The 71,818-nt window shown below is 35.2% G+C and overlaps 6 protein-coding genes across 6 annotated transcripts; 1 reads left to right on the top strand and 5 right to left on the bottom strand.

The window, feature by feature from the left end:
* The first annotated feature begins 28,399 nt into the window (after window positions 1-28,399).
* Window positions 28,400-32,572, top strand: LOC141659322 (transcription factor bHLH104-like). Its single transcript, XM_074466128.1, has 5 exons — window positions 28,400-28,652; window positions 29,656-29,742; window positions 30,509-30,586; window positions 30,817-30,979; window positions 31,911-32,572. The coding sequence occupies exons 1-5, from the start codon at window positions 28,498-28,500 to the stop codon at window positions 32,250-32,252; spliced, it is 825 nt and encodes a 274-aa protein (XP_074322229.1). The 5' UTR covers window positions 28,400-28,497; the 3' UTR covers window positions 32,253-32,572.
* Window positions 32,573-32,894: 322 nt separating this feature from the next.
* LOC141659323 (CASP-like protein 5B3) lies at window positions 32,895-35,926 on the bottom strand. Its single transcript, XM_074466129.1, has 3 exons — window positions 35,460-35,926; window positions 33,356-33,488; window positions 32,895-33,265 (listed from the first exon to the last, which is right to left on the bottom strand). Exons 1-3 carry the CDS (start codon window positions 35,588-35,590, stop codon window positions 33,071-33,073), a joined length of 459 nt encoding a protein of 152 aa, XP_074322230.1. The 5' UTR covers window positions 35,591-35,926; the 3' UTR covers window positions 32,895-33,070.
* Window positions 35,927-36,592: 666 nt separating this feature from the next.
* Window positions 36,593-37,351, bottom strand: LOC141661172 (1-aminocyclopropane-1-carboxylate oxidase homolog 3-like). Its single transcript, XM_074468154.1, has 2 exons — window positions 37,037-37,351; window positions 36,593-36,838 (listed from the first exon to the last, which is right to left on the bottom strand). The coding sequence occupies exons 1-2, from the start codon at window positions 37,349-37,351 to the stop codon at window positions 36,593-36,595; spliced, it is 561 nt and encodes a 186-aa protein (XP_074324255.1).
* A 55-nt stretch (window positions 37,352-37,406) lies between these two features.
* LOC141661171 (1-aminocyclopropane-1-carboxylate oxidase homolog 1-like) lies at window positions 37,407-37,862 on the bottom strand. The gene has a single exon (XM_074468153.1). The coding sequence runs from the start codon at window positions 37,860-37,862 to the stop codon at window positions 37,407-37,409; it is 456 nt and encodes a 151-aa protein (XP_074324254.1).
* Window positions 37,863-39,720: 1,858 nt separating this feature from the next.
* On the bottom strand, window positions 39,721-41,741 carry LOC141659321 (1-aminocyclopropane-1-carboxylate oxidase homolog 1-like). Its single transcript, XM_074466127.1, has 3 exons — window positions 41,097-41,741; window positions 40,340-40,661; window positions 39,721-40,213 (listed from the first exon to the last, which is right to left on the bottom strand). Exons 1-3 carry the CDS (start codon window positions 41,645-41,647, stop codon window positions 39,962-39,964), a joined length of 1,125 nt encoding a protein of 374 aa, XP_074322228.1. The 5' UTR covers window positions 41,648-41,741; the 3' UTR covers window positions 39,721-39,961.
* Window positions 41,742-65,394: 23,653 nt separating this feature from the next.
* Window positions 65,395-67,415, bottom strand: LOC141659320 (1-aminocyclopropane-1-carboxylate oxidase homolog 1-like). Its single transcript, XM_074466126.1, has 3 exons — window positions 66,771-67,415; window positions 66,014-66,335; window positions 65,395-65,887 (listed from the first exon to the last, which is right to left on the bottom strand). Exons 1-3 carry the CDS (start codon window positions 67,319-67,321, stop codon window positions 65,636-65,638), a joined length of 1,125 nt encoding a protein of 374 aa, XP_074322227.1. The 5' UTR covers window positions 67,322-67,415; the 3' UTR covers window positions 65,395-65,635.
* Window positions 67,416-71,818: the final 4,403 nt, after the last annotated feature.

Raw genomic sequence — 71,818 nt, 5'->3', positions numbered from 1 at the left:
CCCCGACTCACACATCTCACACCCTCACCATCACCTTCTAAGGTTTAACACTCATCTTTTACTTGCAGGGTTGAAAATTGTTCATCCTCGCATTCACTTCGCTTTTTTTCCCTGCTTTAAAAAGCAGTCTCTCACTCTTAGTGTTTTCACTCCCTTCCCTCAGACCTAGGAGTGTTTAACATTATTGTATTTAGCAAACTGCACAAGATTTGCAGATTGTATATTATCAACTGCTATTAGGGGTGAGCAACGGGTCAGAACCGGACGGAACCGGACGGAACCGGAACCGAAAGAACCGAGAACCAAAATAGGAATGTTTCAAGAACCGAACCGAACCCGTTTATATGTAAGAACCGAACCGGAACCGAACCGTAAAATTCGGTTCGGTTCGGTTCCGAACCGAAAGAACCGAATTTATATTTTATTTTATATTTATTTATTTTGCATATTATTTTATATTGTAACTTTTTAAATTTTAACTGGTTTTGATTATTTATTAAGGGTAACTTAGTAAAATAAGATTTTTATTAGTGATGAATCATTTTAAATTTGATTATTTTCTAATATTTAAGAAGAAAAATATTCAAAACTCCATATATATTTAAGAGAATGAGTAATACAATAAAAATATTATATTTTTTTAAAGTTTATTATAATATTTTAAATAAGAAAATATAATATATAATATATTTATATATATTTTTGTATTTATGAATTTATGTATGGTTCGGTTCGGTTCTTACGGTTCTAGTATGTTCGGAATCGAACCGAACCGAGAACCGAAATTTCTATGAAAATAAGAACCAAACTGGATTTGAATTAGTTAAGAACTGAACCAGAACTGCAATTTTTGATCGATTCAGTTCGATTCTGAACCGGGAAATGCTCACTCCTAACTGCTATAAAACAGTTGTTGATACACAATATGACTTGTAAATGGCTATGCCAGAAGTCTAGCAATTTATGAACTAACATTTATCAACAACTGAACGATAATCATTGATGAAGAGAAGGTAATAGCAGTTGAGAGTATCATAGCAGTTAAAAGCTGTGAAAACGGATTAGCCTTTAAAAAACACAGTTTTAACTGAATATGACTGAATTGAGAGACTAATGTTCCAATATATCATCGAGAGGATAATAAACATCAGTTTTTAAATATGTCTTCACAATGAATTCAGGATTTGCATCACTAATTTAAGGACTTGGTAAATAACTAACATTCTAGAGAAGACTGGATGAGCTGTTTGGGTATATTTGAGGAGTTATATTCATATTTGATGAGTTTGGGATGTGATTCTTCATTAACAAGTATCACATTAATCCAAATTTATGAAATGCATTGTCTCAAGAAATGAAATGCCTCATGTTCTAAAATGAACATTTGTACTCACAGGAGGAACGATTCAGAATCAAGGCATTCCTGTGGTAGTGTGGATGTGTTCTTCATTTTCATGAAGCTCTAGTAAACTAGCTAGAGTTACTCCCTCTCAGCTAGAGTTGTGACTTTTGTAGATTGTTTCCTTAGAGTTGCTCCCCCTCAGCTTGAGCTATGACTTCTGTCTTTTGTAAGCTTAAACTACTCAACTTACTTCTCCCCCTTTTTGTTAGCATCAAGGGTTTGAAATAATAGCAGTTTTAAGAGTCTTTGAATCAGATTGAGAATTTGAGAAGATTGAATATCTCAAATAACAAATTGAGTTTGTGCAACTAAAGTGTGACATCTTTGCTTGTACTTTGCATCGGCACTCTGATGTAATCACTAAAGATCTTCATGAAGCATCCATTTGTACCTATAATTCACTCATGTTATCTATTTTCTTGCATCAGGGGCTCCCCCGACTCACACATCTCACACCCTCACCATCACTTTCTAAGGTTGAACACTCATCTTTTACTTGCAGGGCTGAAAATTGTTCTTCCTCTCATTCACTTCTCTTTTTTTCCCTGCTTTAAAAAGCAGTCTATTACTCTTAGTGTTTTCACTCCCTTCCCTCAGATCTAGGAGTGTTTAAAATTATTGTATTTAGCAAAATTGCACAAGATTTGCAGATTGTATATTATCAATTGCTATTAGAGGTGAGCAACGGGTCAGAACCGGACCGAACCAGAATCAAAAGAATCGAGAACCGAAATAGGAATATTTCAAGAACCGAACCGGACCCGTTTATATGTAAGAACCGAACCGGAACCGAACCGTAAAATTCGGTTCGATTCGGTTTCGAACCGAAAGAACCGAATTTATATTTTATTTTATATTTATTTATTTTACATATTATTTTATATTATAATTTTTAAAATTTTAACTGGTTTTGATTATTTATTAAGGGTAACTTAGTAAAATAAGATTTTTATTAGTGATGAATCATTTTAAATTCGATTATTTACTTATATTTAGGAAGAAAAATATTAATAAAAATATTCAAAACTCCATATATATTTAAAGAAATGAGTAATATAATAAAAATCATATATTTTTTTAAAGTTTATTATAATATTATAAATAAGAAAACATAATATATAATATATATACATATATTTATATATATTTTTGTATTTATTAATTTATATATGGTTCGGTTAAGTTCTTACGGTTCTAGTATGTTCAGAACCGAACCGAACCGAGAACCGAAATTTCTATAAAAACAAGAACCAAACTGGATTCGAATTAGTTAATAACCTAACCAGAACCATAATTTTTGATCGGTTCAGTTCGGTTCTCGGTTCCGAACCGGGAAATGCTCACTGATAACTGCTATAAGACATTTGTTGATACACAATATGACTTGTAAATGGCTATGCCATAAGTTTAGCAATTTATGAACTAACATTTATCAACAACTGAACGATAATCATTGATGAAGAGAAGGTAATAGCAGTTGAGAGTGCCATAGCAGTTGAAAGCTGTGAAAACGGATTAGCCTTTAAAAAACACAGTTTTAACTGATTATGACTGAATTGAGAGACTAATGTTCCAATATATCATCCATAGGATAATAAACATCAGTTTTTAAATATGTCTTCACAATGAATTCAGGATTTGCATCACTAATTTGAGGACTTGGTAAATAACTAACATTCAGGAGAAGACTGGAATGAGCTGTTTGGGTATATTTGAGGAGTTATTTTCATATTTGATGAGTTTGGGCTGTGATTCTTCATTAACAATTATCATATTAATCCAAATTTATGAAATGCAATGTCTCAAGAAATGAAATGCCTCATGTTCTAAAATGAACATTTGTACTCACAGGAGGAATGATTCAGAATCAAGGCATTCATGTGGTTGTGTGGATGTGTTCTTCATTTTTATTAAGCTCTAGTAAACTAGCTAGAGTTACTCCCTCTCAGCTAGAGCTGTGACTTCTTAAGATTGTTTCCTTAGAGTTGCTCCCCCTCAGCTTGAGCTATGTCTTCTACTTGAGCTATGACTTCTGTCTTTTGTAATCTTAAACTACTCAACTTACTTCTCCCCCTTTTTGTTTGCATCAAGGGTTTGAAATAATAGCAGTTTCAAGAGTCTTGGATTCACATTGAGAATTTCAGAAGATTGACTGTCTCAAATAACAAATTGAGTTTGTGCAGCTAAAGTGTGACATCTTGACTTGTACTTTGCATCGGCCCTCTGATGTAATCACTAAAGATCTTCATGAAGCATCCATTTGTACCTATAATTCACCCATGTTATCTATTTTCTTGCATCACGGGCTCCCCCGACTTACACATCGCACACCCTCGCCATCAACTTCTAAGGTTGAACACTCATCTTTTACTTGCAGGGCTTGTTATTCCCAAGGAACTAACAATGAGATTTACAGAAGGGGGGTTAAATGTAAATCTCAAAACTTTTTCAAGTTTTGAGCAGTTTCAAAGGCTATGTGTTTTGATGAACAAGTGTGTGTGAATTACTTTGAGCTGATGCACACATATATATATTCAAACATAAATGTAAAGAACACAAAAGACTTAAAAACTTTTCTGGTGGATTAGTTGTTCCACCAGAGATGTGTTTTTTCAGAAAATCTGTGATTCAAGAAATTGATCACAGCTGCTTCCTAGTACAAACTAGATGATTTTTTCTTAATGTTTTTCTAAACAGCTCTGGAAAATTCACACTCTAATTACTAGCTGCAACTTGGTTTATATATCACCAAGTTTACAAGTGAAGACAAAAATATAAAATACAATTGAAAATTTTCTTCACATGTTTCTTCTTCATTTCTCTATCTAATGTAATCTAGGATAATCTGTGAATCTTTGAATACTTCCTTGTTTGCACCAGAATGGAAATGCTGCATTTTCTTGATTCCTCCGAGAGGCTACCACATTCTAATTGTCTCTGTCAACCCATGTGCCTCTGTCAGCTTATGAATTGTCACTGTCAACTGCTATTGAACTTAGCATCTGTTGAAGCTTTCATTCGTTGATGCATTAGCAGTTGAAGCTTTATCCGTTGATGCACTCATCAGTTGATGGATGTTATCCGTTGAAGCTTTAGAGACATCCGTTGAAGCTTTGTTTCTTATCCGTTGAAGATCTTTAACTTATCAGTTGATACTACTTTACTTATACAAAATTACAAGGCATGAAATATTTATAATTAGCCCTCCTATTTGCATATCCACTAGTAGTCAACATGACTTATAATTTCCCACAACATCTAAGAATTATAACTCGAATATAGAAACTGAAATGTGCTACAATACTAAACTTATTTCTAAGTAAAGCTACTCCATCAACGGATAGCCAGAATGGTCTTATCCGTTGAGGCTACAGACACTGGATTCCTACTTAAGTGTTTTGTTTAACTTATCATCAAACTAATACACATATTCCTAACAATCTCCCCCTATTTATGTCTACTAGAATTGAAGGCATAAATTTGGGTTTAACTTGATGATAACAAAACACTTGACAAATATATGAATTGAAATCAAGTAGAAATTCAAAAGTGCTGCAAAAGTGTATGTACTGAGATAGAATTGAAGGATTACATTGTTTTCAAGGATGCTCCTTTAGGCTGAGCATATTATTTTCTTTTCCTTTGATCCCTTGTTTTCTTCCCTAGCCTCCTATCATTTTCCTCTACTTGGAGTTGGAGTTGTTTGTAGAATTCAGCTTCATCTTCTTCACTGATGTCCAACTTAGATTGCATGTCCTTGAGAGTTTCATTACTGGCAATTTTAAGCTGGTCTTCAAGTCTGAAAAATCTTTTGACTCCTTTATTGTCTCTGAACTCCATCAGTCAATGAGGTGATTTATGAATTGTAATTCCATGCTCAGGGATGAGTAATGTTCTATGCAAGGAATTGGGCTCCCGCCAAGTTTTCCTTATGCCGGCAATCTTGTTGAGAATCTCAGTTTTGGCAGTCCTGGTAAAGCCAGAATCCCTTTTGATAGCTGAGTAGACTCTAACCAAGGTAGAATAGCCTTCATTCAGAATTCTGTAAAGGGGCCAAGTCCTTTCCCCGTTTCCTTTGTATTTGAACACTAATCTTTCTGGTAGCTGTCTGTTGGCATCTATTCCCCTTACTTCCTCCAGCTCATCCAGGTAGAGTTCAATGTCTGTCTGTTCCTTTATGTCACAAATATGAACATAATCATCCTTTGAGGCTTGTGGCTTAGGCTTAGGTTTCTGAGTGAATTTTCTTAAGGTTAGGGGAGGTGTTGATTTGGTTTTCCTTTTCTGTTTCTTTGGTGGTGGAGAAGTAGTTAAGAAGGTGGGCAATTTTATGGTGTCCCAATCAATGGGTTCCTCTTTAGGAATGATTGTTTCACCATGGATATTTATATAGGGATCAGGCACAATGGGTTCAGGAATAGAAGGTAGTGGTTTGGATTTTGATTGGATTTCCTCAGTGTTATCTACAATCTTCTTTTTTGCATTTGCCTTTCTTCTGTTCCCTTTCTGCCATTCTTTTCTTTCCTCACTTCTTTCTTCCACATCCTCACTAAACATGTTCCCCATACCTTCATCTTCACCCTTGTCTTCAATTTCTTTCTTCTCTTCAATTTGACTTGACTTTAGCTGTTTTTCAAGCTTTGCTTGTGCTCTTTTGTCAGCCCTTAACTTTTCATCTTCTTCCTTCAACCTTTTGGTCTCTTCCCTCTTGGCTTTTGAGAATTTGGGATGTCCTTGCACCACACAGATACTCTTTCACTCTCTATAAATGATAGCCATATTCATTCTTTTCACTACATCATTGGTCTCTTTGTGCTTTATGATGCTGCCACCCAAAACTTTGTCTTCATCAGGCTTTGGAAGAGGAAAGTCCACTTCTTTCAAATGAGCAAAGTTAAGGGGATTCTTTGTAGAGTCCTTGTTAAGTCTAGTGTTGGGCTTGAGTACCACAGGCTTGAAGTTCTTGAAGGAAGTTTCTCCAACCTTATTCCTCCTTACTGGCTTGTATTCCATAGTGATTGGCTCAACCTTTGTGCTATATTTCACAGATAAGGATTTTGTTGTTGTAGAGCCAAACACTTGTTACATCTTTTCATCAATTCTCCTCCTTTGCTCTTTCACCTGCATCTCAGCTGCTGCTAGTTGGATTAGATCAATTCCATCAAGCTTTACTTTTATTTGAAGTGTTGGAGAAGTAGTGATGGCAGGAACTAGCACTTTGGATATTTGAATGTTTGTAGATGGCTCTCCTTCACCTTCCCTTTTATTCTCCCCCTTTTTGTTATCATCAAGGAGAGGGGTCAAGCCTTGTGCTTTTGCCAGCTGCATAAGTAGACTTGTTTGAAACTGTTGATTGTGAAGAATGGTGACCACAGAATTATCAATGACTTAAACTCTGTCTTCCAACTTGGCCAGCCTCTTTTCAGCATCTAATTCTCTTCTCAATCTCAGTAACAAGTCCTGCATGGTACCATAGGGCATGACTGAATCCAGCTTCTCAGAATTGAAGGACTTCAAGTCAGCTATATCCTTCTTGAGTTCATCCACACTTAGATTCTGTCTTAGTTGCTGTAATTTCATGAGATGTAGAGAATCTAGATGGGCTTGAAGAATAGCCTTGGTACCAGCATCTGATGTTTCCTGAAGGGCCTTTTGAATAGCCATAACTTGTTTGACCAAGGAGACATTGAAATGCCCTGGTGTAGATTCTTTAGTCAAGGCCCATTCAGGTAAAGCTGGAATTGAACTAGGGCCTTCATCTCCCCCTAAGTTTATGCTTCCATCAAATGAGACAGAGTCATCATCATTAGAATTTACTCCAAATTCTTCAGATGGCTCACCAGCTTGAGAAGGCATCCTATTGACAGCAACTTTATCCCTTTGTAGAGATTCTGAAGTGTGTACTAGGTTCAAAGTCTGTTCTGCCTCCACATTGCCCTGAGCAGCCAACAGTTGATAGGCTGACACAGGATGAGTAAAAGTGTCAGCATCCAAGGAAATGTTATCAATTACAGCTTTGTAATATTGCTAAAATTGTCTTTCCTTTTCAGCATCATCCACAATCATTGACTCATTAGCAATGGCTGGATCCACCCTTATACCTCATGTACCTGCTTTTCTCTCAATTTCTCTATATTCTTGCATCAGGGGCTCCCCCTGGCTCACACACCTCACACCCTCACCCTCACCTACTAAGGTGGCACTCATTTCACTTTCTTTTGCCATTCTGGAAGAAATAGCATGCATTTTTAGACTCTCAAGCTCTCCTTTTGCCTGGGAGCAACCCAGCCTCTCACTCAAATTTTCACTCCCTTCCATCAATCCTAGAAGTGATTGTACAGTAACCATGTCTTCTATACTTGGAATTGATTCAGTTATTTGTGTAGAGACTATCAACGGATAGGGAGTATCCGTTGAAGTGGGAACTGATGGTATCAACGGATAACTGCTGTTAAGCTTATCCGTCGAAGAACAACCACTTGTCAACGGATGAGAAATATCTGTTGAAGAAGAAAAAGAAGTAGAAATTGAAAGTGACATGATTGTTGAATCTGTGTGGATCGATTTTAATTTAGGGGACACAGATTCTTCAACCAAATCTGAAAGAAATTGCTAATGATCCAACAAATCATCTAAAAAATGATGATCACCAGTATTTGAGTGGGGCTCCTCCCTGAGTTGTAAAGAGGGAGAATCAGGAATTGATGTGAATATCATGTCCACATCCAGAGATGGTGATGGAGAATTTGGTGATTGATGTGTGTCAATTTTGAGAGAATGGGGCTGTGACTCCATATTTGTTGGAGTCACATCAAGCTGAATTTGAGAAGGCATAGATACAAGTGGGTGTATTTGTGCAGTGCGTGCACCCTGTGTGGAAACTAAGGTTTTAACCTTCTTTCTTCTTGTAAAGGCTTTTACAGGTGAGTGTGTGGCTTCAGTGTCCCTCCCTCTTTTGTTTTGTGTCCCTGGTTGGGGACTATTTTCAATAGCTGCACCCTTTTGGGAGGATGCAACTAGGGATGAGTTTGAATCCTTTTCAACCACCACAGTCTTTTGAGAAACTGTGGCTTGGCTAGCTGAGGTACCACTCACCTCTCCTACCTTATCCTGGGGGGTTTCTTGATGTTCACCCCTCCCCTCACCACTCACACCCTGTTCACTCCCCTCAGGGTTTATGGTAGTTGTTACAACTGTTGTCTTTTGAGAAACAACAGAGGTGGTTTTCTTTGACTTTGTTCTTGAAACTTTAGGTTTGGTGGCTTTGGAAGGAATCTGTTGGGACAAAGACACAGATTCCATGGCCACACTTGAAGGCAAAGAAATAATGGGGTTGGAAGTAGTAGGAGTTGAAGAAGTATTTACCTCACCTACCTGAGGTGCATTCATTATTGGAAAATATACCAATTACACCTGATTGTTGAGGTTAATTCTCAAAAGGTCTGCAAGAACCTGTTTCTCTTATGCCTAGCATTTGAGTTTTCTAACTCTCATTGGTTATGACCAATCCTTCAGCAACATGGTTAGCCAATAACATAAAGAATCTAGCATAGTAGATGTTATGTGGTCTATTAACTTTGTTACTTAACCTGGTACCTAATTCTAGCATGACATAGTTGCTAAAATTAAAATACCTATCAGAAACTAGCATATAGAGCATATTAACTAGAGATAAAGTTATTGCATCAAAATTACTAATTTTCCCAGAGAAAACCTTGATAAAGGCATCACTAAGAAAACTCCATTCTTTCCTAAGGCCTTTTCTTCTAATACTCCCTAAACTAGAAGAATTAAAAGAATAACCTATGGAATCTAACATGCTAGATACATCATTATCAGTGTGTGGTGTCATGGCATTGTTCTCAGGTAGTTTGAAATAAGACTGTGTATCATCACAGTTAATACAGTAATCTTTACCTTTGAGAAAGAAAGAGATGGTCATATCTGTGGGATTGAACTCTGCAGTTGTCCAAATCTCCTCAATTACCTCACAGTAAATGGTTGGGGCTTCCAGCATTGCATAGCTTAGTTTGTAATTCTTGATGAAGTCCATCATCTTGTGATAATCTGAGTGGGCTTCATTCTTTTCCACCAAAGCTACGAAATTGTTCTTCTTATAGACAAATCCAGACTGGGACATTATCTTTACTACTGGTGCCATTGTAGTGAGTAGAGGTTGCAGAGAAAAGTTGAGAGTTTTGGGAGAGAAAGAGAGTAAAAGCTTTTGAAAGATTGCAAGAAAGCGTAAAGTGAAAATAAGAATTCAAAAGGCTTTTATACATTCTCGAATTAAAACGTAAGGAGAATGATTAAATAATACTTTTAAGTAGATTACAGCCGTTTGAGAATAAAGAAAATTGTATATATTCTAAAAACTGCCTTTAATATAAATATATACAACTGTGTATATATATATGTATCAACGGTTAAGTAAAAGAATCAACCGTTGTGACTTACTTAAAACAACTGATGTGACACTTCAACGGATAAGGTAAACGGTTATCCATTGAAGATTAACACAGTTTTATCCGTTGAAGGATAAAATTACCAGAAATGTATTTGTCTTTCAACGGATAATGAACATCCGTTGATAGAACAATTTTGGCTTTCAACAGATAGGGAATATCCATTGATAGAATAATCTTTACTTAAAGCCAACTTTGTTCTTGCAACAAATTCATTTCAGGCTTCAATACAGATTATAATAAGGACATGAATTTATGAATAATTAAGCTTACCCAGCTCACTTACTAATCTTGTGAATGTTGATTCATCAAGTGGCTTGGTAAATATGTCTGCAATCTGCTTCTCACTTAGAACAAAATAAAGTTCCACTGTACCATTCATCACATGTTCCCCTATGAAGTGGTACTTGATGTCAATGTGCTTGGTTCTTGAGTGTTGTACTGGATTTTCAGTAATGGCAATGGCACTTGTGTTGTCACAGAATATTGGAATTTTGTCAACAGTTATCCCATAGTCAAATAGTTGATTCCTCATCCACAGTATCTGTGCACAGCAACTACCAGCAGCAATGTACTCAGCTTCAGCTGTTGATGTAGAAACAAAATTTTGCTTCTTGCTGAACCATGAGACAAGCTTATTCCCTAGAAATTGACAGGTGCCAGTTGTACTTTTCCTGTCTATTTTGCAACCTGCATAATCTGCATCTGAGTAGCCAATTAGATCAAAACCAGACTCTCTAGGATACCAAATTCCTAGATTTGGAGTCCCTTTGAGATATCTGAAGATTCTTTTAATAGCCACTAGGTGAGACTCTTTAGGGTCAGCTTGAAATCTAGCACAGAGACATGTAGAAAATATTATATCAGGTCTACTAGTAGTTAAATATAGAAGTGAGCCAACCATGCCTCTATAACTTGTAATATCCACAGACTTTTCAGCCTTGTTTAATTCAAGCTTGGTGGCAGTGGTCATGGGAGTTTTTGCAGATGAACAATCCATTAAGTCAAACTTCCTTAAAAGATCATAAATATATTTAGTTTGACTAATGAAAATTCCACCACTAACTTGTTTAACTTGTAAACCAAGAAAAAAAGTTAGCTCTCCCATCATGCTCATTTCATATTTGTTTTGCATTAACTTAGCAAACTTTTTACAAAGCTTATCATCTGTAGAACCAAATATAATATCATCTACATAGATTTGAACAAGTATTGTAGAGCCATTAACATTTCTAAAGAAAAGAGTTTTGTCAACAGTACCTCTTGTGAAGTGATTATCTAGAAGAAATTTTGACAAAGTCTCATACCAGGCTCTAGGTGCTTGCTTTAGTCCATAGAGTGCTTTTAACAGATAATACACATAGTCTGGAAAATTTGGATCTTCAAATCCTGAAGGTTGGCTTACATAAACTTCTTCCTCTAATTCTCCATTCAGAAATGCACTCTTGACATCCATTTGATAGACTTTGAAATTGGCATGGGCTGCATAGGCTAGAAAGATTCCGATGGCTTCAAGTCTTGCAACTGGAGCAAATGTCTCATCAAAATCTATTCCTTCTTGTTGAGAGTGGCCCTTGGCAACCAATCTGGCTTTATTCCTTATGACAATGCCATTTTCATCCATCTTGTTTCTGAATACCCATTTTGTATCAATAAAACTCTTGTTCTTTGGCTTAGGTACCAGCTTCCATACCTTGTTCCTCTCAAATTGATTTAGCTCCTCTTGCATTACTAAAATCCAATCTGGATCCAATAGAGCTTCTTTCACTCTCTTAGGTTCCTCCTGTTTATAGACATTCATCTTGAGTAGCCCTTCTAGTTTGTACTTTAGATGTAGCATCACCAATGATCAATTCAAAAGGGTGATTCTTGGTCCATTTCCTTAGAGGTGGTAGATTAGCTCTAGATGAGGTTGCCTCAGTATTGTCATGATGTGAGATAGAGTGTTGATTGGTTGAAACTCCCCCTAAGTTACTGATCCTTTGAAAGGAACTGGGAGTTCTATCAACTGATGAAGTAAATTGATTATCCGTTGATAGACTATGATCAACGGATGCTTCATTATGTACTTCAACGGATGATGCACTTTGTCTTTCAACGGATGCTGAATTATGACTTTCAACTGATGCAGCATTTTGTGCATTATCCAAAGGCAAATTTTGAATTCTTTTCGAGGTGCCTTCTCCATCATTCTCATCTTCACTATCATCACAATATATCTCAATGTTATCAAATTTGAGTCCTTCATTATGTCCCTCATCTGTTAGTCCATCAATCTTTTTATCATCAAACACAACATGCACAGATTCCATGACAATGTTGGTTCTTAGATTGTAGACCCTATATGATTTTCCAGCAGAATAACCAACAAATATTCCTTCATCAGCCTTTGCATCAAACTTCCCTTTGTGATCAGGTTAATTCCTTACAATGTAGCATTTGCAACCAAAGACATGAAGAAAGTTTAAAGTTGGTTTTCTTCTCTTGAACAATTGATAGGGAGTCATGCCTTTTTCCTGATTGATTAGAGAAATATTTTGAGTGTAACATGCACAGTTAACAGCCTCAGCCCAAAAGTATGTTGGGAGTTTTGACTCTTCAAGCATAGTTCTTGCAGCTTCAATTAGTGATATGTTCTTCCTTTCCACCACACCATTCTGTTGTGGAGTCCTTGGAGCTGAGAACTCATGCATGATCCCATTTTCTTCACAGAACAACCTCATGGTAGAATTCCTGAACTCAGTTCCATTGTCACTCATGATATTCCTTACTTTGAAATCTGGATGATTGTTGACTTGCTTGATATGATTGATGATGATTTCACTAGCTTCATCCTTTGATCCAAGAAAGTAGGTCCATGAAAACTTTGAGAAATCATCTACAATCACTAGGCAATATCTTTTTCTTGAGATTGACAAAACATTGATTGGTCCAAAAAGATCCATGTGTAGCAGTTGTAATGGTTCATCAATTGCTGATTCAAGCTTCTTGCTGAATGATGCTCTCTTTTTTGCTTTCCATTCTGACAGGCATCACACAGTCCATCCCTTGAGAATTCCACTAGAGGCATTCCTCTAACTAAGTCCTTTTTAACTAGATCATTCATTGTCTTGAAATTCAAATGAGACAGCTTCTTGTGCCATAGCCAACTTTCATCTGGACTTGCTTTGCTGAGAAGACAAGTAATTGATTCTGCATTTGTAGAGTTGAAGTCAGCCAAGTACACATTCCCTTTTCTAACTCCAGTTAGAACCACTTTGTTGTCCTTCTTACTTGTGACAACACAGGCTCCAGAATTGAAGGAAACAGTATTACCTCTGTCACATAGTTGACTGATGCTCAATAGATTGTGTTTGAGACCATCAACTAATGCAACTTCATCAATGATGACATTTTCTTTTGAAATCAAGCCTTATCCCATAGTGAACCCTTTGCTGTCATCTCTAAAGGTTATGCTAGGGCCAGCTCTCTCCTTGAACTCTGTGAGCAGGGTGAAATCTCCTGTCATGTGCCTTGAACAACCACTGTCCAAGTACCATAGATTCCTTTTTTTTCCTGCACACAACAAAATCAATCAAGTTGATTTTGGTACCCAAGTTTCCTTGGGTCCAGACTTGTTAGTCTTTTTCCTAGACTTCATACCTCCAGCATCTTTTGACTTAGGTAACTTTGGATCAACCTTGGTCTCAGATGTAGTTGGTTGAAGTGTAGGGTTAGTCATAGAATCATTTAGCACATTTGATTGAATTTGATAAGGCATAGATTGTGCCAACATATTATTCCACATAGGCATGTTGTATGGTATTTGAGGCATACTGAATGCAGAAAAATAAGGATTATTAACATATGGCATGTTTGCAAAATGTGCATGAGGATTCTGTTGAGACATAACAGGCATAGCATGCAGAGGTAACATAGACATGTTAGGCATGGAAGGAGTTAAAGGCATGGGAGCATTCTTAGCCGACTTGCAGTTAGCAGATAGATGATTAACACTTTTGCAATGCACACAACTTTTTCTAGGAGCATATTTATCAGGTGTGTAATTGTTGTGTTTGTTAAACCCTACCTTCCCATTTCTATTAGATTTTCTTTTAGTTTCCTTTTTATCCTCAACCATCTTAAGCCTATTTTTCAATTGGTCTAAAGTCATGTGTCCTATATTCACCTTACTGGCATCTTTGGATGTGCTAGCTTCTTCTTTGACAAAGTTCTTGGAAGTTGAACCAAACTTTTTATTGAGATTTTTCAAATTGTTCTTTTTAGAATCACTTGCCTGTTTTAATTGATGAGCCTTCAACGGATGCTCCTTTTCTTCCTTCAACGGATAACTTTCATCATCCGTTAATTCCACATCCATTGATAATCCATCAATTAATTCTACTTCCTTTCTATTTTTCTTCCAGGCATTCTCACAGAGTGATTCAATTCCCTGAACCTTGACAATCTGAGCACTAACATCCCTAGATGTTTTCCAGGCTTTGATTACATCTTGTTCACGTTCTAATTTTTTAGAAAGGATTTCTACTTTCTTAACAGATTCTTCTAGTTCACTTTCAATAGTTAAGAATTTAATTTTAATCTTTTCAAGTTCAATTACCTTACCTTCTAACACAGCATTCCTATCACTTAAAAACAAATTATTCTCTTTAATTCTTGTGTTTTCTTTAGCTAGTGATTTAAGAGAAACACGCAAATGATATAATTCATTGGACATATCATTTATAGCTTCATTGCATTCAATCTTAGAAAGCTGAGAGAGGTCAGTGGTAATTACCTGGTTGCTTGATGAACTAGTTTCATTTTCATCAGAATTAGCCATCAGGGCTAGGTTGACATATTCCATATCATCATCTTCATTGAGTCCATCTGATGCCCAGTCATCCTGAGTCAGAAAAGCTCTTTCCTTTTGTTTGAGCAAATCGAAATATTTCTTTTTATAATCCACCTGCTCAAATTTCTTCTTATCTGAGGTTGGCTTTCTGCACTCATTTGCAAAGTGTCCACTTATGCCACAGTTATAACATTTGAACTTAGATTTGTCCACCATGTTCTTGTTTGACTTAGTGAATTTAGCATTTTTCTTGAATTTCATCTTTGCAAACCTCCTGGACAGAAAGGCCAGATGTTCATCAACATCATCAGAGTCATCTTGACTGGAATTATCTTCAACCTCAGCTACTTGCTCCTTTCCCTTGCTTGATTCTGATTTGCTTGTGCCAATTTTGAGACTTGGCATTGTCTTTTCTTCATTCCTGGCTTCAATCTTCTCATTGTCAGCTACAAGTGCAACCGATCCACCTTTTCTCTTTCCCTTTTCCAACAGCTCATCTTGCTCCATCTCAAGTTCATAGGTCTTCAAAATTCCATATAATCTTTCAACTGTGAAGTCCTTATAATCTTGAGAATTCCTTAGTGAAACAGTCATAGGCTTCCATTCCTTTGGTAGAGACCTTGAAAATTTTAAGTTGGAGTCCTTGACTTGGTACACTCTGCCATACAGCTTCAAACCATTCAACAGTTTCTGAAATCTGTTGATGGTATCATTCAGTGATTCTCCTTCTTCAAAGTGAAAGTATTCATACTGTTGAATGAGAAGCTGCATTTTGTTTTCTCTAACTTGTTCAGTACCTTCACAGATAAGTTGCACAGTATCCTAAATTTCCTTAGCAGTTTGGCTGTTAATGACATTATCAAACATATCTTGATCTAGACCATTAAACAGAATGTTCATGGCTTTCTTGTCCTTGTGAACCTCTTCAATATCTTCATCAGTCCATTCTGCTTTTGGCTTGGGAATAGACTGTCCAATAGCAACTGTGGCAGTTGCAGCTGTGGCCACCTTGTGAGAATGTGAGGACCATTTTCAATGCAGTTGATGTAGCTTTCATCTTGAGAGAGAAGATGTAGATGCATCTTCATTTTCCAGTGATGATAATTATCTCTTTTCAGGATTGGAATCTTTACACCAATATCCTTCTTACTCATGATGTTAGTAGAATAGATCTTTAAACTCTTTGTAAGTTAAGAGCTTGCTCTGATACCAATTGTTATTCCAAAGGAACTAACAATGAGATTTACAGAAGGGGTTTGAATGTAAATCTCAAAACTTTTTCAAGTTTTGAGCAGTTTCAAAGGCTATGTGTTTTGATGAACAAGTGTGTGTGAATTGCTTTGAGCTGGTGCAGACAGATATATATTCAAACACAAATGTAAAGAACACAAAAGACTTAAAAACTTTTCTGGTGGATTTGTTGTTCCACCAGAGATGTGTTATTTCAGAAAATCTGTGATTCAAGAAATTGATCACAACTACTTCCTAGTACAAACTAGATGATTTTCTCTCAATGTTTTTCTAAACAGCTCTGGAAAATTCACACTCTAATTACTAGCTGCAACTTGGTTTATATATCACCAAGTTTACAAGTGAAGACAAAAATATAAAATACAATTGAAAAGTTTCTTCACATGTTTCTTCTTCATTTCTCTATCTAATGCAATCTAGGATAATCTGTGAATCTTTGAATACTTCCTTGTTTGCACCAGAATGGAAATGCTGCATTTTCTTGATTCCTCCAAGAGGCTACCACATTCCAATTGTCTCTGTCAACCCATGTGCCTCTGTCAGCTTATGAATTGTCACTGTCAACTGCTATTGAACTTAGCATCCGTTGAAGCTTTCATCCGTTGATGCATTAGCAGTTGAAGCTTTATCCGTTGATGCACTCATCCGTTGATGGATGTTATCCGTTGAAGCTTTAGAGACATCCGTTGAAGCTTTGTTTCTTATCCGTTGAAGATCTTTAACTTATCAGTTGATACTACTTCACTTATACAAAATTACAAGGCATGAAATATTTACAATTAGCCCTCCTATTTGCATATCCACTTGTAGTCAACATGACTTATAATTTCCCACAATATCTAAGAATTATAACTCGAATACAGAAACTGAAATGTGCTACAATACTAAACTTATTTCTAAGTAAAGCTACTCCATCAACGGATAGCCAGAATGGTCTTATCCGTTGAGGCTACAGACACTGGATTCCTACTTAAGTGTTTTGTTTAACTTATCATCAAACTAATACACATATTCCTAACAGGGCTGAAAAGTGTTCTTCTCTCATTCACTTCTCTTTTTTCCCTGCTTTAAAAAGCAATCTCTCACTCTTAGTGTTTTCACTCCCTTCCCTCAGACCTGGGATTGTATATTATCAATTGCTATTAGGGGTGAGCAACGGGTCAGAACCAGACCGAACCGGAACCAAAAGAACCGAGAACTGAAATAGGAATATTTCAAGAACCGAACCGGACCTGTTTATATGTAAGAACAGAACTGGAACCGAACCGTAAAATTCGGTTCAGTTCGATTTCGAACCGAAAGAATCGAATTTATATTTTATATTTTATTTATTTATTTCGCATATTATTTTATATTATAACTTTTTAAATTTTAACTGCTTTTGATTATTTATTAAAGGTAACTTAGTAAAATAAGATTTTTATTAGTGATGAATCATTTTAAATTCGATTATTTTCTAATATTTAAGAAGAAAAACATTTATAAAAATATTCAAAACTCCATATATATTTAAAGAAATGAGTAATATAATAAAAATCATATATTTTTTGAAAGTTTATTGTAATATTATAAATAAAAAAATATAATATATAATATATATACATATATTTATTTATATTTTGCATTTATTAATTTATGTATGGTTCAGTTCAGTTCTTACGGTTCTAGTATGTTCAGAACCGAACCGAGAACTGAAATTTATAGAAAAACAAGAACCGAACTAGATTCGAATTAGTTAAGAACCGAATCAGGATCGCAATTCTTGATCGCTTCAGTTCGGTTCTCGGTTCTGAACCGGGAAATGCTCACTCCTAACTGCTATAAGACAACTGTTGATACACAATATGACTTGTAAATGGCTATGCCAGAAGTCTAGCAATTTATGAACTAACATTTATCAACAACTGAACGATAATCATTGATGAAGAGAAGGTAATAGCAGTTGAAAGCTGTGAAAATGGATTAGCCTTTAAAAAATACAGTTTTAACTGACTATGACTGAATTGAGAGACTAATGTTCCAATATATCATCCAGAGGATAATAAACATCAGTTTTTAAATATGTCTTCACAATGAATTCAGGATTTGCATCATTAATTTGAGGACTTGGTAAATAACCAACATTCAGGAGAAGACTGGATGGGTTTTTTGGGTATATTTGAGGAGATATTTTCATATTTGATGAGTTTGGGCTGTGATTCTTCATTAACAAGTATCACATTAATCCGAATTTATGAAATGCATTGTCTCAAGAAATGAAATGCCTCATATTCTAAAATGAACATTTGTACTCACAGGAGGAATGATTCAGAATCAAGGCATTCCTGTGATTGTGTGGATGTGTTCTTCATTTTCGTGAAGCTCTAGTAAACTAGAGGGGATTTGAATGTACCTTCCACTTAGTTAACATTCTCAAACCCTAGTTCCCCTTAGGAGGGACCACCACAAATGTGGAGTTCCCAACTCGATAAATCAAGTTAGTTGAACTTGTTGTCTCAATACTTCAGTGAAGTATATTATAGAGAATAATTATGAGGGTTGTTGTTCAGTTATACTGAACCTCGATTTGAATAGGAGATTATTTGAATGATTTCCCCTCAGAATTAACATTCTCAAACCATGTAGCCATTATAGGTCTACTTGCACATAAAATGTGCCAGAAATCCAAGGTCTTCTTTAAAGAGTGATGAAACCCTTGGTCTTGATGTGGCATCATAAATGTCTACCTCAACATGTAACACCTAACCAAATCTTGATGGGGGTTCTGAGTTAGAAAGCACAATACAGGCATTGTGTTTCATGAATGCTTGGCTTATAAGAGATCTTGTATTAGAGCTTAAGATAAAGTAGAGAAGTTAAGTACAAAGCTCAAATAAAAAGAACTCATATAAGAAGCTAAAAGTTACCACTTTTGAGAAACAGTTGGAAAAGTTCACCGGAAAAATTCGCCGGAGGTTCGGACGGATTTTGGCACTTTGGTCAAACTTGGGCAGCCCTTCGGGAGGCCGGGAAGTGGTAGTGGATGACCTCACTTGGTGGAATGAAGCTTGGTTAGGTGAATCTAAGCTTGGATTTCAAAAATCTTGTATATATGTGTATATATCTAAGAGAGAGAAGAGTTTTTTGAGAAGAAGTATGTGTTTAGAATTTGAAAGAGATGAGGAGAGATACTTATTGAAAAAATTCCACAAACTTTGTGGCTCTTTAGCTTAAAAAAATGGGTTGGGTGGGGGTTTATTTATAGGAGAAGTTGGGTGAATTTAATGGTAGAGATTTGAGGAAAATGGATGGTGGATGATGTATGTCACTTGGATTGATGACATGGAAAGCAAAGTGTGTTTCTTTGAAACTTGACATATGAGACAAACAAGTTTATGGACTTTCAAATATCAGCTAAATTTTGAATATAATAATATATATTCCTTTTTCTTTTAATCTTTATTTTATCACTTCATAAAGCATTAAACACCTAAATAAATACCATAAAAATATGATAAATATATAAATATTATAAAATGACGTTCTGCAAGTTTTGGCCAACTTTGGTCAGTGGTAACTAAGTCAACCGTGGTCAACACCAACTGCCTCGAAATTTGTGCCCGGACAAAAATTCTCGAAACGTTACGAAATTTTTACCGTACTTCGAAAATACCATTTAAATGATCCATACCAAATTTCAAGTCATTCTAGTATGTTTAAGTATTTTATCTAGATTTAAAACGGTTCTGTTAGCCTTTACTTCCGAATAAAATTACCATTGGTCTGGAAATGAAGGAGATGGATCTTTTGACCAAAGTTTTGCCTTGAATAAATACTTAAAATATATTTTTCGAAACAGGAGAAAATTACTGTAAGTATACATGAAATGAGTCGAAAACCTGGATATTAATATTCCAACCATGAATATTAATAATCTTTGAATAAAAACTCTTTTGATAGATGTAGAAATATATTTTGGAGTGAATAGTAATATATTTTGATATAGCACGAGACTTCTAAAAAATATTTCTGTAATATTGCTTTTTCGAGCTTGTTGCCATATTGATGTTACAACACTGTTCTAAAAAATATCATGCCTTGATATTTCTTCTTTGATCATATTTCCTTAGAGATATATTCCATAAGAGATGGATCTTGATATTTTGAAATATTTGAATATCTCTGTTATATTTATATTTGTAGTATAAATATATTTGAAAATAATTATGCTAGCTTGACCATTTGACTTTGATTTAGATCAATTTAAATTCATGTCCTAATGGAGATGATCTACGTGTAATTAAATTTTATATTTAATCGTACAAATACCATAATAAATAACATATCGAAGATATCCTTTCACTTGACTTTGTTTGTCTCAAGTTGATTTGACAGTTACTGCAAATCAAGTTGATTCCAGAAGAATTTCTTTCACTTTCTTGAGATATTCCTTGAGCATATGATTGTTATGTAGGTATTATTCTTGAAGTGATTCATCTAGTTCTTTTTTCTGATAAATATCCTTAAGAGGATAAGATGATAAAGTGAATGATTATCTCTTTCCTTTGATAAGACAATTTTGATGTTGACAAAGAACCATTTCTGAGCTGCAGATAGTCATATTTTTTGGAAGTCCTTCTAAGTTGTATCGACAGTTGATGACATCCCAGTTTTTGTTGACTAATATCCCATGAATGGCTAGCTCTTTTTGATCAATGATTGTCCTGATTAATTGATCAATGGATATTTGATTTTGTTTTTTAACTGCTATTTCCACATGTATTGTATTAGCCGTTGATAAATTTAAGCTTTCTGAACACATCATAGACAACAACTTGTCACCCAATTTTTTTATCTTCTCATTGAGAAAATCTTTAAGATCATGATCTACCAGTTTTTTGAGTCTTCTTGCTGTCAGATGCATCATAGATTGATTTCATAATATTTCTTCTTTTAACTGTCAGACTACAGATTGTATAGATTCTTCTTGATAAGCATATCACTGAAGTTCCTTCTTCTGCATAAAATTCAAGATTAATAATTATTACTCCTTGATTCAACCCGAAGCAGATGCATCCAAAGTCATGAATGAGTCTCCAGACTATTTACCTTTCAGTTACTTGATTGACCAAAGACATATTATGAGTAGAGCATGTGAAGCACATGGCTTCCTTTCAGAGATATGTGATTATCTTTTATTCTCCAAGTGTTACTCTTCCTGCATCTCTGAGTAGTTCTCTGTACCTTCCAGTTACTCCATTATATCGTGAAGTCCTTGAAGTAGAAAAATCATGAGTTATTCCTTTCCTTGAGTAGAGTTCCTTAGTATCACTAATGTTAATCTCAATAGCCCTTAGTTTTAAGCGCTCCAAAGATATCCAAGTGAGAGTTGAGATGACATAAGTGATCATCGAGTGGAATTTCTATAGATACAAGACATGAATTGATCCTTTTGGATTCATATATAGGAATTATAGGTGATTGTCAAAAACTGACTTTATCTTCTTCTTCCTGCACATAATGTTCTTCTCCTTATCAGATTGATAAGTATCAAGAAGATCATTCCCGTACATCTTCAATCCCGATGTTTCTCCTATAAAACACCTCTAGATTGAAGAATTTAAGTGAGATATCTTCTTATGATCTAGCCAATCTTCATCCTTGTTTGTCTTGCTGAGTAGACAAACCATTGATTCAACATCGTTTGAGGTGAGGTCAGCTACATACACATTTCCTTTTCTCTTTACAGATAAAAGGACATTGTTATCATTCTTGTTAATGACAACACAAGATTCTTTTTCAAAAATGACTTTAGAGTCATTATCACATAGTTGGCCGATACTTAGCAAATTATGCTTGAGTCCCATAACTAGTGCTACATTATTTCCAAGTCAGATTGAGCCATATCCTAAGATGTGACCCTTGATGTCATTTATACAAATAAATTTTGGGCTTGCTTCTTCAGCAGACTTGGTGAGCAGAGATGGATCCACAATCATATGACATGAACAACCACTGTCTATATACTGGTTTTTTTTCTCTACTCCCATCCAAAACCAATTCATCCTGATTTGGGTAACCAAATTTTCTCAGGATCTTTCTTGTCATGTGTCTTTCTTGCTCTATGACCAGTTGATACTCTTGGTTTGCCAAGATTGAGATCCACTTTTCTCTGGATGTTGATCCATGACTGACAAATTTGGAGCATGAGTCAGATTTATACAATTTGGCATGCATCTTACTTGATGAGGATGCAAATATGTTGTTGACATCTTGCCTATTCCTTGGCATACTGAAGACAGAGTGGCAAGGATTATACAAGATTGACATGTTAGAACTGTTCTGACTAAACTCTCTTGGAATATTTGACATGACTTTCATAGGCATAGAGGATTCATGTATGTTAATGATTGACATAGATATACAATTAACAGATGAGTGATTAACATTACCACAATTACCACAAGCTTCTCTGAGACTTGTTTGTTAGGAGTGTGAAGTGTATGCTTGACACTCTCTGCTTTGTCATTCTTGAAATTCCCCCTTCTGATTCCCATCCAGGGTTTCAGTTTGTCCTTTAATTTTCTGCTGGACCAATAACCTATGCTACTTCGTTTGGTTTTCTCGCTTTCTCTGTTTACAGAGTTCTTACTCACCAGTTCACTGAATTTCCTTGACATGTCTAGTAAGCAAGTACTGATACTCTCACTTAGCTTATCATCTTTGTTTGTTGATTTATCTCTTCTTGAAGAACAATGATCATTTGTTGGTGAGAGAACATCAGTAATAAACTCTTGTTTATTTTTTCTTTAACCCAAGCTTCATCACAGATAGTTTCAACACTTTCATGCTCTGTGACATTGCTTGCTACACCCCTTGATCTTTTCCATTCGATAATTAATTCTTGTTCAGAGTTTAATTGTCTCCTTAAATTTTCTTTTTTCTGACTATTTCCTGATGATGCTTCTAAATTATCATCCTTGATCATGATAGGAAGTTCTGGAACATCCATATCTAAGACCGGAAATAAGGCATCTACCTCCTTCTTCACCAAGGTTGATTGAGTGGTCATTCAAGATCTTTAAACCTTCTGTATGTTGAAGGCTTGCTATGATACCGATTGTTATTTACCAACAATCAACTAGGTTAATTTCTAGAAGGGTTGAACACAAATTAAAATTATCAAGTTATTTTGTACATGGGAAAGGAGATATGAACACATATATTTATAATTTCAGGTGGGTTATTTTTCAACTTGCCAACTGAGGTTTATTTTGGAAGAAATATTTGTTACAATTACAAATATAATCTTGCAACTGCGGTTTTTAGTGTTTCACTCAGAGGAGGATATCTCTCTAAAGTTTTGTGAAAATCAAAAACCTATTTATTAAGTGAAACACTGCTACTATTTGGTTTATATACCACCAAGTTACAAATCTTGCTAGACTAAACATATTGCAGTCTTCGAGGTGCAGCAAGGTTGCTTCTACATTCTCTTTCCCGTGATGTTTCAAAAATGAGGATATATATTATCTTGATATACAGCCTTGAATATCTCTCCAAATTGCCATGCATGAAAATAGAATATTTCTTCTTCTTTAGAATCCAAGATCAAATAAAAAGTTTATCTTGGCTTCTCATCTTCTTTTCTGAGATACCTATTAGCCCATGTTTTGTGACAGTCCTAGGTTTTGACCACTATCACGTCACTATCAGTAACTATAATTTATATTAGCCATTGATATCTGTTAGCCTTAGAACTTTCTTAGTCATTGGAAGTCATTCTGCTATAATTTCCATTAGCCATTGATAGTCACTTGATTAGCAGTTGATAGGCTGACGTATATAGCAGTTGATGCTTCTTTTCATTTAGCAGTCAAAGATTCACTTCACTTAATCTGAATTACATGGCATCGAGTATCTACACTTAGTCATCCTATTCTAGATTATCCATTGAGTTAACATGACTTTTGAATGAATAATTATATTGATATCTGTTTATTGAGATCTCAGACAAGATGTTACAATGACCACATCATTTGATGGGCTACTCCTCCAATTGCTATCCCTTGGGACAGTTAGCAGTTAAAGGTTATATTCCATCTTAACATAATTATGCAAATGTAATTTTGTTTATCATCATAATTTAGGCTGGATTCCTAACAAAGAAGGGAAAAAATAATAGATAAGAGAAAGAAAAAGGAAAAGAAGGAGAAGATGTAGAGGGAGAAGATGGAGAAAATAAAGGTTAGAAAGTGGACATAAAGTAGAGAATAAAGAATGTGTCTTGATGGACCTTTGTGCCTTGATATTTATGAGAATTTAACATCTACCAGTATTATTGTAGTTTGACTCATCCTCATTTATATTTTGTTTAATACAATGTAACTTTTTTTCTTTTGAATTATACATGTCTTTGGAAAATAAATATTTAAATCAAAGTTACAATTTTAATTACAAAATATTTTTATAAAAAGGTAAAAAAATAATTTAAAAACGATCTCTGAAGGGAGGTTGAACAAAACCTAAATCCACGTATCATATCATAATTCTTTTAAAAAATGAAAAATCGTCCCTAAATGTTCCATCTTCCCCGTACGTTCCATCGTACCGGGTTCGATTAAGGTGACATTCCTGAAATTCGTTTTCGTACCATATACCGAATAGAACTACGTTTCATTTAAAAATGGTATGTCCTAAATCATTGTATTTATTTGTTAGGTTAATATATATTATGTGCAAAGAATGCCTTATTTTTGTGCAAATTATGAAAATCGAGATTATATGTTTATAGATGTAACAATGCTTTAAATTGTAATTAAAATGAAAACTTATATATAAATATGACAAAGGTAGGTTTATATGTGCATAGGAATTTGATTAACTTGTGCACCTATGCCACTTTGTTATTAGTGTCATCCTTCGTAATACTCTCCATTCAATTTCCAAATGAGAGTACGAAACAAAGAAACAATCGAGGCATATGTCTTGTACTTCTCTCTATTATGCTTTTCCTATCTATCATAACTAAAATAGTATTCGAGTGCAAACAACATACGGCCAGATGATTTTATTTTCACTCAAGAAAAGCTAATGAGATTATTTATGCTAGACTTATGGAACACATTATTGTAGTGATGGTGGTCATATGGTGCTATAACTGCATAATATGCACGCACTTTGCACACAGTATGTAAGTTGCACACAAATAAAACACAATTTGCACGAACTTTACACAGATTTCAAATATGCGTAAATTAGTCTTTTCATTTTAAATAAATATATTGACTAAATCTGTTACTAATTCAAGAAGGTGGTTTCACTTCAACTTTCAATATATTTATATTTTAACTTCATACATATTTGATATGATATTATTTTGCGTGCAATTCTTGTATTTCAAACATAGGGAGTTTGATATTATAATATTTTGTGTGCAATTCTTGTACTCTGAACATAGAGCACAAAAATTATTGTTTTTTATGAACCAACCTAGCAAGTGTGTCCATAAAGACATATGCACGATATTATTGGTGTAAAATAATAATTTTAGATGTGAATATGTTTATAATATGTAAAACAACTATGTAGCAACAACCTATTGTTTCTTAAAATCTAATTCAAATCCCTAGAATGACTATTCTTTCATGTTAATGGCTCTAGGTATTATGTCATTACATATTTCTTAACCGAATCACATTTAACGAGTGTGTAATTTAAGCTACCTTTTATTTTATTTTATCAGAAAACAAAATTTCAAACTCAATACTATTATCAATTGTTTTAGATCATATCACATATTAAAAGATTACATAACATATACTTTTTTATTTATGAACGAAGTAAAAGAAAATGTTAGTAAAAAAATAGAATAAAAAGTTATAATTGGAGAAATCGTGTTATACTGCGTTAAAAATATGAGAAATCTGAATCGATGCATGCTATAAAAATGGCTTACTCATGAAAAAAATTATATCCGAATTTAAAATAATATTCTAGCTTAAATTTTGTGCATGTATTTTAAAATACATCGATTGTACATAACTTTTATGAATTTTGTTTTAAATCAGAAAGACGTGCACAATAAACAACTTCAAAATTCGTGTACAAAAGTTAAATTAAAATATTGCATCACGTAATACACATCTCTTTAATTTTTTCACGTAAATGAAAGTGTATAAAAATAATAGTTTCACATATCACCTCCTTACATTTTTTTAATTAAAGATTTATATTTTTATTTGAAAAAGAAAATTTGAAGTATAATGAATAATAACATGTGGAGCTATCATACTTATTCAGAAAAAATGACAAAAATAAATATTTTTTAAAAAAATTAACCAAAATAATCATTTGAAAAAATTGGTCAATTTTAGCTGGTTGAATACTTTACTATCAGTTGGTTATCCCAATTTGTATAATATACTCCACCGGTAGTTGGCTATTTCAAATATGAGATACTCTATTGATAGTGGGTATCTTATGTGTGTATATATATATACATATATATATATATATTGAATAGTCCACTGACGCTGCGTATCCCATCGGTTAAACTTGATAAACGTTTAAGAAAAAGATCATTTTTATTAATTTTATATAAAAAAACGTAATTACTAAATGCAGTAAAATTTTACTCCGTACATTAATCTGTAATTACTATTATGTCCCTCACGTGCAAAGTTGACAAAAGTCGCTCATACATTAAATACATATGGTCCGTGAATAACGAATCAATTCACAATTTCACGTAGACGCGCGGTCATTTTTTTTATGTTTCTATCTCCTCTTTTTGTAAGTACTCTTTTGGTTTTATTTTTTATCCGATATTTTCACTTTTATACATATTTCAATATTTCAATTTATTTGAGTGGGTAGTTAAAAATATAATTTTTAAATTTTTTAATAAATTAATATATATATATATATTCTATTTTTATTTATAAAAAAATTATAAATAATATTTTTAATTATTCGATCAAAATGTTATATAAAAAATATGCAAAAGTCAAAGCGTTATATAAAAACTAGAAAATTTTAGTTGGAATTAAAGAATTTTACCTGTCCAAGGCAGTTTAATCTTTTTTTTAAATCCTTCATCTTTTTTTAAGTATATATTTTTATTATAAGTAATTTTTTCTATAATTTTATTCCAATTACAAACATAGTTTACTAATTTTTGTGACCTTATTTTTATATGTTAACTTTTTATTTTACAATAACTATTATTATTTGAATTAGTATACATATTTTTTAATTGAAGAATAGTATTTTCATATTTTTTCAAGTAATTATATTATATTAAATTACGTGTTAACAATAATTTAATTATAATTATTAGTTAATCAGAAATTTTTGATTAAAAAATCAGTGTGACTTAATTAGTTTTGATTGACACAATATTACAAGATTTACGGTGTATCTTAAAAAGAGGCTTGCAAGATTAGAAGGCTATCTAATGGTTGTAGGTTAAAGAAAGGGACATAATACTAATTGTTTATTACGAACAAATTTTTACTGCATTTAGCACCATCCTAAAAATAGGTTAAAATTGTCCTTCACTCACTTATTAACCTATTTTGGTAACGCGATAGTGGCAATAATTAGTATCTTGAAAAGGAGCAAGTAAATAAGAAGGATGCAGTTGGTTAAAAAGATGATAAATATCCTCTTGGTCACATGTGATGTGATGAGGAGAATTTATGATTATGTCTATAGAGTCGCAACATGACGCTTGTTAGTTCATGTGATTTGCAGGCTATGGAATAAACCCGTGAAATTTACCTGGCAAAATGGGTTTGGATCCGAAGAACCGAACCGAAATTCATGAAACCGAGATCCGATCCGAGATCCGAATCATACGATTCGATAATTATTCGAAAACCGATTTAAACCAATCCGAAAAATACCCAAACCGAAAACTTAACCGAAAATGATCCGAAATACAAGATCCAATTATAACTTGGAACCGATTAGAACCGAATAATATATTACCCGAACCGAATATGACCAGAAATAAGCAAAATTAATACTTTAAACAATTTTATATTTATGATACATACTTATTTAATCATATTCTTTTGTAAAATTACATTATATTATATTAAAAATACTAAATTAAATAAAAATGATATTTTTTAAATCTCAAAACTGAAAAAATAAATAAGTTATGATCCGAAAATATCCGAACCGAATTTAATCCGAACGTAATTTTATTCGATCTTAATCCGAATTTTATCCGATTTTAATCCGAATTAGACCCGAACCGAATCACATCCGATCCGATCCGAATGGTATTCAAATATATCATAATCCGAAATTGATCTGATCCGAAACCAAACCGATTATCCGAATTGCCACTTATAAACAAATAAAAAATCAAAAGGATTACGTTTACAAATTAAATAATTAAAGATGCACAAAATATTCAAATGCTTTATCTCAGGTCAATACTAACACGTGCCAATCAATTATGATAATTGCATATCTCAATTCTGCCTCTGTTGTATCACTATACTCAACAAAAGCAAAAGCCGCCAAGATCGAATTTTGACAATCAAATTAAAATGTGGAATAACAATAACAATGATAATGATAATAATACAGATATAATTAAGCAAATGGAAGACGATAGTAGCAGCTGCTGGGATTACAATTATCTCGATTTTGGCTCGCTTCTCAACGACGTCGCTTCGTATGATTTCAATTGGGTCGATCAATGGTTCTTTTTCTCCTCCTTAGATTACTTGCATATATGCAAATTTAACTGTGTGTTTGTGTGTGTTTTTTTAATTGTTTGTATTAATGTTTTGATTTTTCATTATGGTGTATTATAATATTTTCGCAACTTTGGCTCTTTTATATTTTGTGTGTATCTCTGTATGTGATTGTTGATTGAATTAAAAGTAGAATTTGTAATCTGTTCTAGGGTAGGATTTTTTTCCCATGGTTTTTTTACTGTTGCAGTAATAATTAGTTTTTAGGTGTAATTTGATCGGTGTTTGTTAATCCGGTGTGGTAGTCTCGTGATCCTAATTCTTATAAATGGGGATGGGGATGGGGATGGAGTTGATAGAGATAAGCCACTTATTCATTTCGGAATGTTTGGTAATTTTTTTTGGGGAAGTCTGGAATTTTTTTACTGATACAACAAAAATCGGGGTACAAGAACTTGTAGTTATCATGTATCACGGTATCAGCTGCGTTACACTTAGGATGTCTTGGGTCACTTATTATGTTGATGTGGTGTTTTTTTTTCTTTTATAATCTGAGGTAGAGGATGTTTTTTTCTAGGGCCTATTAGTACTAATTACGAGCGTTATTAAAGCTGATAGCTTTACCTGTTCTGGTGGTTTTTTTTCTTTTATAATTTTAGGCAAAGGATAGTTTATCTAGTACGTAGTGGCTAGTAGTGGTAAGTACGAGGGTTATTAAAGTTGTTAGCTTTATATGTACTGGTGGTAATGGTTCTTATTGTGGTCTCCGAGCTAAGTTGAGAACGAGTAAACTGTTTTATTTATTTGTTTTGTAAGTTATCACTTATTAATTTGTCAGTGTCGGATTACATGTGTAAAATATGTGGAGTTTTAGATGGATATCGATTTCGTTGATTCTAGTTGATAATTTTTCTGTATCTGAAGCTAGTGATCAATTTGGTTCACTGTTTTTAAGTTTAATTTTGGAGTACCAGACTGGATTAATTTGGTTTTGCTGTTTGGTTGCAGTGCTGTTTCAGAATTTGATGCTCCACTTCCTATTGGTGCTGTATCAGAAGGCAAAGAATGTGCCGAGAAAGAATGCTCGAGAAAGAGGTATGGTGTTTTGCTATAAATCTTCCCTCTTATTGTTAATTGCTTAAATTTCTAATTTAGCAAACAAAAAAAAGCTTAAATTTCTAAGGTAGATTAGTTAGAATATGCTAAACAATGTAGTAGTTAAAAAATATAAGGGAAAAGAGAATCTAAAGGCTGCAATAGATAAGTTTCATGTTCATGTCCTAACAAGAAGCACAATGTCATGTCAATATAATGGGTAACATTTTTTTTAATATTTGCATCCATCAGACTAAAACTATTCAGAATTTCATTTCGCTATCGTATGCGAACAATGGCTTTTCCACCAGGGCAATTGCCTATCAGATTTCAGGACCAACAATAAGTTGAATAGACAAAAGAGGAAATAAATGGATCTAGGCAACTTTGTTGGCATCTTTGAATCTTCAAATGATATAGGATCACTTCAGTTAGTTCTGATACAAGTGAATTGGAGATGGCTTTTAAATCTTACAGCGAGTTTTAGGAAGAGAATTGGAAATAAGTTGAGTGAAGAAGAAAATCCAAACTCCAGACAAACATTCTTCTTTGTGTTAAGTTTTAGTAGATGGAAATACATGGTGAAGCTTACGTATGCTTCTTCCTAGTATACACAAAATGTGTGAATCCTTAATTCTTTATGTAGTATATTTCCAGCTACTTACATGGTTGTACCTTTATTTTTTCGCTTTGTAAATTGGTGCTTCCATAAAATTGAGAAATTTGCCGTGAATTTCTGATATGGTTGCCTTTTTGTGACTGTCAGGGGCCGCATTGAATCATGCAGCACCATCAGAAACAAAGCATGCCGTGAAAGACAACGTAGAGAAAAGTTGAATGAAAGGCATGCAAATTCTAATCTTCCACCGTGAATATATTTTTCGGAAGTTTATATTTGTACCGTCCTTATGTAATTTAACTGGTGTTTAACAAGTTCATTTACGTGTGCAAATATCATTTATTTGCATTGCACATTGCTTTCTTCTTATTTTGTACAAAAAGTTTTTGAAGAATAGCTTTCTGGAATAGTAATCTGAAATGCTTGTAAGAAAAAATCTTGAATGTATGTTGCAGGTTCCTGGAATTGAGTTCTACCTTGGAACCGGGGAGGCCTGCCACCTCTGACAAATTAGCCATACTCGGGGACACCGTTCGTGTTTTGTACCAGCTTAATACTGAAATACAGGAGACCAAAGAGACAAAAGAAAAACTTGAAGAAGAAATAAAAACCTTAAAGGTTAGTGATGATGCTACAGAAATTCTATAATCATATTCTATACGTTCATTACACAATTTAATTTTTCCTGTACATTATTGCCGCTATTAATAATTTATTTCCATCTTCGAATGTTCCATACTATTGCTGATTTTCACTAAATAATTATTATTTTTTTCTTTTTTTCTGAACTTATTTTGGAAAGACCGAACTATTCCTTACATTTAGTTGGTGGACGAGCAAGCACCTCCTTAACTCAAACTTACAACATAATCAGTTGCGAGCATTCCTATTGTTTGTTAAGAAAGCTAGTATATGTTACAGGGAAAATAATGTACACATCAGATTCAAATCTTTGTGAAAAGCAGCGTTGACTGTCTTGGAAGATATGTTAAAGAACCAGTGTACACTTGCACAACCTGATGCTTTGAAGTTTTTTGTTCTTTGCATACAGGAGGGCAACTCAGATAAATTAGATTTTTATAGGACCGGAAGTGTATTCCAAATCTGAAATGATTAATATTAATGTGAAATTTACCACATTGCCTAGAGGATGAAGTAGTGAACTATAATTGCAACCTCTGTTTTAGATAACATGCTCTTTTTATTCAGGGTGGGATAAAGCTTATGTTAAAGAAAATGTATTACTGATAGTTAAATAATATTAATCAAATGTTTTTTCATATTTTACCTTGGAAATACGTTGGGCCAGTTCTGATTTCTATCTGCAGTTCAACATTTGTATAGTGACTTGGATGTTATTCTTATGTTATTTGTGATTTTAAGATTACAAATTGAATTATCTTCATTTTTCTGGAATGCTAATGAAATATATTGTATATAAGTTCTGTCCGAGGAAAACATGCAAGCTTTGTATCTAGAGAACATTCCGTCTCTTTTTGTGCTTGCCAATGCAAGTATAAATTAACAGTTTGTAGTTTCTCTTTGACAGGCCGAGAAGAATGAACTCCGTAAAGAGAAACTTGCTTTGAAAGCAGATAAGAGACTGATGGAGCAGCAATTGAAAACCATGACAGCTTTGCCTGCTGGGTTCTTGCCGGTCCATCCCGGAGCTGCATATCCGGCTGTGCCTAACAATATGCCAGCCCACCCAGGAGTCACATATCCAGCTGTGCCAAATAATATGCCGGCACACCCTGGAACTGTATATCCAACTGTGCCAAACAATATGCCAGTCTATCCTAGCTATGGCGTCTATCCGATGTGGCATTATCTATCTCCATCTGTTCGTGATACATCTCATGATCATGAGCTCAGGCCTCCTGCAGCGTAAGAAGAAAGTATTGCAGGAAAACCTTCAGCATTCCAGAAGCGCAGCATTCATATGTAGCTGTAGATACTGCATCTTGGTTTTCTTTCCTCCAAAGTTTTAACTTCAATTTTAGATTTGAAATAGTTGCAAATATTATCTACAATTAGTTTGCTGAAAGTCTGGATTTTCTAGTCGCATATTAGTTGACTGTGTCTCAAATTACCAAGTGATATTGATATACATCAGGGTAGTACTCTGTCAGTTATCCACTTGATTTCGCGATCTATGACAGCAACTTTTCAAGCATTCGTTATATTAAAAGATAAATTTTATTAGTTACATTTCAGTATCGTTTTTTTTCTTAAATGTTGACTGTATTATCTGTTCTTCATTCCTGTTGTCTGTAAATTTGGTTCTGTTCGAGTACTTTTGCAATCGAAACAAGTCAATCAGTTCCCATTTCTATCTCTTGTATTTGATACAGTGAACAAACAGCAGCAGAAAGAACTCTACCATAGGCTATTTTCCACAAGTATGATAGTGTCTGAATGTTTTAATATTTATATTTGTACTTGTACATTCAATTCAATCTTTGTTGTAAAACTGTGGAGGAGAACTTTTTTCTTCTCAGACACTTCTGGTTCCCTGTTTATACACCATGAAAGTTCAAACATCCAAATTCTCTGTATATAAACGAAATAATCCTAAATCTCTTGTCTAGACATACTATATTTTAATCAAACATCCATATATTCCTGTTAAAACAGAAGTGAAGGAACAAACGAACTGAACAAATCGACGACACAGTAACAGTCAGGAACATAAAAACGAGTAACGACCTATCCTGCGGCTAAAACCCAGAACATAATTACAGAGGATATTCCTATTGTTATCCATGTTAGAAAGGCCAATCCTGCAGCCAACTGTAACTTTTGACATTCTTCTCCAAAATGGCATCCACCCAAATCACTGAAGGACAATACTGTAACAGCAGACGACGATGATGCTGCTGCAAGCGACAATGTTGCTGTCACCTGGAAAATTTTAAAAGATAATAACTACTTAATAACAGCCCTCCAATATGTGGTGTACAAATAATTAAGAACTTGAAGTGATCAACTAACCCAGTCTCCCACTACAAAAAGGCCTACTAGACCATGACTCTGGATTATTTTCTTCTTTGCCAAGGCATAACCATCCACACACGCGATTGCAGCACTCCAAAGGAATTGTAATCCCATCGAAGCAACCAAAAAGCTGTCGACACAAGATTATAACTAAATTACGATGTTAAGAATACTGATGCAGTTCTGAGTATACAGGGACCATAAAAATTATTTTCAACAGCTGAAACTTATTATTTGTAGGCAAAATATTCTAGGCATGTATTATAATTTTGAAGCATGGTTATTTTGTTAGAATCTTCCTAGTTATTTGTTAACAAAGACTGAGAAAGTTGCCATATAGTTTTTTGGTGGGTGCCAGATTCTTTGGCCTAATCTGTTGTCCCATGTGTTTTTCATCTGAGGTGACTAATGTCGGCTCACTAGTTAAGTGATGAAAGTCAGATAAAGCGAGAATGAAGGCCAATTGCTAACACCTGGAGCTTCTTTGCTTAACATCAAATTTGATAAATTCCGTACCTTTCATTTGACAGAACATTAAGTTGAAAGGTATGACTTAATGTATAGCTCTCTTGAGTATACATTTATCCATAACTTAGTCGTGCCAGGCACATGTTTATATTTGATTAGCAGGAGAACCTGTAATGCAGGTTGGTTGTGATGCAGGTCGGTGGGATATGATAACCGGTCCGCCCCCTATCTAGTATGACTAATGTCACTTTCTGGTTAAGAAAAACGATATGGTCACTCTGGTAACATAAAGCGAGAACAAAGGCCAATTGCTAATACCTAGAACTTCTTTACTACATATCAAACTCGAACAACTCTGTATATTTGATTAACTGAACAGAAAGTTCCAAGGTAAAACTTATCCATATCTCTCTTAAGCACACATTTCTGCATATTTTAATTAAGCCTGCACACACATATAATTGATAAGAAGGAGCTTATGTGATGCAGGTTGGTGAATACCAATTACACCCCCCCCCCCCACCAAGTGCAGACATTCAATCACTAGTCAGCCTAGAACTGATTTCATATTACTTCTGTACATCTGAAGAAAGTGGCCTTCATGGATATTAATATGCAAATTTCAGCCTAGAGAGATGAAACTGAGCTTTATGATCTAAAAGGAAGTTGCCTGAAGACTCACATCATTAATCTCCTTTATCTTACCGAGGGACAAACTAGCACTATACTTGTGAGCAGACTGATCTACATAAATGCACAACCGACACAAAATGCCATAATGCTTAAAATCGCCAATATAGATTTTCATCTTCAACAATAACATCCATGAATACCAGTAGTATGAGCAGTGATCAACAATGCATATGCACGGAGGTTGAATCTCTATGCATTGAAGCAGGCAACAAACATGGTTAAGAAATGCTAAGGGTGTTCTCCTGCTTCACGCATTCTATCAATAATTCTAACTGTCGATAATGTTAGAGTTAAGTAAAGGACGCCTATCAGTATTCAATCAAACGACAGTCCCCCACCCCTAAACCCTCCCTCAACCAATTGTCCCTTGGGTTGATCCTGAAGATTCCAAAACGTTGCCCCTATGATTAATGACCCGAGGAAAAATGTCCCTAGAGAACGGCGCTACGCACCGATGTCACTTGTCGGTGACACAGGTTTCGGCTGGCCCGCATGGTTCTGGTAAGATCCGTAATTTTCCCACGACTCCCTCTATATCAGCACATTGGAGTGACTGGCCGTATGGCCGTGGAACCCCAGGCGTCCCGACAGCGCCTGCAGCCCAGAGAGGTCTTGAACCCACCTACCCCTAATGTTCTCAAAATTTATGGTGATTATTGCTTTAAAGATGCACTCCTTGTAATACTCTGTGCAATTCCAAATCAGATTTTCGATTGATGAGGAATGCTAACCCCTAGTAATCTCGCAAACATTCAATTACATCAAAAAAATAATTGTGGCCAATTAAGCAAGGGTATCATCGTTCTTATTATCAAGTTCTTAAATCACCAATATCCCTAACACTACGATAGATCAAAAGGTAAAACAAAAATTTATAATTAGGAATGCTGGACCAAAACTTGCAACTGCAAGAGTCTAAAAACAATATACAAGAAAATACCTGAAAGCAGTGACTTTATAGAAGTTGCTGGTAGTGACCATATATGTGATTGAAGCAACTGCAAAGAAGCACTGAAACAGCCTAAGAACAAAAGCAGTTACAGTCCCTGGTGTCCCAGCAAATTCCATCATTTTTTTTCAAGAAAACTATACCAGAATTCTTGACAGCTTAAATCAAAACCACAAATTCTACCACAATCATTCATCAAAAGATAAGGCTTATAAAATTTTCCAAGAAATTAAGACCCTTATCAATTAGTACAAAATGGAAATATACCCAGATGGTAACAAATAAAATTACAGATTCCCATGTAATAAAAATCAATACTTGATAACATTTTATTTGTGGGTTGTAAAATGCAATATATATTTTAACAAAATAAGGAAACAGAATTTGAGTATAAGCAAGCTGGTGGTGAGATCAACAGTCAACTAGCGTGCGCAAGTAGATTAGATAAGGCCAGATAGACAGCAAAAAGGGCTACATTTTATATAGCATATACCAAAACTGTATGTGTCATTCTATAGTTATCATGTTGATTTGTGCTAAAGATTTGACAGTTTACCTGCCATCTGTGCTCAGCATTTGACATTTTATGTTTGCACCAAATCAGCCTAAACTACTGCATCCTTGTCCAATAGTTCGATAAAATAAGAATTGTGCCAGCAACCCAAATTTCTTCCCGAAACTTTTCTCAAATGACGCGGCACGGGTTATGACATTATTGATTTGTGGGCGGATATGTAATTTTCAGTTTTTTAAAATAATATAAGAGTAACTTATAATCTTTGATAAAAAAATTAGTCAAGGAAGTAGTTTTTTAAGATGGTCAACATTCACTTACTGTCTTACCATATATTCAAATGTTATAAATAATTTACTACTTTTTATATTGTTATACAGATACTATAAGAATGGTTTGATATCTTTTACATAATATTGGCCTTTAAATCAGCTTTTTAATCTATATGGTATTTTCTGTTGCTTTTGCAGTTGCATAAGAAGAATATGCTACATTCTGTGATGGAAATGTCCTGTTCTGCAAATTACAAGATAAATTAGTAAAATAAAAATAAAATTACAAGATAATATTAATTTTTACACTTTGCTAATGTTGGTCTATAGTTGACAGATTAATTTTTACTAAATGAAAGTGCATCAACTTGATACTCATTGCCAGACTTGTAAAATTCTTCCATTGTCATTTCTCTGTAGACTGGAGGGTTTTGAACTGATATCAACTCTTTTATCGGACCATACTTTCTTGTTCCATCTTGACCATATGTTCTGAAAAAACATGCTACTGAAATCCTTGCCTTGCTATTCCTATTAGCCACCACTCTGTGTTCGATGCTCTTGAACTTGTCGTTGCTGATTAGCTGCAATATGTTCCGGAAAATAACACAAAAGTTATGATTAGCTGCAATAAGTTTCGAAAAATAACACAAACTTTAGTAGTACATATCAGAATCACCAGTACAACAATACTTGAAACTTAGCAACAATACCAGTCTCATTAATACAAATGACTTTCGTGTTTGTAGTCTAGACTAGTTTGTAATTGGACGTAAACTTGCCTGCATAAGATCACCAATGTTAACTAGCAGAGCTCCAGGAATGGGAAGAACATTAAACCACTGATTTTCATACAGTATTTGGAGGCCACCAATTTGGTCTTGTAAGAGGATAGTGAAGAAGCTATTATCAGTATGACAGCTATTACCAAGTGTTAAGTCTGGTTCAGGGCATTTCGGGCTGTAATGCCCCATGAGTACAAGCCCCTTAGCACAATCCATCTCTTTTAGGTAATCTTTCTGTAGCCCGAGAGCCTCCGAAAACAATTCCAGGAGTGAAATCCCTAACTCCATAACATAGCTAGCGTACTTGGTCATTATATGCCTGCAACACGCGTGCACACACACACACATACCTAAAGTTTACTGCAGATTATGCTAGAACAGGTACAGCATATTGAATACTATCCTTCCAATTAACTGCTGAACGACTAAAAAGCCCAAAATTGCTACAAAAAGCAAATGGTCTTGCTTTGTCACGCGAATAAAATTGATTCTTAGCCTCTGAATCCTGCTCATTAAATCGCCTTACTCCATCCAACATTTCATCCATCACACTAACTGGAATACCATGATTGACTAGCTGAAAAAAACCAAACTTCTCACATGCTTCTCGAACCTGTTCCACTGTTTTAGCTCTCGGAACTGCATCAACATTAATGTGTTTCAAGTCTATGACAGGGACACTTAAGTCCCGGGGTCGAGGATCAACAGATTTAGCTTTTGGATCAATAAACATAGGTGGAAGCTTGGTTATACCAGCATCTACAATTGCCTTTACGCAACCTTTAGTTTCATTAAAAGCATGGCGTTCAGCTAACCACTCCATCAGTCCATCTCCACTAAATCAAATGATAAGAGAGCCTGTCACAAAAATGTTTAAGTAAAATGTGGTGCCTCTGTTGTGTGGACGTAAAAGAATGAAAATCTTTTACGTTAACTAGGTACTTGGATTTGTTGTTGTTGTTTAGCAAAGCAGGTATCTATAATTAAGTAAAAAGCAAAATTAGTGATCATAGCTGTCTAGTTCTTGTTTGCAATTTTCTGAAATTACCAAATGGACTTGACTTCATGTCTCTATCACTTCTTAAAGTGCAACAGAGCTGAATAGCCATCAAGCACTTTCGCGAAGAAGTGATCAAGAAACTCTTTCTCTGTCAAAGCCCTATACTTTGGAGGATTTTCTTCTGATAATGAGTTCATAAAATCTTTGATGAATATGGACCTGTAGTAAAGAAACAAGCAACGGATATTCGGGGTCCAATTCGGCTTGCTAGTACTCTGTGTTCAGGGCTAACAAACATGTCTTTTGATATAAGATGCATGTACTATAATAGTTAATCATAGAAATTAAGCATGATTTTAACAGTCACTACTAGTCTGCTAACTAGACCAACTAAATGTTCTGGCGTATGTTTAAGCAGTCACTTAAACGATTAACAGTGGATACTGAATAACTGAGTCGTTAGGTGAAGGAAACAAAAAGAGACAAAGAGGGTTGTCATAATGCTTGGTGTACTAAATTAGATCCCGTGTAGCACCCAAACGAATATGTGTCATATTTTAATGGATCACTTGTACGTTGAGAGCTCCAGTAAAAGGAGGAACATCAACCAAATGATTCTGATTAAAGAACTTAAAGACCTCAGATGTGATCTTGCAGAAGGACAGTGATGAAATAGTTGTCAGCATGTTAGTGCCAATTGCTCATTCTGACTCAGGACATGCAGGATAGTAGTGGTGCAAGTCCATCTGCATAACCGATGTCTTTCAGATGGTTTCTCTTCAAGCCAAGAGCCTCCGACAATAATTTAAACAAAGATCTTCCTAATTTCATGACAAGCTCACTGTAGTTCATTAGCGCATCTCTGCAACAATAAAGATAGGGGCATTTTCAGATATAAACTGATATAGTCTACCAACATTAATAATTAGCCACAGCTTACTGCTTTACCTGCATGTTTCGGGTACTTCATCTAGATTGGGAGCACTAGGTGGTAGGTGCCTTGGTGCAGTAAAATGAATCCCTCCAGTTAGCCACAGGAGCACTAAAAATATCAAAATTACAATTATAGGTGAATGTTTGAGGTTGTTTCGTGTATACTACTCTTATTCATGGAACTGACAGACACCATCCAAATTTCATTTATAACAGTACCTGGGATTCCATTATTCACAATTTGAAAGAAGCACCATGTCTCGGATGCATCATGAACTTGATCAGTTATCTATTGTCTGACAGGATTTTTATCCATACCATCGGTATCAGTAATAGGAAATTTGAACTGTGCTCCATCTGAGCTTGATAGAATCTCGTAAACCATCTTTGGGATGGATAAATATGCGAGGGACGTTGTTGATTTCTGCTTAAGCAAGCCCCTTAACTCCAGCTTTTGTGTCGTGGAACACTACTAATTCACTTCCCCTGTCATACTTTAGTTGAGTACTATTAACAGCAGCTGGCCAGTAATCACCTCCATGTTAATTGTAACGCGATATCCTCAATTATTCTAATTTCATATTATCAAAGGAATAGCAGTTTCAAACCAGGGGAATATCCTGCATGCTTTATACAGTAATAATAAGGTAATAGAGACCCTCACTTGCTAAGGCCTTTCTTACCTATGAATCGTATTCTGTAAATTATCTGCTCTCTGCTTATAAGTAAGGAGGAAAGGAGATAAAAATTATACATAAATACATTTAGCTTCTATAGAAATCTTTTAAAAGTTAATTACAAAACTTTAAATATCAACGAATAACGATTAATTTATGTAATCTATCAAAATCCACAAACTGCATACTAGCTACAAGAACAAGAGATATGCATGTCCCCGTTAATTTATTCTAAATCATCACCATTATTTGGTGTCAACATATCGTTTTCTGGTTTGTACCTCATACAGATCACATATAGTAATCAAGCTATCATTTCTTGAAATGCAAAAGAGCAGAATTGCCATCAAGCCCTTTTGCGAAAAAAAGGTCAAGAAACTCTTTCACTGTGAAAGCCCTATACTTTGGAGGATTTTCTTCTGATAACAGCTCCTTGATGGGTTCATAGATCTTTGATGATGCAAATACACCTGTAGTAAAGAAACAGGCAACTGATATTCGAGGTCCAATTTGGCTGGCCAGTACTCTGTGTTCAGCGCTAATAAACTTGTCATTTGATATAATCTGCATGTACGATAACAATCAAGCATAGATTTGAAGCATGATTCAGAGAGTTACTGCTAGTTGGATACTCAAAACATTACTCCTAAATTGCAAATATCTAAATATATCTTCAGTGAATTTTCTTGCCTGCATAAAATCTCCAATGTTAATGACCAGAGCTCCAGGAACAGGAGGAACATTAACCCAATGATTCTGATGAAGAACCTGAAGACCTCCAATGTGATCTTGCATAAGGACAGTGATGAAATCGTTGTCAGCATGCTTGCTAGTGCCAATTGCTCGTTCGGGCTCAGGACATGCTGGATAGTAGTGACCTAGTGTTGCTAGTCCATCTGCACAACCGATGTCTTTCAGATGGTTCCTGTTTAGCCCAAGAGCCTCAGACAACACTTCAAACAAAGATCTTCCTAATTTCATTACATGCTCACTGTAGTTCACAAGCACATCTCTGCAAACAATATATGTACAGGGTCATTTTGAAATATAAACCATTATAAGAGCCTCCACACATTAATAATTAGCTACAGATGAACACCATGTGTGACATATGATAGGCAGTGGTCCTTATAGTACAAAACCGAATCACTGGTGTGCTAAAGTAATTTGTTTCTGAACAAATGACTTCACTATATTGATATTTGAGATGCTAAAACTTGAAATAGTATCTGGAGTGTACAAAAGATGTATTTTTTAGTCTATGATTTCTTGATTTGGTATAAATTAGCTGGAGTTGATAATGAATCTAATGTACTTTTGACCAAATAATGCAAACTACATTATTTTGGTGCTGGGTTGAAGATGATCATTTCCTGTTCCAATCCAATGAAGAAAACAAACTTAAAATTAATTCATTTCATATCGAAAAAACAACTAATTAATTTACCTGCATGCCTCAGGTAGTTCCTCTGGATTGGGAGCAGCAGGTGCCATAGTGCAGTAAAATGTGTCTCTCCAGTTAGCCACAGGAGCACTGAACAAATCAAAATTAGAATTATAAAGGAAACGTGTCAGATTGTTTCGCGTATACCACTGTTTCTTAACCTCCGTATCTTGCTCATAGAACTTCCGCACACCCTCCAACATTTCATTCATAACAGTGTCCGGAATTCCATGATTCACAACTTGGAAAAAACCCCAAGTCTCGGATGCATCACGAACTTGATCAACTATCTGTCGTCTGACATGATCTTTGTCCATGCCATCCATATCGATGATCGGAAACTTGAACTGTCCTTCTTTCGAGCTTGATACTGAATCTTGTAAATCATCGGTAGGACGAGAAAATATTCGAGGGACGTGGTTGATTCCTGCATCAACAAGTCCTTTAACTCCAGCTTTGGTTTCATCAAACGCCTTTAATTCACTTTCCCTGCTGTACTTATGTTCAGTACCATTTGCAGCAACAACATCAGCTGTGCAATTAACCACCTCCATAGTGACTGTAATATATTTGAGCTCCCGGAGTGATCTGTAATTATTTTTGATAAGTGGCTGCTCGGCTATAAATAAAACAATTTTTTCTATTACGTGTTCATAGGCGCATGATAAAAACGAAAAGTTATAAGTTTAATGTATTTTGATCAGTTCTTTTTTTATAATAATGATGAAACACTGCATTCACAAAAAACACGTACACAATAGAAAAATTGTAAATAAAATACTAACTCTCTTTATGGTAGTAATAGATTGACTAATATCACTTATAGCCATATTAAGGATTTTTTAGGATTCTTAAAATTAAGAGGTATTTAATTTGGATTTTAAAAAATCTTTTCAAATCTGGTGGTATTTAATAAAGATTAGAAAAAGTCTTTTAAAATCTGAGTATATTGAATTTAGATTTTAAAAAGTCTACCGAAATCTGGCGTTATTCAATTTGGATTTTTAAAAGTCCATCAAAATCTGACGGTATTCAAAAGTCTGTGGATTTTTTTTTATTTGAAAACCTTGTGGATTTTGATGGATTTACTAGTTTATTTTTAATCTTTTGAAATCTCTTTAAAATACATGAGATTTTGAAAGATTTCTGAAATTTTACAAAATCAGCTAGACTCTGCAAGATTTTTTTAATCAACTCCGTCAAAATCCACAAACAATTGAAATCAACGAAAATCTTCTAAAATTCATGAATGATTATCAATTCTTTAAAATCTGAAATGAATACACTTCTCTTAATAAAAATTCTAACTTATAAGTAAAATTATCCAAACACTTGTTTAACTTATAAGTATTATTTTACTTATCACTTATAATTCACTTATTCATTTTAAGTCATAAGTTACTTATTTTCTGATTGAAGTCGGTACCTGTGACGACAAAGAATAAACTCATATTCAGTTGAGCTATCCAACGGTGCTTCACTTGATTGTAATTTTAGTTGTGTTTACACTGCGTTCCTATAAATTGAAAAAATCGAGATTAAGAGGTCAGTATAATATGGTAAGAACATAAGAGTTGGGGACGATAACGAAAGCATTAATAGGATGATTATTGATGGAAGAGCTACCTGCCATATTCAATATGTGTAGCTACGTCCGTCTTCTTGCATTTATTTATGGATATTTACTTGGCTGAATTCGAGCCAGCAGTTTACTAGTGTCATCCTTCGCAAAACTTTCCATTCAATTTCCAAATGAGAATACGAAACAAAGAAAAAATCGAGGCATATGTCTTGTACTTCTTTCTATTATGTTTTTCCTATTTATCATAATTATTATAGTATTCGAGTGGAAACAACATACGGCCGGATGATTTTATTATCACTCAAGAAAATATAATGAGATTTTTTTATTCTAGACTTATGTAACACGTTATTATAATGATGGTGGTCGCTATTACTGCATAATATGCACGCACTTTGCACATAATATGCAAGTTGCACACAAATAAAACATAATTTGCACAAACTTTACACATATTTCAACTATGCGTAAACTAGTCTTTTCATTTTAAATAAATATATTGAGTAAATCTATTACTAATTCAAGAAGGTGGTTTTACTTCAACTTTCAAGATATTTATATTTTTATTTTTTAACTTCATACATGTTTGATATGATATTATTTTGCGTGCAATTCTTATATTTCAAACATAGGGTGTTTGATATTATATTATTTAGTGTGAAATTCTTGTACTCCGAATATAGAGCAAAAAAAATTATAGCTATTTTATGAACAGAGCCGGTTCGAGCATACTGGAGGCTTAGGGCAAAACAAAATATTGAGACCCCTAAATAATTCTTCTTGCCTTTTGATGTACAAAAGATTCAATCAAATTTTTGTAGTCTAGTTCAGCGGCCATTTTCTTCTCTATAGATAACATAGCCAAAACATTTAACCTCTCCTGTGACATAATTGATCGAAGATAATTTTTTATCGACTTCAATTTGGAGAAACTTCTCTCAGCAGTAACTACTGTAACGGGTATTGTCAATATTATTCTATAAGCAATTCAAGTGTTAGGAAAAGCAAAATGCATATTCCTAATATATTTCAGCACTTCAATTGGTTTGCCTAAATTATCCGGTAGTGACTTCCTCAGCAATTGCAACTCCGAATATAATTCAAGTCCATCAATATCAGAGCTATTATCATTGTTTCTGATCGAGATTCAAAGTTTTTGAGTCACTTTTGGAAGTGTTTATAGAGATGGCTTGGAACTAAGTTGCTATTTAGCACATCTCATCATCCTCAGACGGATGGCCAAACTGAGGTGACTAACAGGACTTTAGGTACCTTACCTCGTGGATTAGTAGGCAAGACTCAAAAGGATTGGGATATCAAGTTATGTCATGCCGAGTTTGCTTATAATCGATCTCATTCTTCTACTACCTCTCGTTCTCCTTTTGAAGTGGTTTATGGTATTAACCCATTTCTTCCAATTGATTTGCTTCCTTTACACAAAGATGATATTCATACTGATGCCAAGAATCGTTTGGATGTCCTGTGAGCAAGTAAAAGAGAGAATTGAGAAGATGAATGCACTTTACAAGGCTCGAGCCGACAAGAGGCGTAAGCAACCTGTATTCAAACCTGGAGATCTTGTTTGGGTTCATTTGCGAAAAGAAAGGTTTCCAAGCAAAAGAAAGAACAAGCTTATGCTAAGGGCAGATGGTCCATTTGAGGTACTTGAAGCTTATGGAGATAACGCTTACAAGATAGATCTACTAAGTAAATTTGGCGGTGTTAGTGCAACTTTTAATGTGGGTGACCTTTCTCCTTACTTGGATGATGTGAATTTGAGGGAAATTTTTTTTGATGAGGGGGAGAATGATGTGAATATGAAAGGAAATTTGGTTGAGGATCAGCCTATTAATCTGTTGCTCACTACAATGGGGTTTGACAATGACAAGAGACAAATATGGGTCACAAAGCTTACTTGGACAACAAAGCATGATGAAGGAACGGATGAAACTTTGCCACTCAGCTCAACAACCAGCATAGGCTGACCTATTTTGGCTTATATAATTAATAATTCGACTTTTGGCTTGCAAGTTTTTACCTTTCAGTTGAAAGGGTTTTTCTTGCTTTAAGCACTTAGGATTTTATTTTCGTATTTGGATTCTGTTTTTGTATGTTTTCTATTTGGATTTTAAATTTGTTTCCTGAAAAGATTCAGATATTGGCTAATTCAAGCTGATATTGAATTTCTCTTGGAATTCTGTTGGGTTTAGGTTATTGGTTAAGCCTATAAATACCCCTCTCATGTAATCTTTTAAGAGATATGTGATGATTATGTTTTGAGATAAACTATGATTAGTTTTCTTTCTTCTAAACTTCAATTACTGGATTGTTTTGAAGGTTAGATTCAAATTACTTAGTTTCTGGATTGATCTAAGGAATTTGAGATTTAAAGTTCACGTTTCTGGATTGATCGTGTTCGTTGAAATATCCTTTTCTTCTTGTTTTTGTTTCTTTGTGGTGCGACCCACATCAATTTGGTATCAAGAGCCAAGGTTTTTTTTCTCCAATTTCCTAATAGTTGGGAGATCTAGGCTCTGAATATTTTTTTACTATTCACGGGTCACTGTTCACGGGGTTACTGTTCACGTGCACTGTTCATCAGAATTTTTTTTCCTCTTCGTATTTTTCATATGGCTACCGATGAATTACTCATGAAATTAATTAAAAAATTGGAGGATGTAGATGTACGAATGGAAAAGCTTGCTGATTCAACAGAGTCTAGATTGGAAGCGGTTGGTAAACTTTTACTTAAGGTGCAAAACGACAAGACACATGATGAACTTGTTGATTCGGGTGATTCTGTTTCACCTAAAGAGAAAAGCTTTAAAATTGATGACCGTGGGATTAAACTTGATGATTTTACAGGATTAGGCAGCCCAGACGATTTTCTTGAATGGGTTCGACAAGTTGAGAAGATTTCTGATTATAAGCGGTTTGATGATAAGACACGATTTCAAATTGCTACGATCAGACTTACAAAGAATGCAGGATTATGGTTTGAGAACCTGAAGGCAAGAAGAGCTAGATCTGGAAAAGAAAAGATCATGACTTGGACAACTTTAAAGAAAAAACTTCGTGCAAGGTATCTTCCGGATGATTACGAACAGGTACAATACTTGAAGCTCACCTCCCTTTCTCAAGATACAATGAGTGTTTCAGAGTATGTTGCTGAATTTGATAGATTATGCTTAATTTGTGACTTGGCGGAAAAAGAAACAATGAAAATTGCAAGGTTTATTCGTGGATTAAAACGACCTATTTCTAAAAAGGTAGAATTACATTCATATAGCTCGTTTAATGATGTTTGCAAACTAGCTATGAAAATAGAATCTCATCAAGAAGAGGAGAAACCGAAATCTACTTTTAAAGGGTTTGGGTCTGGTACTTCCAAAGGGGTTGGACAGTTTAAATCTAATTTTTCCGATGACTCTACACAAGCTTCGCTGAAAAGTCAATCGACTGGCTTTACTGCACAACCAGAGACTTCTTCATCGGCCGAGAAGAAGGTTGAAAGGTAGAAAGTGTATGTGTATAAAGGAGAGTTCGATAGTCGATGAAAGTGTTTTAAGTGTCAAGGTAAAGGACATATTGCAAGTGAATGTCCTTCTAGAAGAACTCTTACTATGAAGCAATACATGGAGTGGGATGCAGAGGAACAGTTCTTACAATTTCTCCCAGAAGTGACTCAAGAGAAATTAGTCAATAATGACGGAGATGAACTTGCTTATGCAGAGAATGATGCTAATTTTCTTGTTGTTCGTAGGATTTTACACACAGAGACTACACCAAATACTGATCAACGAGAAAACTTATTTCACACAAGGTGTAAAGTTGGGGATCGGACTTGCAATATGATTATTGATAGTGGATCTTGCACGAACGTTGCATCCATTGACATGGTCAATAAGCTAAATCTTCTAACTCGTGTTCATGAGAAATCATATAAGTTGAATTGGCTTGATGACTCGAAGGGTTTAGACGTGAAAAAGCAAGCCTTGGTGAGTTTTTCGATTGGTAGTTATAAGGATGAGTTATGGTGCGATGTGATTCCTATGAGTGTGTTAGGTCACACACACTGTAGAGGGGGTGAATACAGTGTATAATACAATCAAATCGAACTTTAATATATTAAGTAACAAAAAAACAAACTTTATTGAAATAATAAAATCTGTTACAGTATGGAACTGTTACCTCTCAGTGATGAACAAGTATCACTAGAGCTGCTAGGGTTACAATAAATAATCTTCTCGAATATGATAACACTTATAGTGTAAACCCTATGTCTGTGTTTATATACTACACAGTTACAAGATAATCGCTAATTGATATGGAATATAATTCTGCTTCCTAAAATATATCAATCAGATATCTTTTCTTCCAAGTATTCCATTCTTCACGGAACTCCTTCTTCATGCATATCTCTTCTTATGTTTATCTCGATCTTCTTTCCTTTAATCAGCTACTTTCCTTATCTGATCGTCCTTCAGCACTTAAGTTCTGATATCTAACTTCTGATGATTATCTCCTGATAATATAAGTACTGATATCCTTAAGTCCTGACTTCCAGTATAAGTACTGATCAACAGTTAAGTACTGATTTGTCCTGTTAAGTAAGATCTGAAATCTAAACATAAATTATATTAGCCATGACATTATCAAATATATCTAACAATCTCCCCCAACTTGTAAATTAGCATAATATACAAGTTTAACAGATATTTGATGATGTCAAAAATATTAAGTACAAATGCATGAGAATTAGACTAGATAACTACAACTTACAGTCCTTAAAGCTTTACCAATATTCAACTTCTGATAACAACTTCAGTCTGTAAAAATATCAGAATTTAAGCAGTTATAGATCTTCAACTTGGCTTCATCATCTGATCTCTCTGATGTCAGGAGTTATTCTGAGATAGTTCTTCAACAAACATTTCTCAGCATATCTGAGTTCATCAATCATTCTCCTTTTGACATCTTTAAGCTCTGCAGTATCTTCACCAGTTTGAAAGATTGCAGCTCTGAGATCATTGATCTTTGATTTTCTCAATTCCTGATCTAGTCTTATGACATAGGCTTTGTCAGACTTCAGATTGAATTCAAGTCCCTTAATACCAAGATATGTTCTGATCTGTGCAGTATTAGGCTTCATATCAACAATATCACCATTGTGATCTCTGTACTTTGGAACATATGTGTTGTCATACTTAACAGAATAAAGCCTTTTCTGTCTCTGAATCTGTTCTTTTAAGTAGTTTGCAGCAGTTCCTGTTATTCTGTCATCCACTTGAAGTAAGAAAAGTACATGCTCCAATTCTTCAAAATACTTCAATGGAATGGCATTTTGTCTTATATGATAAACCCTACCATCTATCATGAAATACAACATGATGTATTCTTTCAAGTAGGTATGGTAAACCATCTATACAGATTCCAGTTGATTCAATCTCTCAGGAGTTGCTCCAATACCTAGTTCACTCAAGGAAGTTGGATCATTGGTAGTGTTATGTATTCTTCTTTCATCAGCACTTCCCAATCCAGTCTTATCTCTAGCTTCCTTTCCAGTAACTACTCTTACTTCAAAACCACTTGCAGTAGTCTTCAAAGGTTGAGTCTGTTTTGCTTTAGTGAATCCTGGTAGGAGTGTCTTTGGTCTATCTTTTGATATCAAGTTAACTTGAGCTATGTCAGAGGTTACTTGCTTCTTCTGAATATCAGAACTTACAATTTCTTGACTCTGAACAACTTGAGCCATGTCAGAGGTTGTTTTAAGAACTTTTCTTGAAGTCAGAGCAAGATCATCCTTTTCATCAGTAATTTCTTCATCCTCAGGAGGCACATAAACCTTGATAGGTTCACCAACTTTTTCTTTACCCTTGGATCTTGGATCTATCTGCGGTTGTGATCTAGCCAATGTTGCTTCAGTAAGTGTCCTTTCTTTGATCACAATGCCTTTGAGTTTTGGAAGTGGCTTTTTACCAGAAGCTTCAGATTTAGATGTGACTTTCTCTGATTTAAGCCTGGCTTCTTCTTTCATTAAACTCTCCAAGTCCATTCCTGGATTTTCCTGAAGAAATAACTGTCTTGACATTTCCTCATCAAGATCTAAAAGTTTATCAGAACTTATCCTTTTACCAGTAGCAGAACTTATTCTCTTCCCAGTATCAGAACTTGTCCTGTGACTATCTTGTCTTGATGTGAATCCTCTACCTTGACTATGACCTCTACCCATTCCAGAGTTTCCTTGATCATCTTTTTCATTATCCTTTCCTGTCAGTGTCTTGTCAGTCTTGCATTTGGACTTAATTACTTTCTCCCCCTTTTTGGCATCAGCAGGTAGTAGAAGAGAGATAAGCAATTCCACTGAGGATTGGATTTCAGTTAGTTGTGATTGCTGAGAAGCTTGATTTTTCAGAATTTCATCAATCTGAGCTTGTTGATGATCTTGAGTCTTCTCAATATAAGCAATCCTGTCAATGGTAGGTTGGAAGAACTTTTTCTTATCAATTTTCCAAACTTGTTCCTGTTTGATAAAGTTCTCCTGAATCTTGTGTAGCTCTGCATGTGTAGTTGAATGAAGTCCTTGTAGATGTTTAGTACTCAATACAGTGACTCTAAGCTGGGTTTTGAAATCATCAGAATTTAACATTTCATCAGCTTTAGTCAAGTGCTCAGCAAGATGCTTTTCAGTTGGAACACATGAAACTGAGTTCCATTCCTTAGTCCACTCCTGACCTGCAGGAGTTTCACTCCAAGGTACTGGTGCTTCTCCGATAACAAACTTCTTAACCAGTTCAGACTTTAGAATAGTCTGTTGAGGAGCATGTCCTGAAGGACCTGCTGTATCAGCATCTGCAGTTGGAGCAGCATCACCAGTATCTCCAGCATTTGCAGCATCAGAACTTAAAAAATCAGTATCTTCTGATAAGACAACAGTGTGAGTAGCAATAGAGGCTTCAGCATCCTCTAATTGCTGATCTTGTTCTAAGTTCTGATCAACAGCCAAATCCTGATGCTCACCTAAAGTCTGATCATCATCATCATGATTCAGAGAAGATGGTGTTGATAACTCTGGAGTTTGAACAACATCAGGAACAGGTGTTGTAGAAGGATTAGTTGCTGGTGGAGCTTCTAAGAAAAGTATTTCAGGCACAACCAGGTTCTGAATATCAATTTCAGCACTTAGGCCTGGATCAACAGGAGAGACAGACTGTTGAACAGGAGACACAGATGGTGTGTTGGCCTTTTCAGTAGCAGCTTCCTTAGATGGAGTTGATGGAGAAGAAGTGACTGGAGCAAATTCCTTTTCTTGTGAGATCAGAGATTCCTGATCCCCTTCCTTAGCTGCTTCCTCTTCATCATCTGAAACTGGCCTTTTTGCCCTCTGTTTCTGGTATCTCTTTGTTGATTTGGATTCCTTGGGAGTTTCAGGGACTGTCATTCTTCTAAGCCTTTTGAGAAGCCTAGATCCCCCAATTCCAGAATCCTTCTGAGAAGTCTTTTTCTCAGCTTCACCTACAACAGGTTTCGAAGAAGGAACCTGTTCCTCAGGATCAGATTCATCTCTCAAGGCAATCCTCCTTCTCTTTTGAGGTGTTTGAGGAACAGTCTTTATCCTCTTTGGCTTGGAGGATGAAGGCTTCACAGTAGGTGCTGAGGCTGAGGGTTGATCAGTCTGTGAAGTGGAGAGATAGGATTTGAGATATGTCCTGAGGGTAGGTTGAGTAGAATGAGTGGTAGGTGCTGAGGATGATGGTTTTTGGATGTTTATTGTTGGTTGGACATCAGAGTAAATAGATCTATAAGTACCAGGATCAGCATTTACTAGGATCTGTTTTACAGACTGAGGAATCTGTAATGGTCTAACCACTGATTTCTTAGTGTCAGCATTTACCAGGTCATTAAAGTATCGTTTTGCAACTTTAAAAGGTGGGGTTGAGGAACTGACTAATTGAGGTTCATCAGTACAAAAAGTATAAATAAGTTGACAGAATCTAGCAAAATAGACAACATTCCTATCCTCTGTCATCCTATCCCCAATAAAACCAATTATACCAGTTGCAAAATTAAAATGAGTTTGATTTATAATAGCATACCCGATGTGCTGACTCTGAATCGGGATAGCATCAAAATTCGAACATTTGTTCCCAAAAGCGTTGGTGATGCAGTCGAAGAAGAAGCTCCATTCTCTTCTGATATGAGCCCGTTTCAACTGCCCAAGTTTTGTCAAACTCCTTTCATACCCCAAATTTGCCATTAACTCCTGAAGAGCTGATTCTTCTGGAATTGAAAAGGTACAATCTTCTGGGAGATGTAGAGCTTTGCGTATTGTACCAGGAGTGACTGCATAAGATGAATCACCCACTTCGAAAACAATACTGGGAGTGCCATGTTTACCACCATCATCAAAGTGCCCAGTCTGCCAAAACATCAGAACTTGTTGGCTCGAAAAGACTGAAGGCTGGGTCAGTGCATATCCAATCTCACTGTGTGCAAGAAGATCTTGCACAAAATGCAATTCAGATGGAACTTCAGCATGATCAAGAATTGCAGCATAGTTGTTTGGAACAAACTTAGCTCCATCAATGATTAAATCCTTAGGTGCCATGTGAAAAATTGAGATTTAAGAGTGCCTGTTAGGTGTTTGATAAAATGTCTGTATGAAAAACCAACGTGAGAGAAAGAGAGAGTAAAAGCAAGTAGAGAGAAAAAGTATGAAGGAAATAAAAGATTAAAGAAATCCTTTCTCTGTCGTACTTATACTCTGAAAAAAAATGTTACCGTTGGACACCAGTCAGACATGCAGTAATAACGGATAGTTACTGGGCGCGAGAAAACAGTAATCATTACTTGCCCACTTGCCTGTTTTCAAGGAAAAACCGTTCCATTTACCCAAATATTCCATTAATCAAGGTGAAACCGTTTTAATTCAAAATTGAAACCGTTCCTACTGATTTAATTATTTTTCACTGCATCATTAATATTCTGAAAAGAAATCAAGTGAAAATGACCAAGATAAATCATATGAGTAAGTACTGATAAAGGAAAGTCAGAACTTAAATTAAAACAGAATTTATATGGTCATCAGAATATCAATCAGGATTTATCAATGCATTACAAAATAACTTAGAGACAAAATCTTGAAATAGAGACAGATTTCATTAATATATCAAGAGAATACATTCATGAAATGGAAATTACATCAGTACTTATACAAGATTTCCCTAAGCTACTAAACCTAACATCAACAGCTTTAGTCCTAGCTAAGAAGCCTGACAAAGCTGATGATGAAGAAAAATAGGAAGAAGACAAGATTAAATCATTTCTTCTTCTTCCTACTCTCGACAAACAGAATGGCGAGTCGGATGATTCGCTCTTGCTGGCGGAGAGCTTCCAGCCTTTCCTCCTCCAATCGCTCTAGATGGCGATGGTAGTCCATATAGAAGAACAGGAGTTGGGTCAGTACCTCCTGTGGGACAGAGTCCCATATCTCCTCAGGAATGGCCGTGACGTGCCAATCCTGCTGCCAGTCGGCACAGCTTAGCTCCATATTGAAGTTTTGGTAGTTCAAAAACATGTTGTATCTGACCATTGTGTTTTTGAAAGAAAAATTATGAAGGTAAGTTTGTGAGAAAGAGTGTGATGGGAAGGCTGATGTGAAGTGGCTGCTTATATAGGCAAGAGAATGCCAGGAGACGTAAAAGTATTTAATGCTGACAGGTAGAATTAATTCTACCTCGTTTTCCCAGACTTGGAAAAAGAATAACATTCATTGGAAAGAGAAAACATGGTTGAATGCGCACAAGACACAAGTAAAAGTTGACTGTTTAAGTACGAGTACCATGAATCCTAACCATAGTGACTATTAATCTTCCACTTCACATGTTCTAGTTTGTACCGAGACTGTTATCAAATTTTATCCACAGATAAGTCAAGTAAAGAATTTAGACTGTAATATCAGAACTTAGACTTATTTCAGAACTTAACAGTCATCAGAACATAATTTCTTAACTCGAAAAAGGAATGCCTATCTAAGTAAATCCTCATACAAGTGCTGAGTTATACTCTTCAGAACTTAATCGTCAGAATATGCAACCAGAACTTGGCCTCAGAGTTAGTGCAAAATGACACAATGACTGTTCATCTAAAACAACATAGATCACCACAGTAATTTTCATCATTCATATGGAGTGTTTAGTGTGTGAATTAAGCTAAATATCGAACAAAGAGTAAAATATGATTCACTTCAGTACATCTTAGAAATAAGGCATAACTAAAACTTTACTAAAAACCTGTCATTATTCTGAAACCTACTATTGAATGAGTTCATGCTTGAGTCCACCTCAACTATTTTGTGCTAATTTTGTGCATCTTTTTAAATTCCATTTTACAGTGGCTTCTCAGTGTAAGTGAGTCACGACTGCTTATCAGAATTTATGCTATTATCAGAGTATTTCTCCAGTAATCATAGAGTGTGAAAAGTCACCAAGAAAATATTTTGCTTTTCTGATGCATATTTACTTAATACCAGCAATGCACTTGGGTCGTTCCTTCCACATTTGTACTCTAGATCTCAAAGGAGTACCTGATTTTTTTTCTTTGAACCTTTTGATTTTTCTTTTTATAAGTGAGGTTTATCAGCACTTAGTACATTCAGCAGTTTTACTAGTATCAGAACTTAACAGATGAGTAGCATTATTCTAATTTGTGACTTAGTAATAAGATAAACAAAGTAAACTCAACTAAGCTCAATTATCAGAATTTGCTAGTGTCATAAGATTTCCACTGAAATAATTACTTCTTACATGAGATCATTTGTTTATTGAAGACTAGTAAGTCAGTATCTAGCACAGTTATCCTCATAGGATTGAATGGTTACTTAGACAGACATATCACTTATCAGAGTTTAGAAACATATATCAGACATCAGTCAGTACTTAAAAACATTTGTCAATTAATCACAGAATACACAAAGAGATTAAATTCTGTAAATACTGATCATAAAGTCTGATAATGCAGAACAAGACTAAGCAGATTTAGAGAAAGAACCTGAAATCATTCCAAGTTCATTTACCAATCTTGTAAAAGTGGCTTCACACAGTGGTTTTGTGAAGATATCTGCTAGTTGTTGATCTGTTGGAACAAATTGTAATTCCACTGTACCTTCATCCACATGTTCCCTTATGAAGTGGTACCTGATGCTGATGTGCTTTGTCATAGAGTGTTGAACTGGATTACCTGTCATAGCAATAGCACTTTGATTATCATAGTAAATAGGGATTTTGAAATATGTTAACCCATAATCCAGTAACTGATTCTTCATCCAAAAAATCTGTGCACAACAGCTTCCTGCAGCAATATACTCTGCTTCAGCAGTTGATATGGAAATTGACTTTTGTTTCTTGCTGAACCAAGAAACCAATCTGCCTCCAAGGAATTGGCAGCTTCCACTTGTGCTTTTCCTATCAATTTTGCAACCTGCAAAATCTGCATCTGAGTAACCTATTAGTTTAAAATCTGATTCTCTAGGATACCACAATCCCAGATCAGCTGTTCCTTTAAGATACTTAAAGATTCTTTTCACAGCTGTTAAGTGAGGTTCTCTTGGATCTGCTTGAAATCTTGCACAAAGACAGTTAGCATACATGATATCAGGCCTACTAGCAGTTAGATAGAGTAGAGAGCCAATCATACCTCTGTAGTCAGTAATATCAACTGTTTTACCAGTATCCTTATCCAGTTTTGTTGCAGTGGCCATGGGAGTGGATGCACTTGAACAATCTTGCATTCCAAATTTTTTCAGCAAGTTTCTGGTGTACTTGGTTTGACAAATAAAAGTGCCTTCTTCATTCTGCTTGACTTGAAGGCCCAGAAAATAGCTAAGTTCCCCCATCATACTCATCTGATATCTTGACTGCATTAGTTTGGCAAACTTCTTGCAAAGTTTGTCATTTGTAGACCCAAAAATGATATCATCAATATAAATCTGGACCAGATGTAAGTCCTTTCCATGGTTGAGGTAGAACAGTGTTTTGTCTATTGTTCCTCTGTTGAATCCACTTTCCAGAAGAAACTGAGCTAAAGTCTCATACCATGCTCTAGGAGCTTGCTTAAGTCCATAAAGTGCTTTATCAAGCCTGTAGATATAATCTGGATGTTTGGAATCTACAAAGCCTGGAGGTTGTTCAACATATACCTCCTCCTCCAATTCTCCATTGAGAAAAACACTTTTCACATCCATTTGAAAGACAGTAAACTTTTTGTGAGCAGCATAAGCCAAAAATATCCTTATGGCTTCTAACCTAGCAACTGGTGCAAATGTTTCATCATAATCAATTCCATCCTGTTGAGAATATCCTTTTGCAACCAGCCTTGTCTTATTCCTTGTAATTATGCCATCACTGTCAGTTTTGTTTCTGAATACCCACTTTGTACCAACAACAGATCTATTCTTTGGTCTTGGCACTAGGGTCCAGACTTTGTTTCTTTCAAATTCATTTAACTCTTCCTGCATTGCTTGCACCCAATCAGCATCTTGAAGAGCTTCTTCCACTTTCTTTGGCTCAGTCTGAGAGAGAAAAGAATTGTAGAGACATTCATTTGAAGTACCTGTTCTAGTTTTGATACCTGCATCAGGATTTCCAATTATCAAATCAGGTGTATGTGATTTTGTCCACTTCCTTGCAGATGGAAGGTTTTCTCTAGAACTGGATGCTCCCCCATGATCCATGTTGTCTTCATTTTCATTTTCTGATGCTCCCCCTGAAACTATGCTCTCTGAGTTGGATTCTTCAGTATTTAGATTTTCAGCACTATCAGAACTTGGCTTATCAGAACATGATGAATCAGAACTTGAAGAGCCAGATGTATGTTTTGATGTTTCTTGAGATGTGGTAGGATCTTGAATATGCTCCTCCTGCATAGGTGCATCTTTCTTTGACGTGGTCACCACAGTTTCAATAACATCAGAGTTTAATCCATCAGAATTTACAGTATTAGGACTTCGACTGTCAGGATTTTCAGTATCAGAATTTGAGTCTTCATTTTCAAATCTCAGTTGATCATGGTCAATGAAATCTTCAAGACCAGTAATCTTCTTGTCATCAAATTAGACATTGATAGATTCCATGACCACTTTTGTTCTCAAATTATAGACTTTGAAGACTTTTGTGGAAAGTGGATATCCAACAAAGATTCCTTCATCAGCTTTTAAATCAAACTTGGATAGCTGTTCAGGATGAGTCTTGAGAACAAAACACTTGCATCCAAATACATGAAAGTATTTCAGATTTGGCTTCTTTTTCTTCACCATCTCATATGGTGTTTTTCCATGCTTGTTAATGAGTGTTGCATTTTGAGTAAAACAAGTAGTCTGCACAGCTTCAGCCCAGAAATAGGTTGGAAGCTTTGCTTCTTCAAGCATTGTACGTGCAGCTTCAATGAGAGTTCTATTCTTCCTTTCAACAACTCCATTTTGTTGTGGAGTTCCAGGAGCAGAAAATTCCTGCTTTATTCCATGGTTTTTGCAGAACTCTTCCATTATCAAATTCTTGAACTCAGTGACATTATCACTCCTTAAAATTTTCACAGAATCTTTGACCATTTTATCCAAATGTTTGACATGATCAATCAAGATAGATGTAGTTTCACTTTTTGTGTGCAAGAAATACACCCATGTGTATCTGGTGAACTCATCCACTATGATCAACGCATACTTCTTCTTTGCAATAGACATGACATTTACTGGACCAAATAGATCAACATGTAGTAGATGATAAGGCTCAAGAATTGATGATTCAGTCTTACTCTTGAATGAAGATTTTCTTTGTTTGGCCTTCTGACAGGAATCACAAAGGCCATCAGGAGCAAATACTGACTTTGGCAGTCCTCTCACAAGATTTTTCTTGACCAGTTCATTTATATTGTTGAAATTTAAATGAGAGAGTTTCTTGTGCCAATTCCAGCTTTCTTCAATTGATGCTCTACTCATCAGACAGATTGCAGAACCATCAGTACTTGTTGAAAGCTTAGCTTAATAAATGTTACCACGCCTGTATCCTTTCAGAACAACTTTGCCTTTAGATTTACTCACAATTTCACAGTGTTCTTCAAAGAAATCAACATGATAACCTCTGTCACAGATTTGACTTACTCAGTAGATTGTGTTTAAGTCCTGAGACTAGAGCTACTTCTTTAATTATGACATTTCCAAGATTGATATTGCCATATCCCAATGTTTTTCCAATGTTGCCATCTCCATAAGAAACACTTGGGCCAGCTTTCTCCACAAAGTCTGAAAGCAGGGCCTTATTTCCAGTCATATGTCCTGAACATCCACTGTCCAGAACTAGAATATTTTTCCTGTTGCCCTGCAATCACAAAGACCACTACTTATTAGTTTTAAGGACCCAGACTTGCTTGGATCTTTTGGCCTTATTAAGTTTGTTAACATTTGCAGCGGATTTAGCATCAGAGTTTATGTTAACATTTTTCTTATCAGAACTTACACTATCAGACTTTGAATCAGAATTTACACTAGAAGGAACAATGGAAACTTTCTTCAAAGAAGGTTTTATTTGATAATAATCATAGTACAAACTATGATATTCCTTACAAGTATAAATGGAATGCCATAAACTACCACAATAAAAACAAGGATTCCGTGGTTTGTATCTAACAGACTGACTCTTAACTCCTGATTTGGAAGGTAAGGAGTTAATATTTTTATTCTTCCTGCAAAAAGAAGCCAGATGGTTAGAACTTCCACAGTTATGACATGTTTTCTTAGGAGCATCAGGAACAGGTTTATAATCATTACTTTTATTCACACCTTCCTTTCCATTCCTATTTTTCCTAGGTGATTTTACCTTGTTTGCATTCTTAACATCTTTCAGCTTATGCTTAAGCTGCTTCTTTGTCATTAAGCCTATGTTCACTTCAGCTGTCTTTTCCTGTTTTAGTTTGTCAGAAGTTAATTCCTCTTTAACTTCTGATTTCTCATTTTCAGACTTTACAATTACAAACTTAACAGGTTTTAACTTTGGCTTTTGCTTAACAACAGGCTTAATTTCTTCAGTTCCTTTATCATTCTTATCTTCTCCATAACCTAAGCCCTCTTTCCAGTTTCCACTACTTAGCAAATTTTGAGTTGTTTTGCCAGAGTTAGTCCAAGTCCTGATAATCTCTCTTTCCTTTTCTAACTCAGTTTTTAGAGATTCATTCATTTTTAGCACTTCATCCCTAACATAAAAAGCATCATCTCTATCCTTCTGAGTTTGATGGAACATGACTAACTCTTTTTCTAAGAAATCATTTCTTTTCTTAAAAGCAAGATTTTCAGAAGTTAATCTTTCACATGTTAAAGTTTGATCTCTATAACTTACAAACATGGTTTTAAGATATCTTCTCAACTCATTAATATCATCAGTATGAAAAGCATAAGTAGTCTGAGGTACCTTTGTTTCAGCAGCTTCAGGACTGCTCTCAGCACTTTCTTTATCAGCATTTGCCATCAATGCATAGTTCTCCTCACTTTCAGAGTCTGAGGTGTCTGTCCAGCTTTTCTGCTTTGTGACAAGAGCCTTGCCTTTGTCACCCTTTGCCTTCTTGCAATCAGGAGATATGTGGCCTTTCTCACCACAGTTATAGCATTTAACATTGGTATAATCTCCTTTGTCAGACTTTCCTCCTCTGCCTTCAGATCTTCTGAAATTCTTCTTATCAGAACTTATGCCTTTCCTGGAAAACTTATTTCCCAACCTGAACTTCCTGTATGCAATCTTTGTGATTCCTTTCACCATAAGAGCACACAGCTTCATCATCTCCTCATCAGCATCAGTCTCAAGCAAGCTTTCAGAATCTGAGTCATCATTACTTTCAGAACTTGATGACTCAGTTTCAGACTTTATGAAAAGAGCTTTACCCTTGTCTTTCCTTGAGGAAGCTGCTTTGGGGGATTCTTCTTCAGCCTTAAGAGCAACTGTCCTTGACTTTCCTCCTTTCCTCTTGCTTCTTTGTTCCATCTCAAGTTCATGAGTCTTGAGCATTCCATAGATTTCATCAAGAGTTGTTTCATCAAGATTGTAGTTGTCTCTTATTGTCGTTGCCTTCAAATCCTAGCATTCAGGAAGAGCTAACAGGAATTTAAGGTTTGAATCTTCAAGATCATACTCTTTATCAACCAATGACAAATCATTCAAAAGTTTGACAAATCTATCATATAAATCATTCAATGACTCATTAGTCTTTGAGTCAAAATTTTCATACTCTTGAGTGAGTATTGTCTTCCTGTTCTTCTTAATTATGTCAGTTCCCTGACACCTTGTTTCCAGAGCATCCCATATCTCCTTAGCAGTCTTGCAGTTGATTACCCTGTTTGACATTACATTATCAATGGCACTATGCAGTAAGTGTCGTACCTTAGCATCCTTAGCAATTGATGCTATATCTTCAGCAGTATAATCACTCTTCTCCTTTGGTACGGTCTTTGCTGCTTCACCTGCAACTGCAACAGCGAGCTTGGTTGGTTTGTGAGGCCCTTCCTTGATTCTATCAAGGTATTCTGGATCTGTTGCTTCCAGGAACATGGTCATCCTTACCTTCCATATGGGATATTCAGATGGTCTCAGTATGGGAACTCTGATAGTCTCATACCGACTTTGAATTTGTGTCTTTGGAGGTTCTTCAGTTTTGGTAGGCTTAGTTGGAGTTTCTGTGTCAGACATGATTGTGTTTGGATCTTTAACTATATGTGTGTTAACAGATTAGCTCTGATACCACTTGTTAGGTCACACACACTGTAGAGGGGGTGAATACAGTATATAATACAATCAAATCGAACTTTAATATATTAAGTAACAAAAAAACAAACTTTATTGAAACAATAAACTCTGTTACAGTATGGAACTGTTACCTCTCAGTGATGAACAAGTATCACGAGAGCTGCTAGGGTTACAATAAATAATCTTCTCGAATATGATAACACTTATAGTGTAAACCCTATGTCTGTGTTTATATACTACACAGTTACAAGATAATCACTAATTGATATGGAATATAATTCTGCTTCCTAAAATATATCAATCAGATATCTTTTCTTCCAAGTATTCCATTCTTCACGGAACTCCTTCTTCATGCATATCTCTTCTTATGTTTATCTCGATCTTCTTTCCTTTAATCAGCTACTTTCCTTATCTGATCGTCCTTCAGCACTTAAGTTCTGATATCTAACTTCTGATGATTATCTCCTGATAATATAAGTACTGATATCCTTAAGTCCTGACTTCCAGTATAAGTACTGATCAACAGTTAAGTACTGATTTGTCCTGTTAAGTAAGATCTGAAATCTAAACATAAATTATATTAGCCATGACATTATCAAATATATCTATGAGTGCATGTCATCTTTTACTTGGAAGACCATGGCAGTTTGATAGAAAGGTAATGCATGAAGGTGATACTAATGTTTATTCGGTACAAGTTGGGAGTAAACGTATTAAACTTCAACCTTTGTATCCTAATGAGTATTATGAACATATGCGTGATTCAAAGAAGAAAACTAGCTTATTTTTGTCAGGAAAAAAATTTGAAAATGAGGCGGCTACAAATGGGGGTATAGCATATGCTTTGTTTGTAAAGAAAATAACTCCTAATCAAGGCGATTCAGATCCACTTCTTCATGATTTACTCGCTGAATTTGGTGATGTTTTTCCAGATGAGTTACCTACTGGTTTACCTCCAGTACGAGGAATCGAGCATGCAATTGATCTTATTCCTGGTGCTCCTTTACCTAATAAACCTGCTTATAGATGTGATCCAGAGGCCTCTAAAGAGCTTCAAAGACAAATTGAAGATTTGATTGAAAAAGGTCTTGTACGCGAGAGTATGAGTCCTTGTGCGGTTCCCGCTTTGCTAGTTCCAAAGAAGGATGGAACATGGAGAATGTGTGTTGATTCTAGAGCGGTGAACAATATTACCATCAAATATCGTTTCCCTATGCCTCGATTAGAAGACATGCTTGATGAGTTGCATGGTGCGACAATTTTCTCTAAGATTGATCTTCGAAGTGGATATCATCAAATGCGGATTCGTGAAGGTGATGAATGGAAAACAGCTTTTTAAAACTAAACAAGGATTATATGAGTGGATAGTGATGCCTTTTGGTCTTTGCAATGCCCCTAGCTCCTTTATGCGGCTCATGAATGAGGTACTTCATCCTTTCCTAAACAAATTTATCGTTGTCTATCTTGATGATATTCTGGTTTATAGTAGAGATAAATTTGAGCATATGCATCACCTTAGACTTTTGTTTGAAAAGTTGCGAGACCAAAAACTTTTTGGTAAACTCGAGAAGTGTTCTTTTATGGTATCGCGTATCACGTTTCTTGGTTATATTATTTCTGATTGTGGAGTACAAGTTGATCCTGAAAAGGTTATAGCTATTTCTTCCTGGGTTGTTCCTCAAACCGTGCATGAGGTGCAGAGTTTTCATGGATTGGCTTTTTTTATAGAAGATTTATCAAAAACTTTTCTTCTATTACGGCTCCTATTACCGAGCTACTCGAAAAGGGTGAGTTTGAATGGTCTAATCAAGCTCAAAAGGCATTCGATGAGATTAAGGAAAAGCTTTGTAATGCTCAAATTTTAGCCTTACCAGATTTCAATACACTATTCGAGGTTGAGTGTGATGCAAGTGGAGTTGGTATAGGTGATGTGTTGATTCAAGAAAAAAGACCTATTTCATTTTTTAGTGAAAAGCTGACTGGCGCAAAACACAACTATTCGAATTATGATCGTGAGTTTTATGCTATTGTCCGAGCATTGGATCATTGGTCGCATTATTTGCATCCCAAATCTTTTGTGCTATATTCTGATCTTGAAGCGCTAAAGTTCATTAATGTACAACAAAAGTTGAACTATCGTCATGCTAAATGGGTGGAATTTCTTCAATTTTCACATTTTCCTCAAAATACAAAGAGGGAAAGTCTAATGTCGTGACAGATGCTCTTTCAAGGAGGGCATATTTGTTAGCTATGGTTGATGCTCGAATTCTTGGTTTTGAGCTTCTTAAAGGCTTATATGCATCTGATGTTGATTTTGCACAAGAATTCAGTTCTCCAACTCGGAATTACACTATTCAAGATGGGTTTCTTTTTAAGGGGAATAAGCTTTGTATTCCTAATTGTGGTGTGCGTGAGTTACTTGTTCGTGAAGTACATAGTGGTGCTATTGCCGGCCATTTTGGGGTGCATAAAACTTTGGATTTATTAAATGAGAGTTTTTTCTGGCCTCGAATGATTCGAGATGTTCAATCAGTGGTTTCTAGATGTGCTACTTGTCAAAAGGCCACAAGTACATTTTCTAAGGGTTTGTATACTCCACTTCCTGTTGCTGAAGTTCCGTGGGATAGTGTAAGTATGGATTTTATCATTGGTTTGCCAAGAACGCAAAGAGGGAAGGATTCTATAATGGTTGTCGTTGATCGTTTTTCAAAGATGGCTCACTTTATTCCAATGACTAAGACGGATGATGCACAACATGTTGCTGATCTCTATTTTAAGGAGATTGTTCGTTTGCATGGTATTCCACGAAGCATTGTTTCTGAACGAGATTCAAAGTTTTTGAGTCACTTTTGGAAGTGTTTATAGAGATGGCTTGGAACTAAGTTGCTATTTAGCACATCTCATCATCCTCAGACGGATGGCCAAACTGAGGTGACTAACAGGACTTTAGGTACCTTACTTCGTGGATTAGTAGGCAAGACTCAAAAGGATTGGGATATCAAGTTATGTCATGCCGAGTTTGCTTATAATCGATCTCATTCTTCTACTACCTCCCGTTCTCCTTTTGAAGTGGTTTATGGTATTAACCCATTTCTTCCAATTGATTTGCTTCCTTTACACAAAGATGATATTCACACTGATGTCAAGAATCGTTTGGATGTCCTGTGAGCAAGTAAAAGAGAGGATTGAGAAGATGAATGCACTTTACAAGGCTCGAGCCGACAAGAGGCGTAAGCAACCTGTATTCAAACCTGGAGATCTTGTTTGGGTTCATTTTCGAAAAGAAAGGTTTCCAAGCAAAAGAAAGAACAAGCTTATGCCAAGGGCAGATGGTCCATTTGAGGTACTTGAAGCTTATGGAGATAGTGCTTACAAGATAGATCTACCAAGTAATTTTGGCGGTGTTAGTGCAACTTTTAATGTTGGTGACCTTTCTCCTTACTTGGATGATGTGAATTTGAGGGCAAATTTTTTTGATGAGGGGGAGAATGATGTGAATATGAAAGGAAATTTGGTTGAGGATCAGCCTATTAATCTGTTGCTTACTACAATGGGGTTTGACAATGACAAGAGACAAATGTGGGTCACAAAACTTACTTGGACAATAAAGCATGATGAAGGAACATATGAAGCTTTGCCACTCAGCTCAACAACCAGCATGGGCTGACCTATTTTGACTTATATAATTAATAATTCGACTTTTGGCTTGCAAGTTTTTACCTTTCAGTTGAAAGGGTTTTTCTTGCTTTAAGCACTTAGGATTTTATTATTAAATCGCCTTACTCCATCCAACATTTCATCCATCACACTAACTGGAATACCATGATTGACTAGCTGAAAAAAACCAAACTTCTCACATGCTTCTCGAACCTGTTCCACTGTTTTAGCTCTCGGAACTGCATCAACATTAATGTGTTTCAAGTCTATGACAGGGACACTTAAGTCCCGGGGTCGAGGATCAACAGATTTAGCTTTTGGATCAATAAACATAGGTGGAAGCTTGGTTATACCAGCATCTACAATTGCCTTTACGCAACCTTTAGTTTCATTAAAAGCATGGCGTTCAGCTAACCACTCCATCAGTCCATCTCCACTAAATCAAATGATAAGAGAGCCTGTCACAAAAATGTTTAAGTAAAATGTGGTGCCTCTGTTGTGTGGACGTAAAAGAATGAAAATCTTTTACGTTAACTAGGTACTTGGATTTGTTGTTGTTGTTTAGCAAAGCAGGTATCTATAATTAAGTAAAAAGCAAAATTAGTGATCATAGCTGTCTAGTTCTTGTTTGCAATTTTCTGAAATTACCAAATGGACTTGACTTCATGTCTCTATCACTTCTTAAAGTGCAACAGAGCTGAATAGCCATCAAGCACTTTCGCGAAGAAGTGATCAAGAAACTCTTTCTCTGTCAAAGCCCTATACTTTGGAGGATTTTCTTCTGATAATGAGTTCATAAAATCTTTGATGAATATGGACCTGTAGTAAAGAAACAAGCAACGGATATTCGGGGTCCAATTCGGCTTGCTAGTACTCTGTGTTCAGGGCTAACAAACATGTCTTTTGATATAAGATGCATGTACTATAATAGTTAATCATAGAAATTAAGCATGATTTTAACAGTCACTACTAGTCTGCTAACTAGACCAACTAAATGTTCTGGCGTATGTTTAAGCAGTCACTTAAACGATTAACAGTGGATACTGAATAACTGAGTCGTTAGGTGAAGGAAACAAAAAGAGACAAAGAGGGTTGTCATAATGCTTGGTGTACTAAATTAGATCCCGTGTAGCACCCAAACGAATATGTGTCATATTTTAATGGATCACTTGTACGTTGAGAGCTCCAGTAAAAGGAGGAACATCAACCAAATGATTCTGATTAAAGAACTTAAAGACCTCAGATGTGATCTTGCAGAAGGACAGTGATGAAATAGTTGTCAGCATGTTAGTGCCAATTGCTCATTCTGACTCAGGACATGCAGGATAGTAGTGGTGCAAGTCCATCTGCATAACCGATGTCTTTCAGATGGTTTCTCTTCAAGCCAAGAGCCTCCGACAATAATTTAAACAAAGATCTTCCTAATTTCATGACAAGCTCACTGTAGTTCATTAGCGCATCTCTGCAACAATAAAGATAGGGGCATTTTCAGATATAAACTGATATAGTCTACCAACATTAATAATTAGCCACAGCTTACTGCTTTACCTGCATGTTTCGGGTACTTCATCTAGATTGGGAGCACTAGGTGGTAGGTGCCTTGGTGCAGTAAAATGAATCCCTCCAGTTAGCCACAGGAGCACTAAAAATATCAAAATTACAATTATAGGTGAATGTTTGAGGTTGTTTCGTGTATACTACTCTTATTCATGGAACTGACAGACACCATCCAAATTTCATTTATAACAGTACCTGGGATTCCATTATTCACAATTTGAAAGAAGCACCATGTCTCGGATGCATCATGAACTTGATCAGTTATCTATTGTCTGACAGGATTTTTATCCATACCATCGGTATCAGTAATAGGAAATTTGAACTGTGCTCCATCTGAGCTTGATAGAATCTCGTAAACCATCTTTGGGATGGATAAATATGCGAGGGACGTTGTTGATTTCTGCTTAAGCAAGCCCCTTAACTCCAGCTTTTGTGTCGTGGAACACTACTAATTCACTTCCCCTGTCATACTTTAGTTGAGTACTATTAACAGCAGCTGGCCAGTAATCACCTCCATGTTAATTGTAACGCGATATCCTCAATTATTCTAATTTCATATTATCAAAGGAATAGCAGTTTCAAACCAGGGGAATATCCTGCATGCTTTATACAGTAATAATAAGGTAATAGAGACCCTCACTTGCTAAGGCCTTTCTTACCTATGAATCGTATTCTGTAAATTATCTGCTCTCTGCTTATAAGTAAGGAGGAAAGGAGATAAAAATTATACATAAATACATTTAGCTTCTATAGAAATCTTTTAAAAGTTAATTACAAAACTTTAAATATCAACGAATAACGATTAATTTATGTAATCTATCAAAATCCACAAACTGCATACTAGCTACAAGAACAAGAGATATGCATGTCCCCGTTAATTTATTCTAAATCATCACCATTATTTGGTGTCAACATATCGTTTTCTGGTTTGTACCTCATACAGATCACATATAGTAATCAAGCTATCATTTCTTGAAATGCAAAAGAGCAGAATTGCCATCAAGCCCTTTTGCGAAAAAAAGGTCAAGAAACTCTTTCACTGTGAAAGCCCTATACTTTGGAGGATTTTCTTCTGATAACAGCTCCTTGATGGGTTCATAGATCTTTGATGATGCAAATACACCTGTAGTAAAGAAACAGGCAACTGATATTCGAGGTCCAATTTGGCTGGCCAGTACTCTGTGTTCAGCGCTAATAAACTTGTCATTTGATATAATCTGCATGTACGATAACAATCAAGCATAGATTTGAAGCATGATTCAGAGAGTTACTGCTAGTTGGATACTCAAAACATTACTCCTAAATTGCAAATATCTAAATATATCTTCAGTGAATTTTCTTGCCTGCATAAAATCTCCAATGTTAATGACCAGAGCTCCAGGAACAGGAGGAACATTAACCCAATGATTCTGATGAAGAACCTGAAGACCTCCAATGTGATCTTGCATAAGGACAGTGATGAAATCGTTGTCAGCATGCTTGCTAGTGCCAATTGCTCGTTCGGGCTCAGGACATGCTGGATAGTAGTGACCTAGTGTTGCTAGTCCATCTGCACAACCGATGTCTTTCAGATGGTTCCTGTTTAGCCCAAGAGCCTCAGACAACACTTCAAACAAAGATCTTCCTAATTTCATTACATGCTCACTGTAGTTCACAAGCACATCTCTGCAAACAATATATGTACAGGGTCATTTTGAAATATAAACCATTATAAGAGCCTCCACACATTAATAATTAGCTACAGATGAACACCATGTGTGACATATGATAGGCAGTGGTCCTTATAGTACAAAACCGAATCACTGGTGTGCTAAAGTAATTTGTTTCTGAACAAATGACTTCACTATATTGATATTTGAGATGCTAAAACTTGAAATAGTATCTGGAGTGTACAAAAGATGTATTTTTTAGTCTATGATTTCTTGATTTGGTATAAATTAGCTGGAGTTGATAATGAATCTAATGTACTTTTGACCAAATAATGCAAACTACATTATTTTGGTGCTGGGTTGAAGATGATCATTTCCTGTTCCAATCCAATGAAGAAAACAAACTTAAAATTAATTCATTTCATATCGAAAAAACAACTAATTAATTTACCTGCATGCCTCAGGTAGTTCCTCTGGATTGGGAGCAGCAGGTGCCATAGTGCAGTAAAATGTGTCTCTCCAGTTAGCCACAGGAGCACTGAACAAATCAAAATTAGAATTATAAAGGAAACGTGTCAGATTGTTTCGCGTATACCACTGTTTCTTAACCTCCGTATCTTGCTCATAGAACTTCCGCACACCCTCCAACATTTCATTCATAACAGTGTCCGGAATTCCATGATTCACAACTTGGAAAAAACCCCAAGTCTCGGATGCATCACGAACTTGATCAACTATCTGTCGTCTGACATGATCTTTGTCCATGCCATCCATATCGATGATCGGAAACTTGAACTGTCCTTCTTTCGAGCTTGATACTGAATCTTGTAAATCATCGGTAGGACGAGAAAATATTCGAGGGACGTGGTTGATTCCTGCATCAACAAGTCCTTTAACTCCAGCTTTGGTTTCATCAAACGCCTTTAATTCACTTTCCCTGCTGTACTTATGTTCAGTACCATTTGCAGCAACAACATCAGCTGTGCAATTAACCACCTCCATAGTGACTGTAATATATTTGAGCTCCCGGAGTGATCTGTAATTATTTTTGATAAGTGGCTGCTCGGCTATAAATAAAACAATTTTTTCTATTACGTGTTCATAGGCGCATGATAAAAACGAAAAGTTATAAGTTTAATGTATTTTGATCAGTTCTTTTTTTATAATAATGATGAAACACTGCATTCACAAAAAACACGTACACAATAGAAAAATTGTAAATAAAATACTAACTCTCTTTATGGTAGTAATAGATTGACTAATATCACTTATAGCCATATTAAGGATTTTTTAGGATTCTTAAAATTAAGAGGTATTTAATTTGGATTTTAAAAAATCTTTTCAAATCTGGTGGTATTTAATAAAGATTAGAAAAAGTCTTTTAAAATCTGAGTATATTGAATTTAGATTTTAAAAAGTCTACCGAAATCTGGCGTTATTCAATTTGGATTTTTAAAAGTCCATCAAAATCTGACGGTATTCAAAAGTCTGTGGATTTTTTTTTATTTGAAAACCTTGTGGATTTTGATGGATTTACTAGTTTATTTTTAATCTTTTGAAATCTCTTTAAAATACATGAGATTTTGAAAGATTTATGAAATTTTACAAAATCAGCTAGACTCTGCAAGATTTTTTTAATCAACTCCGTCAAAATCCACAAACAATTGAAATCAACGAAAATCTTCTAAAATTCATGAATGATTATCAATTCTTTAAAATCTGAAATGAATACACTTCTCTTAATAAAAATTCTAACTTATAAGTAAAATTATCCAAACACTTGTTTAACTTATAAGTATTATTTTACTTATCACTTATAATTCACTTATTCATTTTAAGTCATAAGTTACTTATTTTCTGATTGAAGTCGGTACCTGTGACGACAAAGAATAAACTCATATTCAGTTGAGCTATCCAACGGTGCTTCACTTGATTGTAATTTTAGTTGTGTTTACACTGCGTTCCTATAAATTGAAAAAATCGAGATTAAGAGGTCAGTATAATATGGTAAGAACATAAGAGTTGGGGACGATAACGAAAGCATTAATAGGATGATTATTGATGGAAGAGCTACCTGCCATATTCAATATGTGTAGCTACGTCCGTCTCCATGCATTTATTTATGGATATTTACTTGGCTGAATTCGAGCCAGCAGTTTACTAGTGTCATCCTTCGCAAAACTTTCCATTCAATTTCCAAATGAGAATACGAAACAAAGAAAAAATCGAGGCATATGTCTTGTACTTCTTTCTATTATGCTTTTCCTATTTATCATAATTATTATAGTATTCGAGTGCAAACAACATACGGCCGGATGATTTTACTATCACTCAAGAAAATATAATGAGATTTTTTTATTCTAGACTTATGTAACACGTTATTAAAATGATGGTGGTCGCTATAACTGCATAATATGCACGCACTTTGCACATAATATGCAAGTTGCACACAAATAAAACATAATTTGCACAAACTTTACACATATTTCAACTATGCGTAAACTAGTCTTTTCATTTTAAATAAATATATTGAGTAAATCTATTACTAATTCAAGAAGGTGGTTTTACTTCAACTTTCAAGATATTTACATTTTTATTTTTTAACTTCATACATGTTTGATATGATATTATTTTGCGTGCAATTCTTATATTTCAAACATAGGGTGTTTGATATTATATTATTTAGTGTGAAATTCTTGTACTCCGAATATAGAGCAAAAAAAATTATAGCTATTTTATGAACAGAGCCGGCTCGAGCATACTGGAGGCTTAGGGCAAAACAAAACATTGAGACCCCTAAATAATTCTTCTTGCCTTTTGATGTACAAAAGATTCAATCAAATTTTTGTAGTCTAGTTCAGCGGCCATTTTCTTCTCTATAGATAACATAGCCAGAACATTTAACCTCTCCTGTGACATAATTGATCGAAGATAATTTTTTATCGACTTCAATTTGGAGAAACTTCTCTCAGCAGTAATTACTGTAACGGGTACTGTCAATATTATTCTATAAGCAATTCAAGTGTTAGGAAAAGTAAAATGCATATTCCTAATATATTTCAGCACTTCAATTGGTTTGCCTAAATTATCCGGTAGTGACTTCCTCAGCAATTGCAACTCCGAATATAATTCAAGTCCATCAATATCAGAGCTATTATCATTGTTTCTGATCGAGATTCAAAGTTTTTGAGTCACTTTTGGAAGTGTTTATAGAGATGGCTTGGAACTAAGTTGTTGTTTAGCACATCTCATCATCCTCAGACGGATGGCCAAACTGAGGTGACTAACAGGACTTTAGGTACCTTACTTCGTGGATTAGTAGGCAAGACTCAAAAGGATTGGGATATCAAGTTATGTCATGCCGAGTTTGCTTATAATCGATCTCATTCTTCTACTACCTCCCGTTCTCCTTTTGAAGTGGTTTATGGTATTAACCCATTTCTTTCAATTTATTTGCTTCCTTTACACAAAGATGATATTCACACTGTTGCCAAGAATCGTTTGGATGTCCTGTGAGCAAGTAAAAGAAAGGATTGAGAAGATGAATGCACTTTACAAGGCTCGAGCCGACAAGAGGCGTAAGCAACCTGTATTCAAACCTGGAGATCTTGTTTGGGTTCATTTGCGAAAAGAAAGGTTTCCAAGCAAAAGAAAAAACAAGTTTATGTCAAGGGCAGATGGTCCATTTGAGGTACTTGAAGCTTATGGAGATAGCGCTTACAAGATAAATCTACTAAGTAACTTTGGCGGTGTTAGTGCAACTTTTAATGTGGGTGACCTTTCTCCTTACTTGGATGATGTGAATTTGATGGCAAATTTTTTTGATGAGGGGAGAATGATGTGAATATGAAAGGAAATTTGGTTGAGGATCATCCTATTAATCTGTTGCTCACTACAATGGGGTTTGACAATGACAAGAGACAAATATGGGTCACAAAGCTTACTTGGACAACAAAGCATGATGAAGGAACGGATGAAACTTTGCCACTCAACTCAACAACCAGCATAGGCTGACCTATTTTGGCTTATATAATTAATAATTCGACTTTTGGCTTGCAAGTTTTTACCTTTCAGTTGAAAGGGTTTTTCTTGCCTTAAGCACTTAGGATTTTATTTTCCTATTTGGATTCTGTTTTTATATGTTTTTTATTTGGATTTTAAATTTGTTTCCTGAAAAGATTCAGATATTGGCTAATTCAAGCTGATATTGAATTTCTCTTGAAATTCTGTTGGGTTTAGGTTATTGGTTAAGCCTATAAATACCCCTCTCATGTAATCTTTTAAGAGATATGTGATGATTATGTTTTGAGATAAACTATGATTAGTTTTCTTTCTTCTAAACTTCAATTACTGGATTGTTTTGAAGGTTAGATTCAAATTACTTAGTTTCTGGATTGATCTAAGGAATTTGAGATTCAAAGTTCACGTTTCTGGATTGATCGTGTTCGTTGAAATATCCTTTTCTTCTTGTTTTTGTTTCTTTGTGGTGCGACCCACATCAATTTGGTATCAAGAGCCAAGGTTTTTTTTTCTCCAATTTCCTAATAGTTGGGAGATCTAGGTTCTGAAAAAAAATATTACTATTCACGGGTCACTGTTCACGGGATTACTGTTCACGTGCACTGTTCATCGGAAATTTTTTTTCCTCTTCGTATTTTTCATATGGCTACCGATGAATTACTCATGAAATTAATTAAAAAATTGGAGGGTATAGATGTACGAATGGAAAAGCTTGCTGATTCAACATAGTCTAGATTGGAAGCGGTTGGTAAACTTTTACTTAAGGTGCAAAACGACAAGACACATGATGAACTTGTTGATTCGGGTGATTCTGTTTCACGTAAAGAGAAAAGCTTTAATATTGATGACCGTGGGATTAAACTTGATGATTTTACAGGATTAGGCAGCCCAGACGATTTTCTTGAATGGGTTCGACAAGTTGAGAAGATTTCTGATTATAAGCGGTTTGATGATAAGACACGATTTCAAATTGCTACGATCAGACTTGCAAAGAATGCAGGATTATGGTTTGAGAACCTGAAGGCAAGAAGAGCTAGATCTGGAAAAGAAAAGATCATGACTTGGACAACTTTAAAGAAAAAACTTCGTGCAAGGTATCTTCCGGATGATAACGAACAGGTACAATACTTGAAGCTCACCTCCCTTTCTCAAGATACAATGAGTGTTTCAGAGTATGTTGCTGAATTTGATAGATTATGCTTAATTTGTGACTTGGCGGAAAAAGAAACAACGAAAATTGCAAGGTTTATTCGTGGATTAAAATGACCTATTTCTAAAAAGGTAGAATTACATTCATATAGCTCATTTAATGATGTTTGCAAGCTAGCTATGAAAATAGAATCTCATCAAGAAGAGGAGAAACCGAAATCTACTTTTAAAGGGTTTGGGTCTGGTACTTCCAAAGGGGTTGGACAGTTTAAATCTAATTTTTCCGATGCTCTACACAAGCTTCGCTGAAAAGTCAATCGACTGGCTTTA

The sequence above is a fragment of the Apium graveolens genome, chromosome 5 (genome assembly GCF_009905375.1).
Source record: "Apium graveolens cultivar Ventura chromosome 5, ASM990537v1, whole genome shotgun sequence".
Classification (NCBI taxonomy): Eukaryota; Viridiplantae; Streptophyta; class Magnoliopsida; order Apiales; family Apiaceae; genus Apium; species Apium graveolens.
This window is presented reverse-complemented; position numbering and strand designations above follow the sequence as displayed.

What these genes read in the sequence shown, in the direction of transcription:
- LOC141659322 (XM_074466128.1), top strand. Translation starts at nt 28,498, where the DNA reads ATGTGGAATAACAATAACAATGATAATGATAATAATACAGATATAATT. An exon ending in AAAGAATGCTCGAGAAAGAG is followed by an intron (nt 29,743 to 30,508) that starts GTATGGTGTTTT and finishes TGTGACTGTCAG; the next exon opens with GGGCCGCATTGAATCATGCA. An exon ending in AAGAAATAAAAACCTTAAAG is followed by an intron (nt 30,980 to 31,910) that starts GTTAGTGATGAT and finishes TCTCTTTGACAG; the next exon opens with GCCGAGAAGAATGAACTCCG.
- LOC141659323 (XM_074466129.1), bottom strand. Translation starts at nt 35,590, where the DNA reads ATGATGGAATTTGCTGGGACACCAGGGACTGTAACTGCTTTTGTTCTT. An exon ending in TATAAAGTCACTGCTTTCAG is followed by an intron (nt 33,489 to 35,459) that starts GTATTTTCTTGT and finishes TTGTGTCGACAG; the next exon opens with CTTTTTGGTTGCTTCGATGG. An exon ending in TTTTTGTAGTGGGAGACTGG is followed by an intron (nt 33,266 to 33,355) that starts GTTAGTTGATCA and finishes AAAATTTTCCAG; the next exon opens with GTGACAGCAACATTGTCGCT.
- LOC141661172 (XM_074468154.1), bottom strand. Translation starts at nt 37,351, where the DNA reads ATGACCAAGTACGCTAGCTATGTTATGGAGTTAGGGATTTCACTCCTG. An exon ending in ACATTGGTGATCTTATGCAG is followed by an intron (nt 36,839 to 37,036) that starts GCAAGTTTACGT and finishes AACATATTGCAG; the next exon opens with CTAATCAGCAACGACAAGTT.
- LOC141661171 (XM_074468153.1), bottom strand. Translation starts at nt 37,862, where the DNA reads ATGGAGTGGTTAGCTGAACGCCATGCTTTTAATGAAACTAAAGGTTGC.
- LOC141659321 (XM_074466127.1), bottom strand. Translation starts at nt 41,647, where the DNA reads ATGGAGGTGGTTAATTGCACAGCTGATGTTGTTGCTGCAAATGGTACT. An exon ending in GAACTACCTGAGGCATGCAG is followed by an intron (nt 40,662 to 41,096) that starts GTAAATTAATTA and finishes TATTGTTTGCAG; the next exon opens with AGATGTGCTTGTGAACTACA. An exon ending in ACATTGGAGATTTTATGCAG is followed by an intron (nt 40,214 to 40,339) that starts GCAAGAAAATTC and finishes TCGTACATGCAG; the next exon opens with ATTATATCAAATGACAAGTT.
- LOC141659320 (XM_074466126.1), bottom strand. Translation starts at nt 67,321, where the DNA reads ATGGAGGTGGTTAATTGCACAGCTGATGTTGTTGCTGCAAATGGTACT. An exon ending in GAACTACCTGAGGCATGCAG is followed by an intron (nt 66,336 to 66,770) that starts GTAAATTAATTA and finishes TATTGTTTGCAG; the next exon opens with AGATGTGCTTGTGAACTACA. An exon ending in ACATTGGAGATTTTATGCAG is followed by an intron (nt 65,888 to 66,013) that starts GCAAGAAAATTC and finishes TCGTACATGCAG; the next exon opens with ATTATATCAAATGACAAGTT.